Source organism: Podarcis filfolensis, assembly GCF_964270895.1.
Source record: "Podarcis filfolensis genome assembly, chromosome: 7".
NCBI lineage: Eukaryota > Metazoa > Chordata > Lepidosauria > Squamata > Lacertidae > Podarcis > Podarcis filfolensis.
The window spans coordinates 59,795,159-59,867,247 of NC_139603.1; the positions used below are offsets into that span (position 1 = coordinate 59,795,159).

Here is a 72,089-nt window from a genome sequence, read left to right on the forward strand (position 1 = left end):
CAAAAAGGGTTTATACTGTGAATTGTGTGACCTGAAATGCCAAGTACGGTAAAGATCGCTTCACATCATTCCCACATTGATCAAAGGTCCACAGTACCTGAGAACTGATGGCAGACCTTGACAACACCCACATATGGAGCTGCTGTAGAATGGCCAAGGCAGTTTTGAACTAAGTCCACTTTGCTATGAATTCTTTTTCAGCGGAAAGTGTTCTAAATTTAGTAAAATTCAAAACAAAACAAAAACACACACAGGGAGAGGAGAGAACCAGCAAGCACCAGCAAATTCCACTGTTGGGATGAATTGGTAACCAGGCCTTATGGTCTGATGCTCATTTTCTAACACCCTGCCAGGGCAAGAACTAGACTGCATCCAATTGTCTATTTCTTTGTCGGTATTTTCTGTTTTGCCCACAGGGCTCCTATTTGAGTCAATGCAGCATAATATTTATTAATTTAGCATAGTGGTTAGAATGTTAGTTCAGGAAGACCTGGGTGCAAATCAGCCATGAAGAAGACTGGATGGCCTTAGGTTAGTCACTAACTCTCAGAGTAGCCTACCTCACAAAGTTGTTGTGAAGATAAAATAGGAGGGGGTGTAAAATGATACATGTTGTGTTGAGTTTGCCAAAGGCAGGGTTGGATATAAATGTAATAAATAAATACATCTGATTCTTCTTTCAGGGAAATTTATTTCCAACATTCTTCTTTCCCATTAACCCAATTTCGTGTTCATCATGTTTCATTGTATCAATATATACTTGCTTGCATAGCATAAACTTTTACTATACAGTTACTGAAATATTTTTATTTAATACAAGCAACGCAAAGGGAGTAGGATTATTTGGTTCCTTCTAATACAAATGCCCTTTTACTTTTCTCTCTGTCTCCCTATAACAGTATAAGAGTTTGCCAGTTATATATTTGGCAACACATTTGGAGGTACTCAAATTATTAATCTGCAACGTTATAAAAAAAGAAAGATTTCTAGGAAATTGTACTGTATACTCATAATTGGCAAACTCAGCAATAATACACCTACAGATTCCAATATAATATTGGAAACCTTCAGAAATCTATCCCAAGTGCCAGCCAAAGTTCTCCAAACTTTCTACTCTATTGTAAAACCCTATAATGCTTTCAGATGTTTGAGAATAATGGATCATGTGAGAGAAAAATGTTTAGCTAAGGAAAATTCCTTAAAGGCATGTACATTTTTCAAAGTCACTTAAGCTAGGGGAGAACAAAGCAATAGAATAGAGTGAAAGAAAATATACTTATTGAACCTCCAAAGAAAATATTGTTGGGGAGGTACTAGTAAAAGGGTCAGAAGCAGGCAGCCTGAGATTTTTATTTGAGTGGTGCAGAATTTGGATGTCTAATTTCAAGATATTTTGTGCTGGTTTCAGTAACTGGAGGGAGTTGCTGTAGAACTTCTCTGCCTGTATTCTGTGGGCATAATTATATGACCACCATACTCTCTGCCATGCTTAATGATTCTCCTCACTGAGACATTTGTTTTCTTTTGCTCTGATGGTATTCTGAGCTCAAGAATTTGAAACACTCACAAATATCCTCTGAGCATGTGCAAAGTGTTCTCCTCTTACATATCAACTACTATGGCCACCCACTACCACACATCTTGGATTGAGGAGCAGAGATATCAAATTAGGGTATCCTGTTGTGGACTTTTGTATTTATTTTCTTCCATGTAGTTTGCGATAGCAAGGCAGTTCACCATCAACAAAACAGTGAAATACAAATCTATAACAATATCCACCATTAAAATACCAGCATAAATTAAAATCCGGAACATTTATAACCCATCCTATCAACATGCGATCAATAATAAACAAAAGAACTCCACAAAGACTAGCTGAACAATATGAACCCATGTTCAATGCATAATGTCAAGCAATCGTTATATGCCATTCATTTGAAGGGGAAGAAGTTGAAAGATCAAACTGTCCCTTTTAGGGGAAAAGAACAGTGTGCATTTTTGACACAGAGAACTGGTTCCAGCCAGTCCCAGTTCTAAAAGAGAACTATATGTTGCGTTTAGAATAAATCCAGTTTTACTTTCAAGACTTTGTCTTCCAGTTCGAACAATCTGAGCTGAGCAGAGCTGAGTACCTCCCCACTGCTCCGAACGTCAGTCCCAGCTCTCAGTACGACATGTATTCTTCTCTGCTATTATCCCATCTGCAGTTCTTGGAAATGGGTGTCATCCGTCTTCTAGCAGTGGTGGTGAACGGCCGCTGGCTCTAATCCAAGGTGGCTGTTGCGATGTCTAGTGGAATGACTTAAGAAAACAAGTCCAAAGGCTTTCCCAAGATTTTGTGAATCCTACGGGGTTTCTAGATGTTTCTGTGACCAGCAGGCTCCCACTTGTGGACACAGTACTCAGAATGTCAGCTCAATGATTCACGAAGGCTTTATTCCAAAAATCACTATATGGCTTAACCATAGATCAAATTACAGGTTGTCCACAGGAGTCCACAGGACTAGACACAAGCTAAGGTGTTGTCTTAACACCTGGCATACATACTTTGCCTTCCTTTTGCAGAGCAGAGTGGGCACCAACATTCACATATTTTGGGTCCTGAGCAATGGAACTGGGCAGGCAAGTGAGCACTCCTTTGAATAGGCTGAGTCTGCACAATATTGTGGTCTTAGATGGGGTTTGTCCAGCTGACTCAGGTGCCTCCCCAATTGTTGGGAATATCACATGAATAGGAGGTTGGGGGGCACTGAGGTTGCTTTCCTTCCTCTGCTGGGACATCCAATGCCTGCATGATGGGCATGTTTCCCTCCCTAGCAACAAGCTCAGCACTTTTATCCTATTCCTCCTCTGCCTCCAACCAGCCCTGCCAAGAAGTCTTCATGATGCTCATGACAAACAGGCCTTTCACTTCCATATCACATCACAAATTATTTCAAGGCTGCATGAAGTTACAAAATGGTTTCACATTGGGAGCTGCTCTTGGCTTGAAGCAAATAGCCAGCTTTGGGAAGATTTTGACATGGTAAATCCCAGCCAGCTGTTACATCAGTAGACATTCATGAACATCCTATAACGAGGTGAAATTTCACCAAGGAGCAGGGCAGGTAGAATCTCACCCCTGCAGCTGATGCCAAGATTCACAGGGTAGGGTCCTGGAAAAGTAATAATACAAGATTTGGTACTAGGAGCAGGGAAAATAATAAAGCAAGAGTTGGTGCATGACCAAAGAGCCAAAGCAATTAAATTTGGATACCCCGCCCCCCATTTTTCAGCCTTGTAAGTTAATGATGATCTCAAGAAGGTTCCCAAGGACATTTGCTATATCCACCAATATGAAGTAAGATCAACACCTTAATCTGAAGTAGAGCGGATCTCCAGATCATCTATATGTAATGTTTCCAAAAAGGCAGGAGTGTGGAATTGTGGCCCTCCAGCTGGTGTTGGGTGTCAGCTTTTATTGTCCTTTACCCCTTGACATGCTGGCTGGGACTGGTGGGAGTTGGAGTCCAACAACATCTAGGAGACACAAGTTCTCCACCCCTGCTGTTAAGTACATGTTTCCTGTGTGGTGAACAGATGACAAGCACGGATCTTTTATCCTACACATGTGTCCTCAGAGGTTAGTGGGACTTGCTCCCAGGTATGTGTGCATAGAATTGCATCCTAAATCTCTTTATTGCTCCATTAGGATATATTCATATTTTTATTTGGGCTGGTTAGAAACATTCTTGAATATTTTCTTGTTCTGTTCCCCTCTTGTGAATGCCTGATATAATTCCTTGAATCATTTCCCCATTCAACTATAACTTGTAAATTCCTGTTAAGAAATGACCTGCCATTCATTTTTGGTCATGACTGGTATGTTTCTAATTATTTGTAAACCTAATGAACTCTTCGTCTGGTTCTGCTGACCACACTACGTGCTAAGAAATAAGTAGCTGGGTGAAATAAGTAGAAATAAGAAATAAGTAGGCTTGAATCCAGAAGCTAGAGGGGTGCCTATTGGGGAAAACCCTTTCATCGATCACATTTTAAAAGAAACATATCTCCACTCCAGCCCGCTAGGTTATGTAGAAAGGATATATATGACAAGGCTAACAGCTTCCAAATAGTTTTGGCCAAGTGTTGACACTTATCGAGTTGAGAACTGATTTCAAGTCAAGCGAAATGAGTCTACACTGGAAATGTTTAGAATACTACCGGTTTGCTATGTCAGAGCAGAAATGCTTGTAACACATATTGTTAAAATATGAAAAGATTTAGAACCCGAAGCTAACAAATTGTCAGGGAGTGGGCAGAGGAGGAATGGTGGAGACCGCCTCCCCAGCCTGACCCTTCCAGAGAAGAAGAAGACAGTTCAGAATTTCAATAGGGGTTTGAGGGAGGTCACAGCTCAGAGGCATGTGAGGGGGAAAGCTAGAAAATAATGGGAGAGGAGGAAGAAGAAGCAACAGGAAGGTGACAGCTGATGGACACAGTGTCATTAGAAAGCATTCCAGACCCCCCTCTCCCAGAACCTGGCGAGCCTGGAAAGTAGGCGAGCAAAGGGCTCAGAAGCAAAGGGCCCTCGGAGCCACCCATAGGGGAGAAGGTGACAAATGAGGAAGTGGGAGAAAAGGGGGTGGAGCTTTACTCAGGGCAACGCCATTATTCCAAGAGGCTGCGTTCCCAAGCCTCTCTGTGTAAACATTGAAGAAAAAGCAGATGGTAAGAACTTTTCTTGTCTCACCTGGCAATCTGCCGTGGTGGGTTGGTTCCTCTGCTGCCTGGCACAAATACTATCAAGAACATAGGAACATAAAAAGAGTCTACTGGATCAGGCCACTGGCCCCTCTAGTCCAGCATCCATTTCTAAATAGTAGCCAACCACATGCCCATGGGAAACCCACAAACAACCTGAACTCACCGGCACTCTCCCCTCCTGAAGTTTCCAGGAGCCAGCATTCAGAAGCATTACTGCCTCTGACTGTGGATTGTGATCTGGGGACCTTAAGGACAGCTTTCTGATGCATGAACTTGCCTTGCTCTAAGAATGGCCTTCTTCTCTGAGTTCCTCTGCTATTGAAGGTGAAATGAGACGACTGGAAATACACCCATTTCAGTTGTGGTACCCCAACTTTGGAACAATCTCCCTGATGGCTAGTGAAAAAACTTTTAGCCTCCTAGATCTTTATTTTAATGCTATTCTACTGATTTTGACTGGGCTGTTGCTATTCTTTCATAGAATTATTTATTTTAACTGTTTTTATTGGTTTTATGTAAGCTGCTCTGGGATTTTTGTTGGCTAAACAGCAGAGTAAAACATACAAACGCTAAGCAAATAAGTAAATAAATACTGCATTGGATCCAAAGATTCCATTCTTCAGATGGAAAGAGTTTTTCTCCAGCAAATAGAATCACGTGATGGAAAGAGCCTTTTCATTGGATCCAACCTTTTGTCAGCTACATAAACTCAACAAGCAATTTATGTGCTCTTTTTATTTTACCTTACCCCAAGGTATGAATCCTACCACTTTGTCAGAGCGAACATGTATCGGTCAGTACGGTAGTCTGTATTCTTTATTATTATCCCAGTATTACAAATGGGGCCTGAGAAATATTAGGTTACCCACCAGTGACTGATACTGAACATGAAGATTTCCTAAAGCACATCCTTATTAAACATTTTTCCATAAGATCTCTCTAAACAATAGCAGGAGGCACTCTAAATATATATAGTCATTGTTCAGTTATTTATAGGAACTTTGAAAAGTTTAACAGCGCATAGCTAAACTCCTGCATTAAAACCCTATGGTAGATATGGTGTCTTCTTTGGTGCTGATAGGGTAAAATACTGAAAAATTGTGCTGGAGGAGCTGTTACCACTTTAGCCAAATAAGATGCCATGTATCTTATGGTGGAGGCAAGGAGAGGAGAGTTAATCCTTTTCCCAGTATTGCTCTATGCTTTCGTAACTGCAAGTTTGAGAGATATAATAAAATAAACACATTGTTTTTAAACAGAAGTTTTCATGCTGCTCTGCATGGGAACAGCTGGTATATTATGGAATAGTCTAAGATCCAGTTCAAAAATAATATTTAAGTTGGAACAAGTGCCTGTGTGATTTACACCTAACGTTGGTCAAAGTCTGACAAATAGCCAAATTGTAAGGGGGAGGGGAGTAAAATGTCCATAGCGTTTTCTCATTTCTGGCTTAGCATTGAAAGACTACAACAAAAACAGCCCAAGTATTAAAGGTAGCCCAAGCACTAAAATTGTTTTCTGTATTGCATGGGTATCCCAGAAGAATAAGAATAAGAATTTTATTATTTATACCCTGTCCATCTGGCTGGGTTTGCCCAGCCTTCTGGCTTCTTGGAACTATTAGGTACCATGACAACATTTTTGTACTCTGCCATATTAACAGTGCAAGTTTATGAATGTATATTCAGAACGAAGCCCTACTGAGTCCAATGCAGCCTGCTTCCAGGAAAGTGTGTACAGCGTTTCACATAGAAAAGGGCAAATACTTGTTCTGTGTTTCCCAGTGGGCAGCACCAAGCCTAAAGGGGTTAAGTTTCAGGAGTGAAGATTTTGGTTGATCAGTAAGAGAATCTTCTTGACAGTTAAAGTAGTTTAAAAAAGGAACCCAATACCCAGATGAACTCTTCCTTGCTGGATGTTTTCAAGCAAAGGCTGGGCACCTAGACCATCTATCAGGGATGGTCTAGCTCTCTACATTGAACAAGATGTTAGACTAAATGGTCTACATGAGCCCATAGCTATACTCAGTGGCAGAGCTTCATGCTCCAGCACTGGGGGCGGAGAGCAGGTGGGCGCGCATCCCGATGGTGTGGTGCACGTCCTGGGGGCAAGGTGCACCGTCTGTGGGGGCGTGGTGCCCAGCGCGGGGAGGGGGCAGCTGGGATGGCACCCCACTGGGATTGTGGTGCCTGGGGCGGTGTGCTTCCCCCGCCCCCCTCTTCCTCCACCAGTGGCTATGCTCTGCCAATTTAGGGACAAGTATCTCTTGTCAAGTTAGGGAAGATAGCCCTTCAATATCATAAAAGCAGCCATGTATTCCTACTAAAATGAAACAGACATTATGGCTGCACAAAAAGCATACATTTAAAGCACATGATTCCCCCCCCCCCGCAATCCTGCAAACTGTAGTTTGTTAGGGGTGCTGTGACTTGTATCTCTGTGAGGGGTAAACTACAGTTCCCAGATTTCGTTGGGGGATGGAATATGTTTTCATGTATGCTGGGTACACAGTCCATATTGACCATGTTTACTCTACAGACAATGACCATTTAGAAATGATGGGCAGAAAACAATCACATCACTTTCGAGGTAATATGAAAACTAGTAGTATATGTGTTTCAGTTTGTCCAGGAAAATTAATTACAGTGTTGGCAACCAAGCTAGGAACTAAAACTTGCATGTTAGTGAAGCAGGGATATAATTACTGTATTTTCTTTGCTTCAGTCCAAAGTGAGTCGTGGAGCAAACTAGGATGTATATCAGATTCAGTGGTGCCTTGTGCCATAGGAACCAGTAGGGCAGAAGACAGGGAGACTGAAGTCAGTGCCAATGATGGGTAGAGCCAACTAATTTCAGATTGTCTCAATCCTCCTCCCAGTTGAGTTCCACAAAGGCCATAATGAAACAAAGGAGGAGGAAGCTGGCAGTCAGAGTGATGTTGGTGGGGCAATGCCCCATTTGCCCTGGTCAGATTAGTGTTGACTCCTGTTGCACTTCTTAAGTTGCACTGTGTATGTTGTATCTTGTGATATTTCTTGTCCTTTCTTCAGTGGTATTGTTCTCTTATACTTGCTGAAATGCACAAATAATTATTAAACAGCGATGAGGCTTTTTTTTTTTTAATGCCAGGAGTGCTTTTGCTTGTTTTTAAGGAGTTCACAATGCTCTGCCATAGTAGAATTCAAATCATCTGTTGAAGTGAAAAGATGCCCACAAGACATTTCAGTTCAAGCGAAATGAACCTTGTCTCAGCTGTTAATTTTTATGGGCTCACAACATTTAAGTCCTACTTTTGAGTTCTAGGGTTGAATACACTTGAAAGCCTGCACATAACTTGACTTGTCTGAAGGGTTGGATACAAAGAGCACAAATCAGATAAAGTTCCAGAGAAAATGGGCTCAGTTTCACACAAAGTATTCATAAAGTATTTTCAAATATATAGTTGCAGATGCTGGAATGATTTCACACTGTTTTAGGTGCAATCAACTTATTTTCAGTTAGAGTTGGGGCAAAAAAGAGTCTTTGGTTATATGAGCTAGCTAGTTCAACAGCCAGCTTGGGCTCCATCTTTTTCCTTGCTCCTCACCCCACAACGACTCTTCCCTACCAAGAAAAAGAAGGCTCACACTGAGGATGGTGAAAGAGGCAGTGAAAAATACTCCAGGTGTGCTTCTCCTTTCTGGACTGAAGTTAGTAAAGACACTACTACAAAAGAAAAAGAAAATACTTCATCTCCCTTCATCTCCAGAAAACAGGCTCTGCCAGCATCACAACTGTGCAGCAACTGCTTGTGTTGGTCCATGGGGTCAAGCTGTTATCTTGAAAGATCTCATTTGGCTAGGAGCATCAGTGGTTGGAGAGGAAGACCTGGCATTAAGCAAGAGAAACTTTACTTGAATGTGGCATAGCAGATTTAGACCCAACCCACAGTTGATGTACAGGATCAAGCTGTCAGATCCATAGTTGATATATAGGATCCTGGTATCAGTTGGTATAGGCTCAAGTTACATATGGAATAAATATAACTTAGTAGACTTTTTCACAAATTGAGTGGTGTCAAGGGCAATACATGTATTCATACTGTCATATATTTATAACCAATAAAATTTTGCTCTTGGTTTCTACTATTTTACTTCAGTTGTATCAGTTGCCACTCACAGGTTAATCAAAGGAATACCTAGGCTGACAACAAGCATCTAAATATATATAAATAATTCTCATATAGTGTATGGTAGCATTTAACCTCTAAAACAAATGATATCTCATTTGAAAGATTGGGGCTCAAATGAGGCATTTTTTCAACATGGTATTATTATTTTTAACATTGGGTATGTCAGATTTGAAGTACACACATGTACGTATTTTTCAATCACAAAAGGAGTGACTTCCCATGGAATTTGAGAGGGGAAAGTGCTGAGAAATACATGTCTGACATTGTATTTGTGAACTTTTTGCTTTGGTCTCCAAGTTTAAGAGTATCAAATCTGAAGCAGTCTTCAGAGTTCACAAATTTGCAGAAAAATAGTACCTGCTTCAGTACTTATATTCACATTTAATAAACAGCTTTCCCAAATAAAACTTCCCTGCCAGCTGTAGGAAATCCACAGAGAGTGGATATCATTGGCATAAGCACAGTGAAGAATTTGGGGGTGGCAGCTACTAAATTGGGAAGGTTATCTGGCACTAGAGGTTGTAGCAGAGGCTTTCATCTGCATAGGTATAAAGCAGTAAGAATTCTATGGTTATCACTGGAATTTCTCTTCTGAAAAAAAGAGGAGACACCCTCTCCCACCCACATAGACTATGAGAAACTCAGAAAAGCTCAAGTCAACATTTCCACAGCTGGAACTCAGTTTGACATGGATGACATTTATCTCTCTCTTAGCTTGCTTAGCTCCCATTGTTATTTTAAATGATTTGTTTAGAAACATTTCAGTGTAATATGACAAGGAGCGTTTCCAGTCAAAGTCAGTAAAAGACTGGAGATTTTATTTCAGCGGCTAAATGCGTCACACTGTGTTGGGTTGTCCAGTTGCCAGGATAAGTTATGATCTGTTGAAGTGAATCTCGCTTGGCACAATGTAAAGTTTGGAAGGGTTTTCACAGAGTTACGTACGCTTGCAGGATGAACAAATCCACTATTCTGTGTAATACTGTACACTGTATCAAATCAAAAAGTCCTAGAACTGACTGAACAGATGCTTTTTCAAGGAGTGTGAGCCTTCATACTTTTCATTAGACAATGCAGACTTTTGGCTGGATGCTGTTTTCCCTAGCATGAAGATGATTTCAAAAAGTAGTGTTTACACATTCTTTGCCTATAAAAATTAATATATTTTTGAGACTGTAAAGCTCAGCTTCTTGCCCACAACTACCTCATATGTTATATATAAATAATCCATTAGGAAATGCCAGGAATTGCTACTTTTGCTCATAGGTTCAATCCTATGCACACTTTTCCAAGACTAAGCTTCATTGAACTCAATGGAACTTACTGTGGAGTAGACATGTGTAGGATCATGACTTAGGATGCTAATTTTTAGTCTAAAGGAATGACTTGTGTGATTTTAACATCAGAGAGACAGGGAGGATTCTGGTATATCATCACTGTAAGAGGCCATTTCAAATTTCAGAAAGGTGTGTGTGTTTGAAGGAACACAGGAACATAGGTAGCAGACTTAATCTGAGTGACACCATTGGTCCATCTAGCTCAGGGGTCAGCAGGGGGCCGGTCCACAGTCCCTCAGACCTTGTGGGGGGCCAGACTATATATATATATATATTTTTTTGGGGGGGGAGAACAAATTCCTATGTCCCACAAATAACCCAGAGATGCATTTTAAATAAAAGAACACATTCTACTTATGTAAAAACACCAGGAAGGCCCCACAAATAACCCAGAGATGCACTTTAAATAAAAAGACACATTGTACTCATGTAAAAACACGCTGATTCCAGGACCATCCATGGGCCAGATTGAGAAGGCGATTGGGCCACATCTGGCCCCCGGGCCTTAGGTTGCCTACCCCTGATCTAGCTCAATATTGTTCACACTCACTGGCAGTGACTTTCCAAGGTTTCAGGCAGGGGTTTCTCTGAGCCCGATTGAACCTGCATGCAGATCACATGCCACTGAGCTGCATGGCCATAACAGTTCTTGGACACCTTCAAGTTTAAATAGCACATTTTTGAAAGTTGGAATTCATTGCTTGGAATTCCACCGGTCTAAACTCTGTTGTGAACTTACAGAAGATACAGATTTGGTTCTTGTCCCTCAGTTCTTGTCTGCTATTTCACATGAGGGGAAAGTACCTTGGGCATAAGGTATGGAGAAAGAAAGTGGGAGATATGAAAAATGTTAAGCACTCCTTACCCTCTGTCACCTTTCTGCTTCAAGATGCTCTCTCCATATGATATTTTCCAAAGTAAATGAAAATTACTGAGTAGAGTAAGAAATATCAAATCAAAGTACAGTGGTACCTCGGGTTACAGATGCTTCAGGTTACAGACTCCTCTAACCCAGAAATAGTACCTCGGGTTAAGAACTTTGCTTCAGGATGAGAACAGAAATCGTGCGGTAGCAGCATGAGGCCCTATTAGCTGAAGTGGTACCTCATGTTAAGAACAGTTTCAGGTTAAGAACGGACCTCCAGAACGAATTCAGTTCTTAACCCGAGGTACCACTGTAGATAAAAGTTCCACTGACTCCTTCATTTGAGTTTATTAGCTGCTAACAATTTGAGAGACATTTCACTTTGAATCAGAAAGAACTGTTGTAGACAACTGGTAAACCAAACTTCATGTTTAGGCTTTCAAAATAAGGAATGGAGATTTGTGTTTTCATCCCTTAGCAAAATAGTAGGAGCATCAACTATATTTTAGAAAATATTTTGACTACTCCCATTACCAGAGGCTTTTGTTTAACGTTTTGGCTCAATGGCAAAATAATGATTGCGTAGCTCAATGCATAAAACTGTAACTAATCTAACCAGACATACAATATTGACAAAGTTAAAGGGGTCTTCTTGGCAGAGTAATTCTGTATTCACACTATGGTGGGACCAGAGACATGCAGCCACTACACTAGCAGAATGGCAGCTGCATCCAATGTATGCTCAGCCTGGGGGTGGGGGTGGGGGTGGGGGTGGGGGGAAGGGGAAGGATACGACACACGATCAGAAAATACAAAATGGCAGATACACTTGCATCATTCCTGGCAGGTCTGGCCCAAGGCTGGCCCTTTTATCTGGTCATTTTATTTACTTCTCTATCCCATTTTTGAGCTGCTTCCTATAAAGCATTTCAAAGTGATTTCACAGTGACATGCAGATGTAAGATGTTATTTGCAGGATGCCCTCTCCTGCAGAGCACAGCGATGGGCTGAGTAGAAATCCCAAAATTGATTCTATCATACCCTCCAACATTTCTCCAGTGAAAACAGAGATGTCCCCTCCAATATTTCTCTGATGAAAATAGGGACGTCCTTCTAAGGCCCAGTGTTGCCTTTCAGAACTTAGCAAAGAGGAAGATGGGTATGAAACTAGAATTTGTTGGGTTCTGTCTGCCATTTGCTTTGACTTCACCTACTGTTGGTCTCTCTGCCTTCTGTTCTACCAGTCCCTATGGGCACAAGCCACCAATGGCCCCACCCCAAGCGAAACAATATATAACTGGACACTGTGGAGGCAGTAGCAGGGACCAACTTTTTCTGTTTCACAATTTCAGCTCAGTGCAGGAGATTATAGAGTGTGCTCTGTAACCTTCTTTAATTTTTTGCTCCCCAAACTGGGAAGCAGACAGCAGGACTATGTTAAAGCAAAAGCATAGGATCAGCTCTCTTCAATAGGCGATGTAGGCCTGTCATTGTGCCATCACCAGGCCCACAGACCCTCCAGCATCTATCCAGATTTCTGCTTCCTGGGCTGCTTGTGACATCTGGGCTGCAGTTTGGCCAGCCATACTGTGGACAGCACCATATTTATGGCAGTGCAGGTGGTTCCCCCACATAGGGCACTGAGCTGAGGGGGCGCAAAATAATAACAACAGCAATCAATATTTTAATGGGCACCTACTCAACGTATGTAAGGACAGGCTCCGGCAGATTGAGCAGGCAAGACCAATAGTAGGTCTGACGGTCAAGAAGGCGGTTTCTGCACATGCTGTCGAAGTGAGGGGTAGATGGGGCTCATCAACCTGGGAAGGTAGCCCATATAGGAGAAGGAAAACTCTGGTCCTAAACCTCGCTGCCTTGTGGCTATACTTATTGTGAGAAAGTCTTCGGGAGTAAACCCTGAGGAAAAATCTGTATCTGCTTTGGGAGAAGAAAAGCAGTAAACCCTACACAAATCTGGAGTGGAACCCCAAAGAAGGTTAGATGGCATCTTGTATGCCTCCTTCCACCAACTCCTGCAGCCACGTTGGTGCTAAATATATTGCTCTGCTTTCCTTTGGACCACATCAGTCAGGCCAAAAGAGGAGCCTTGTCATCTGGGCAGCCCAGGACCTCCATACACACTGCCCAGGCTTGCACCCCAGAGAGGTCACTTTGGCGCTGCTAATGCAGCAAAAACAACGGGGGAGGCAGCAGTTACGAGTTACTAGCCTATGCAGCCACATCAGGCACTGTGATTCTCCAGCAGATTGACTTCACCACTGGAGGTGCACTCCATTGTCTTTCGAGATAGACGAATGCCAGGAAATACAGGTAGCTACTCAAAGTACCAAAAGGAATTATTGTGAAAGCAAGAACTATTTGGTGCGTGTGTGCGTGCGTCACATTTTGTCATTGCTTAAGGTGCCTTATTACCAAAGTCTGGCCCATTGGTATGATCCAGGAACATCATATATATTTTCAAGGACATTCCAACACCATATTATTTACACCTTTAAATAGACGATTGAGCCTTATGTAGCAATAAGGCATTGAGTGGCCTTCTTTAGGCATCTTGCAATTTCTTTGGTAGAATTAAAGTGTCATTGCTTGCTGCTTGCTGCTTTAACCACTGTATCTTTCTTCCACAATGGCTGTCCATTAAAAACCCCCGCCTCTGTCTGAAACCATGCCAGTCAGTGTGTATTAGACTATCTTTTTGGGTCAAGGGCTGTATGTTCCTGGGGAGAAAGTGGTTGGGTAGCACATACTAATGGCGGTGTCCAGGCCCAAAACAAAAAAAGGAGAAGATACACCCCACGACTTCCTCTTCCGCCCTCTTTCCCCCCTTCATTAGTCAGCCATCCATTCTCTCTCCCCTGCCCCCACTCTCTCACACATTCACAACAACAGACATCTTCATTCATCTCTCTCTCTCTCTCTCTCTCTCTCAGAGCTTGAGGGGCCACCCCAAAGGAAGTGGAGGGCCACAAGTTGTCCCCATGTGGTATAGTCAATACTGAGCTAGATGGATCTGCGATCTGACTTGACTGTGAACCAGCTTCACATGTTCTCTGTATGCAAAGTGGGTAAGGACCTGAGTATATTGTGTGTATACCCAGAGTGCTCCTCTCTGTTTCTGTTGCTTCCATTACTTTCTCCTGTGAATACTCTGTCCACTGACATCACACAATATTTTTACTGAATGTTTGAGGGGCCTGATCTTGAAGATTTCCTCAGGCCTCCCAGACCTGGCACTGCTTCTGCCGAACATTGAAGGCGCTCCAATCTGTAACCCCATAATATGGGATTCCTGGCTCTGGGTGATTGGCTACCCTTCCTGCTGCTGTTGCATTCTTCACGAACCTAGTGTTATGCCCTCAGCTTTTGCTGTATAAGTGGCTGAAATGCTCCCTGCCTAAGTAATTCCAACTATATTCTGCTAAATGTGAACCAGATGTTTCCCTGACCCCCTTTTGCTCTCAAGTCAAGCTGCTTCTGTAGCTTTTCATAGGCAGGCACTCAGGTGACTGAACATCTTTCCCAAGTTATCAGTTTATTCATTCCGGCTTCACAATTGCCATGAAAATAAACCTATTAACAGTGCTTCAAGTGTCGGCTTCACACAGTACTGCCTGATCAACCAAACACTTCTCTGTTGCTTTAAGGTACTGATAGTACAAGCTATAATATCATTATATAAAGAAAACTTATGAAAAACAAAATATATGTGCAATTTATCAGATATATAATTATTAGCACTAGGGATTAGGGAACCAAACTGAATGCCAGCTGTGTGTGGGAAGGGGATGGTGGGGGCAGAAAAACTGTGGGAAAGGTTGAACGTTTTGAAAGGGAAAAGGGTTGACTTTTGCCTCTTTGTAGTCAGGGGTAGGGGTGAGTGAAATAATAACCTAATATCCCACAGTAAAAAAATCCCCAAAAACCAGATGGTACCCAATCACTGTGTTTCCTGTGCAAAACTCCGCCCCTTTCATTTTTGGCTGTGCAAAAGACTCTTGGAAAGATTTGCCCTTTGTGGCTCGCACAGACTAACATATAAAAGCTGTTAGCAGCTCCTGTAGCCAGCCGCTAGAAAGCTTGCAAAGTTTCTCTCTCCCTCTCCCTCTCTTTCTCTTTGAGGGTTTGTAATAAGACACACACTTCTTTCCAAGGGTTCACACTAGAGCACAGACAAGAGCTGTTTAACTTGGAAGGACAATACACTAGGCTTTTTGGTTCTGCAAAGAGGTAAGCCATTGAGCTCTGTCAGTTTGCTTTGCATGCACTTTTTTATTAATGCACATCCTATTTTGCTGGACTCAGTTATTAGCCGTACGAGTGAGATACTGTGTTTCCATGTCTTCTCAGGTTTCTTGCCTATCGCTTTGCAGCTGAATATTTATTGCGGGTGTAGGGTGGGGGGAATGAGTGCAAAAGCGCATTCCTAATCACCAGGATGGATGGAGCTTTCATTGTCAGGCTATTAGATGCTCTATGCTGTAGTCAGATGGCCAGTAATAAATCCTGTTGTATGTTATAGGGGAATGTGTGTATATGGTTGCTAGGCAACTTGAGACAAAGCAAGGCATTATTTGACTCTCTGGAAACATTATAGTTTGAGTTACCTTATGTAGATGACTAAACAGCTGAAGAGCTAGGTAAAAATACTATAAATAAATAAACTCAACGTTGGGGAAAACTCATCTGAAAGAGAAAGATATTCACATTCACCCCAGTCATATTATTTAACCATTTTCCCTTCACAGATCTTCTGCTTACCATTGTGAGTTGAAGTAAATCTTTGCTCCCCACCCCACCACCAGGGCCCAAAATGACAGTAATTTCTGCCATCAGTGGTACCCTCTTGATTTCCCTTCTCTGTGAAACAAGTGCAATAGAGTCACACAACTCCACTGAGCTGTTCTTGTCAGCCAATAATTACATGGACGCTGGAGCGGCCTTGAACATTCCTCCGGATTCTGCAAGCCCTCCCAAAACCAGGAGGAAACGATATATTTCACAGAATGACATGATTGCCATTCTGGATTATCACAACCAAGTCAGAGGCAAAGTCTTCCCACCAGCATCTAACATGGAATATATGGTAAGTAGACGTTCATTTACTTCCCTACCCACTCCTGAACTTTAGAAAGTATAAAGCTGATGTTTCATGCTACTAAGCCAAAGTGGCGCCAAACCGGATGTTGTTGGACTACAACTCCCATCAGCCCCAGGCAGCATGGCCACTGTCCAGGAATGAAGGGAGTGGTAGTCCAACAATGACTGGAAGGCAGTACATTGGCTACTCTTAATATTACACTATGTCATTTCCCCCCCTCTCCTTTCCCACCCTCTTTTAAATTAGACCAGTGGCTTTTGAAACCTCTCTAGAGCTTTGAATGAACAGAATAACCCAGGCCACTTATGACACAGAAATTTGGGATAGGGTATAATAGTGGTTGCCATGCCACTATTACAGGTCTGTCTTCAGTTGTGCATATTCTGAATGCCAGTAACTTCTTGCATTAATGCTGCATTGTTTGTATCACTGCAAGGTGCAATACACATCAATGGTGCTTTCTGTATGAAATACACAAAAACAATCAGAAACTTACTGGAGCAGGGGTGGAGGAGATTTTCAATCTTCTTTGCAATGGTTTATCTGAATGTAGGGTTCCTACTATACCTAAAATAACAGAATGACCTCCAGATGTTGTTGAATTCCAGTAGTCATCAGCTCTAACCAGCATGGCAAAATGGTCAGGGAATGAGGGAATTTGAATGAGGATTTGGGGCGACTTGCTCATATTAATTTACAGCACTTCACCCACAGTTTAGTATCCATGCTTTAATGCTCCCATGGTTTTAAAGGGTTAAACATAACCCTAAAAACCATGGCAATATTAAAGCATGGATATTTTTTAACACTCCGGTTATCATGATATGTTTGTGTGATACTTGGTTTCTGCTTTTGAGAGAGAGAAAGCCAGGAATAGAAGGAAATATGTTATCATTGCTATGGGACATATTAACATTGCAGACTTGAACTACGTGAACTGCCATTCCCTCTTTCCAGGAAATCATGGTGCTTGTGGTTCTGTGAGGGATATTACTGATCTGTAAAAGAGAATTCTCATCCTGTTCCACAAACTACAGTCTCCAAGATTCTTTCTTTCTTTTTTTTAAGGGAGGGAGGGAAAAGTCATGGCAGTTGCCTAATGTGAAGCCAATAAAAGTTTGTAGTGGATTGGCTTAGGTTAAGTTCTCCTCCACTGTACCTAACAATGTAGGCTATTGTTCAGGAAAGCTCATGGTGCATTTAGTAAGTGCAACTGTGCCACAGCACTTTTGAGTTTTCTTCACCTTGGTTATCTCCTGATACAGGGACAGCCCTCCAGATGTTTAAGACGACAACCCCATCAGCCCAAGCCAGCATGGCCAATGGTCAGGGATGATAGAGGCTGTAGTCTAATAACATCTGGAAGGCCACAAATTTCCCATTTCTACCTTAAGCAGTGGCATAGGAAGGGGGTGGAGGGGGCGGTCTGCCCCGGGTACCACTCTGGGAGGGGTGACAAGATGGCCGTCCATATGTGCGCTGTCCGTCAGGGCTGCCTTTCGCACGGTGACCGTACGGGCTGTAGTCTGTACGCAGTCTGTATGGGCTGTGCTGCCCCAGGTTCCGGAGAGGGTTCCTCCACCATTGACCTTAAGGACTAATAATATAAACAGATATAATAGACCCAGGACAAAAACAGAGAAAGGGAGAGAAGGGATCAGGGAAGAACAACTTTGAATTGGAATTCAGCACAGAACCTCCTCCAACCACCTGCTGGAAAAATGGCCTAGAAAGGCCCATCCTCAGCTTATCTAGGAGTTGGGATATAGATCACAGATTTCCTGCCACCTTCTCCTACCTCCTTGTTCCCCACAAAAGGCAGCTAATGTTGCATGGCCATTTTGCACATGGCACCGTTTCCTTGTGGTTGAATCTCATACTGCAGCAGAACATCTAAAATCTATTAATTGTATGAGATGGTGGATCACCTGGTACTTTACTGCTCCCATACAAGCTGCCCTGATGCCCCACATGACCCATCCAACCCACATGCTCACCAGATACTTTTTTTCTTTAGCTTTTATATTAGAAGAGCATCAAATATGCAACAAAGTAAACAAGAATAGAATGACTTTCTTTGGCTGAAATCCCTCCTTCCTGCCTCATCACTAAAACAACCACCCCATTCCCAGAAAATATTAATTCCATATACAGTGTTGTACATCCAGGTCATTCATCTTCGTTCTACAACATCACAAGAGACATCAGGGAAAAATATGTAAAACACACAAACACATGAAAACGGGGATCAGAAAGAGCAGGAGATAATCCCAGTGACTGTGCAAACATGCCAGTAGCCCAAGTGTTTAGTCAATACATTCTAAGGATGGATTCCTGATTCCTTCCCCTCCCCCAATGTTTGCAAAGCTTGCTGTCTTGTATAAGCAGTCTGTGTCTTGGAAGCCAATTTTACCATTTCCGCCATTCAGGTTTGGATTACCTTTGCTGTCGAAGCTTTTCATACCAGACATTTGGCAATAAGTGCAGCACGCTGGAACCAAGCTTGCTGAGAGCCAGGAAATGCCGATGTTCTTGGAATGCAGCCAATCATTAAGTTTGTGGATTCTAAGGGACCAGAATACCTTGTGGTATTGACCAAAAAAAATTCAGGACCCAACAGAATCATCAGCTGAGTGAGATGGACCCAACCTTAACTGTATTCCCCACAATGTAAACTAGAAGAAAAATCTTGCTTAACAAGAGTCATGGGGCGAACCAGTTGATATGCAAGGAAATGGTTGGTTGAATCAGTCTTGTAAATCTAGCAATTCCCATAGTTCTCTCTACGCATGAAACCCTTGCAAATATATAATTTCACAACCAGATTTAGAGCTCTGTTGCATATTAAAGAATCTGGATTTGCTCTTCCTCCCTCATTAAGTTATAATGTTGGGATGGAGGGGGGATGTCAGACAATAACCCAATGTTCAAGGAAAGTGGGAAGGTGTTGAGCGGATGTGCAGCAGCCCTGCTCCTCTTTAGCTGCCACCATTGCAGGGAGTCCTGGCATGTGCTGTCTGTGTAGTAAACTAAATGTACAAATACCTTTCTCACTCACTCTGAATGCACAGATATAGGGGTGAGCTAGTTCTTGTGTCCCAGTGACCCATCTCTAGCATTCCTTGAACTTGTTGAGAGGTTGTATGGTAAAAGGTAAAGGACTCCTAGATGGTTAAGTCCAGTCAATTCGACTGTGGGCTATGGCTCTCATCTCTGCTTTCAGGCTGAGGGAGCCAGCGTTTGTCTGCAGACAGCTTTCTGGGTCATATGGCCAGCATGACTTAACCGCTTCTGGCACAACGGGACACCATGATGGAAGCCAGAGCATTTGGAAACTCTGTTAAGCTTCCCGCCACAGCAGTACCTATTTATCTATTCAAGTTGGTATGCTTTCAAACTGCTAGGTTAGCAGAAGCTGGGACAGAGCAACAGGGGCTCACCCCATCATGATCTAGCTCTCCAAAATTTCAGACAGAAGTCTTTCCCAGTTCCACCTGGAGATGCTGGACCTTCTTCATGCATCTGTTCTGCTGCTGAGCTACAGCTCAGTGAAGCACTTCTGAGGGTACTTCCCTGTGTGTCCTCATTATTCCTACTTGATGCACAAAACTTGTAGCTGACAAGATTCTTATTTGATCTTACAGGTGGTTATGAGGTATGGGGAAAGAGTTAACTTCCAAGATATGTTGCAGTCATGTTATTTAGGATTTTATAGTTTATGACCAGCATCTTAAGTTGTCCCTGGAATGCTTCAGGAAGCCAATGCACACTCTGGAGCACCTGCCAGTAATGTGATCCTGCCATTCTAGCCCCCTGGAGATGAATTACTATGTACTACAGCAGCTCTACATATAAAAATTCATTTCTTTGCAGCTTTCAGTGAATGCATTTTAATGTAACAAATAGGCTGGCTCAGCAGAAATTCTGTTACCTACTGAGTAAAGAATTCACATAGTTCTGAAAGCGCTATTGTTTTATTATACAAGAATGTTCATCTTAAAGTCACAGGAGCATCTTAGATGGCCACGTATTGCTAACGACTTATCAGCAATATTGACTTATTTTGAGTAGAAAATTCAGAGGAAGGAAGGAGGGAAGGAGGGAAGGAGGGAAGGAAGGGCATAATTCAAACTTAATTTTAATAGGTGAACCTTTTTAGGAATAATTAACATATATAATATCAACGGAGGTTGTTTTTGACTATATATAATAAATAAGTAAAAAAAACAAAACAAAACCAAGCAAATCTTCCCTTCAGGACTAGGAGGTGGTGCTCCAGTGTCAAGCTGTCTTACTCATGCTTCCCCATCTCAGTTTTGGGACTGTGCAGTGCCAAGAAAATCACTTCAAAAGCAACAGTACTTTTCACTGCAGAGTTCAGGAAATTAATCAGGACAAACCGTGGAAATGAAAAGGGGGGAACCCAGAACTATAACAATGGATATTTATTTAATCAATTTTGAAGAGAAAATCTAAATTACTTGTTCTACTGCTACAATTTCTTTTCAGTCTCCAGTTTAAGATCCATAGGATTCAGCATCTCTATAGGAAACTATAGTTTCCTAACTACATTGCAACACTCATTATTTGAATCTTGTCCACTATTGTAGAGAGCTTCACTCTCTATCTTTCACATCATGGTGGTCAATAGTGGGGAAGGGGGAATTCACTATGTGATGGTCAATTTTCATCTGATGAAATTTCAACTAAACAATAAGGGAAGGAGAGTGGCAAATGCATCACATAAAAATATAAGAAGAGCCTGCAGAATCAGGCCAATGGCCCATCTAGTCCAAGATTCTGTACTCACAGTGTCCAAGCAGATGCCTGTAAGAAATTGGCAAACAGGACTCAAGCACAAGAGCATTCATTTCTCCTGTGGCTTCCAGCAACTTAAGTACACAGAGGTCTTAAGAAGACACTAAAAATGGCAGACCAATTAGGGGAACAATAGCATGTCCCCAGTATGCAATTATTATTGGCGTCCAGTACCATCAGCTACAATAATTCTGCAGAGGAGTCTGCCCCTTTTGGGATTTCTACCTTGCTGGACTGAATGCCCTCTTTGATGTACAGAGCGACCAGGTTTCCATTTTGCTCACTATATCAATACTATCCTCTAACTCTTTCTCCTAGGGAAAGAGTTCCATAAGCTTGGCACCACCAAAGAGAAGGCACCAACACATGCAATTATTAACCTAGCTCCCAAACACTTTAGTTGAAATGGCATATATTTTGTATCTCCAACCACACATTATCCTTCTTGGCATAAATCCTTACTGCACAATCCTACCTATGTCTAGAAGTTTGCAATGGGATTTACTTCCAGGTAAGTGTGTCTAGAAAGTGCAGCCTGAATGAGGCCTTTAATTTGATTATAAACTACCCATGTTTCACTGAAAGGTAGTCATTGAAAGTGACACTGGATCCCCTAGCATATTTTGAAGCTCAAATAGCAAATGTCACATGCAGTAGTTAGGAACACATTGTTCGTGCCTACAAATGTGCTGCGCTGAAAGGTCACAAAATGGGTTTGTATTCCAAGGCCACTGGAAAAGGACAAGCCTTCAGAAAACCACAATTGCATGTTTGTGTCAGTTCAGTCTTAGGGACACAGGAAACTGCCTTGCATTAGATCAAACTGGATGCTCATCTAGCCCAATATTGTCCACAGTGATTAGCAGCTGGTCTCTCTCAGGCAGAGGTCTCTCACATCACCTAGTATCTGATTCTTTTCACAGGAGAACCTGAGACCTGGGCCCTGCTGCATACAGAGTATGTGCTTTACTGCTTGGGGCTCACCCACACTTCCTCTTGGGTCTGAGCAGTTCTCTGCTTGTCTCATGCTTTCCAGCCATTTGTGGCAGGGCAAATGGAAGTGTAGACAAGTCCTTAGATAAAAAACCTTCCCAGCTCAAGTTATGATCTTGCATTCAGTTATGGTTGCATAAAAGACCCTCTGAATTGTTACGAACTAAAAATGCACACTAAATCACAGGCATAGGTTCACTCCACTGAATATCCTTAGAACTGTGCAATATTGTTTTGTACACAACAGTAGGTGGCAAAGGGCTGGGAACTGAATCTTGCCCTACCTCCAAGTTCCTTTGATAGCAGATAAGTAGACTTGGGCACAAGGAGTCTTGTGACATGTTTGAATACTGTACCAATTTACTGTTAGTCACTCAAAGCTACTATAAGAAGTTGTGTTGCTGCAGAACCTGGTGGTTCTACTGCCTCATCTAACTTCCAATAATGTGTACTGTAGTATATAGAGGACAAGATGTGATGTGGCACCAGCACTCAGAGTTGTACAGGAGCAAGGTCAGAGAGAGATGGGGAAATGGAGCTACAATTTATATAGCTTAGACAATGGCTCTGTGGACTTGCACTGCCAGCCAAATATGGAAGAGACTGCAATTTTGAATAATGTATGGAAATGTTAGGTCCAAAGACATTGCTTAAGTAATGTCTGAAGAGCTTGCATTCATCTAGGAGCCAGCTACTACCTAGGTAGCATATGCAAAGCACAAGTAGCAGGTAGCAAGCAGCACCCAGGAGAGCTCCCAAATGGCACTTCCAGGAAGGCAGCTGTTGACCCACTAGAGTGCAATGCTCTTTTGAGCCTTTATATTCAAACAAGGCCTGAAAACTGTCAGAGTGCTGCTTCTCAGTTACAGAATTTCTAGGAACAACATGCTGGCCTGTGTTGACATTGAATGGTCTTGGACTGTGAACTATGCCCAGCTAATCAGATACACAATAGAGAGTTCATAATATCAACCATGCAATAAAATTAATCCCACTGAAGATTAATTCCCAACTTCAGTAACCACCATACTATGTTGACTCAACCTTCAAACCACAGAGAAGGTGACCTTCCCATTTTCCCCCCATAAACAAAAAGTATTTAATGAGTGAGGAAGCTCTTACATAAACAAACCTGCTGTCAATCATCCTACAGTTACTTTGTAAGTTAATTATTGTGCTAATCAAAATGATGGGACAGGGGGAAAAGAAAAGATGTGTGAGTGAAGAAGAGAAATACATTGCTCAGTCAAAGATTTCAAATATTTTCACTGCAGCGATGCCCACTGCCAAAGTTAAAAGTTACTGTTCAACTTAAAAAGAGGCTTATCTCTTCAGCAGAGGGAAACTGCTGTGTCTGGCAGAGGAAGTGGATTTCTTGAAGGGAAATCTCTTGTGCATTCATGCCTCTTCTTTAGATCCCAACCCAGGAACCAACTGGGTAAAATCCCTGTCTCAGATCTGCTTTCAGTAGCTCATTTCTATATTTGAGATTTGAAAACACATGCAGGGCAGTAGCCAGGAACTAATTGAAAGCATACGTCTTCAAAGCTTTAGAATACCAGAGGCAAATATTATAAACGTGTCTAATAAAGATCCTGGGACTTTCTCTGCAGGCCACTGCTTTTTACTGACATGTGACCATTCTGACATTATAAAGTCACAGCTCCTGCCTATGGCTTTTTGTGGGATAATCTTTGCTTACATTTCCAACATGCGAGAAAGGAAATGCAACATCAGAAGCAGCCGTCGGTGTGCAATGTCAGCCAAGAAACATTAACAAGGTCATAGTCATGTTCTTATCATTGCTTTGCCTTGATTTTGGCCAGACTGTCAAAGTGAATGTTTCCAAAACTGAACCTTGACTGGGATATACATGGATACATTAAGAGCACATAATGTCTTTAACATCACAAGATATGCATCTGTTTAAATGCATAGCTATGTTTTTGAAAATTGGCCAGGTCCCTATGAAGCTTTTAATGGCGTATTAAAATCTGAGAACGTGTAAAAAGCTGTAGATTTTTCAACTGACTTCCCTTCCCAGTCCCCCCAAATGATATAATCCACATGGTGGCTTTTTTGCAGCAACCGGCTACAGACTGAACTAAAATTCTTACTGGAAATGTTTTAAAAAAATCAAGCCAGGAAATGTGTTAACAATGAAAGATCACAGAGCAGTTTTAACAAATAGACATTGGAAAGGATCTCCTTTTAGTACAAAGCGCTTCCTGAACTATTAAAAAAGAAAGAAAAAAGAAAGGAAGGAAGGAAGGAAGCAAGGAATGGCCTAGTTTGAATAGCTATGGCATGAGTGCTTCACTCCAGTTTTCCTGAAAGTGGTCTGATTGTAGGAATATGTACCATATGCAAATTTAATATTTGTGGAAAGTCTTTTAAAAGATCAGTCGTCCCAAAATAAATGCAGCCAGATCCCTTGTGAAAGGCAGACATCAGAATTAGGTGTATATTAATGATTTAGTACAATTACTGTCTGACTATTCCCTCAGCTCTGAATGTAGAAAGATCCTATCAAATGAGATTCTATTTTTGACATATCAAGGAGTTCAGGACTGTGCACCGAAACATATGGAAACTATTCCCCTTGACACCATTAATTCACTTCCATATCTGAAAGAAAACAAAGGAATTTTGCGGGTTTTGAGCTATTTAAGTTAACAACAGAATATTCAGTGATGTCACAGGATAAAAATTGCATCCAAAGAATATAATTCCTAGAAATGCTGGGAGACTAATAGTGGAATATAGAATTAGGATTTGCATGATGAGTTTGGCAAGCGCTAAAATCAATCTGTAAGACTTTGCAAGAGGGTTATTCTGCTGATGAAATAACAGAGGTTTTGTTTAATTCAACACAAGCAAGGGAAATTTTCAGAAGAACTCCATAGAGCATGGCAAATACAGTGCCTTGAATTTTGACAGGTAGAACATGAGAGGTTTTGATCCAGGTCTATGTGCTATCATGCACAGACCACTGCCTCTTGGTCTTAGTTCTCACTTTGTGAAATGGAAACAGGAGTAGTCAGCCACACATGATTAGAAGTAAGCACTGTGCATGTTTTGATAATAAAAGTTAAGTATTTTAAATTAGGGGACAGGGCTTCCAGATCAGCCTCATCCCTAACTTGGTATTGTACAAATGCTACTGAATTTAGTTTGAAAAAGAAGCCTAAAGCTACCAGTTTGGGATAGTGAAATGTTCATATTTGACTTCGAATAATTCCAATATTTTGAATGGATAATAGAAAAGATTTTTAAAGAAGCAGCCTTTCACTGTTTCTATCTATGTGTTCACACACACACACACACACACACACACACACACACACAATGACCAGTGTTTAACAGCAGTCTGCAAATGGTCTTGGAAATACACAATATAGTTTCATATATGACATTGTTTCCCCCCTGTGCTTACCTGTGAGCCCCTATAGCTATTGGCTGAAGTGCTGTGATGTCCTAGAATGGTAAGAAACAAACATTCTACATGTTGAAAGGAATGACTCCATTTTGGAAGGTTGGCAAACAGTTCAAGGTCTATTAAATATTATTTTGGGATTGGGAAACTATAGGCTGCATCCAACTAAGTTTTACTTGGAGTAGATGCATTGAAATTGATGGACCTGTGTTAGTCCTGTCTATTGATTTCAGGAGGTCTGCTCTAGATACAACTCATTACTTATATTCAGCCAGATCTGTTGACCCACACTTCCTATCAATAATTGGATGGCGTGTGAAATAGGACTAGAATTAGATGTCTGAGAATAGTTTATTGTGGTTCAAGGACCCGATCCCCGCTTTGTGGAATAAAGACACACGGACACAGTGTATAAGGTTAATGGGCAAGAAAAGGCCACAACTTTATTGAATACAGCAAGTGAGAAGGTATTGGCTTAGGCATTGGACCACGACAGATTGACTCCACCCACTCGGAGAGGGGTGAGCCTAAAGGGGGTTTATTCACCAGTAGGTGGAGCCTGTTGATGCTAATACAACTATAAGCTCTCCCCTGATGTAACCGAGGGTCGTGCCATGGCCTCCCGCCACACAGGCATCGGACAGGATCCACGACCGCTGGATTCCTTTAACGGAATACCCAATTTGAAGGGGTAGGCGATGGCCACACCTTGCCCTTCCACACACCAACAACACATTCCAATGCCTAACCGTATTAAGGGGAGGGGATTTCTCACAAGTGTAGCAACCTCTTGCTGCATGCATACATTTTTATAAGTCCAGAAGTGAGGTGGTGTATGGGATTTTATTCCTGCTGCACATCAAGACAATTTATGCATGGCAACCTCAGTGGATGGATACCATTGACTTGAAATATTGAATCAAACCTTTGTTTATAGTTCTTTAATAGATTACATAGTTACTAATCTAAAACACACACACACAATTGCTCGTAGAAAAGTGCCAATTGCTAGCTGATCACAGTATTAATTCATTTCTATTAGTATATGGACTTTCCAATAGATTACAAATGCAAGAATGATTTCTTTGCAAAGGGACAGCTCAGAATCCAGGTGATCTCATAGCTGAAATAAATACATAATGCCAGCCAAATCTGTCTGTATAAATTCCAATGAGCTCATGTGTTTTCATCACTTAGTATGCACTGAAAAGGAGAGGAGAGGCATTTTCCAGTCATGGGTAAAAAGCAGGCAGACAGAGAAGTGGTTTCCTCTATATTAAATACTTGGCCATATATGGTGATTGCTACATAGGTTGCATGTGTCCACTGAACTGCTTAAAGAAACAAAGGTCCATAATACAGTGGTGCCTCGCAAGACGAAATTAATTCGTTCCGCGAATTTTTTCGTCTAGCGAATTTTTCGTCTTGCGAAGCACAAAATCCCATAGGAATGCATTGAAAATCAATTAATGCGTTCCTATGGTCAAAAAAAGTCCAAACAAAGCCAAATTTGGTACAACAAGAGTTTATTAAGTGCTCTTTAAAGTCACACATACTGTAAAGAGCATTTCAAAATTCAAACCCAGAATTTTTTTTAAAAAACAGCAGAGTGGCCCAATGGTCACAGAAAATCATAAAAATGCAGGGGGGAAAAACACAAGCTTCCAGATTCTTGCAAACCCCTCCCCAACTGTTCCCCCAGCCACCCAGCACACAGAAATTCAAATCCAGAATTTTTTTAAAAAAACAGCAGAGTGGCCCAATGGTCACAGAAAATCGTAAAAATGCAGAAAAAACCCACAAGCTTCCAGATTCTTGCAAACCCCTCCCCAACTGTTCCCCCAGCCACCCAGCACACAGAAATTCAAATCCAGATTTTTTTTAAAAAAAACAGCAGAGTGCCCCAATGGTCACAAAAAATCATAAAAATGCAGAAAAAAAACACACAAGCTTCCAGATTCTTGCAAACCCCTCCCCAACACCAAGTCCTTGAATTCCAAACACCCCAACCCAAAATCCAAAACCCCCCAAAAAAGTTTTAAAAGCTTAACTTACCAAATGGCTGCAAAAGAAGTTTTGGAAAAGCTTCAAAAATCACCAAAGTCTTTAAAAACCTCAAAAAAGGCTACTATGTACACTGCGTTCTATGAGTTGCTCCTCGAAGTCAAGTCGCAACTGTATTAACGGTGTTAAGAAAAAGGAAACAAACTTGCAAGACGTTTTCGTCTTGCGAAGCAAGCCCATAGGGAAATTCGTCTTGCGAAGCAGCTCAAAAAACGGAAAACCCTTTCGTCTAGCGAGTTTTCCGTCTTGCGAGGCATTCGTCTTGCAGGGCACCACTGTACAAATGGCCAAGAAAACATCTTTTTCTACCTGCATCACATAGAAGACTGTGGCTGGATGGTGGTGTTAGAGCCAACTTCAGCTGCAAAACATCTTGTACCCTATTTGTTTCCCCAAAGCTGTGGCACAAATGCTTGTCCACTGTTCATGTCAAGAATCTTTGGATCTGCCTACAAAGGCTGATACAACAATCTCTCTTTAGTGTAGTGAAATACTCTCCTTTAAAGTTGTCGCTGCCTGGATCTCCCAGTGTGTTCTTCTCTTCCTAAGAGCAGCTGTAGGGAAGGGGTTTTAGATCAGGTCATAATGTAAATGGGGTGTGGTTAACCCTTTCCCTTGTGCTAATTGATGCAAAATCCCTCCTCTCTGAGCTGCTTAAGCAAGAAAGGTGTCTGTGTTGTGCTCTATTCCCACCCACCCCTTCTGGAGCCAACAGCAATTTCAGAGAGTTGTTTTGCATCATGGAATCTATGCTGGAGAAAGAGTTAAAAAATCCCTTCTGGCTTGCCACAGAGCCCAATCCAAATCTTCCTGCCATGATATATGGCATGTGGGAGATCTGATCACAAAACCCTTGCAACATATGTAGTTTGACCCTAAGTTAAACACTATTCAAACACTATTCATTTAAAGCACTTTGATACTACTTTAAACAGTCATGGCTTCCCCCCAAGAATTCTGGGAGCTATATTTTGTTAAAGGTACTGAGAGTTGTGAGGAGACCCCTACCCCCTCACAAAGCTACAAGTCTCTGAATAGCTCTGCCAAATGGATCACTGTGCGGTGAAAACATTTCCCAAGCACCCTAGAAATGACTGCATATTTGGATCTGATTATTCATGTTATGTCAAGTGGGAAGGGCATTCCAGAGATTACATCAGGTTTATTCACACCCAATATTGTCCATATACTTTTTTTAAACAGAGAGACATGATTTATGCATATGGACTCAAGTGCTTTGGAATTGACTGAAATGAAAAACCTGTCTGTGTGTGCGTGTGCGCGTGCATGTGTGTGTGTGTGTGTGTGATGGGATGTGCTCAGAATCCTCCGTGCCACCAGGGGCAAACAACAACACATAGGATTGTAAGCCTGCCCAGCAAATAAATGTGATGATTCCCCTTCAGTTCTCTCCCCCCCTGCACCAATGTCATGGATAAAGCTGGCAGGGGCAGAGTGTTGGGATACTGCCAGGGAGATAAAGCCCATCATGGCCCCCACGTCGCCTCTGGACGTCCATCGATCTCCCGTAGATACAGTATCAGCAATTAGCGACACGAGCTCCAGAAAACAGCTTGTGACATTCCAGAGCTGATGCACGCTCTATCAGCAGAATTCGCACAGCGAAAGATGCACGCAGGAGAGCATATTTACAAGTTTATTCAGCATTGGTCAGAACAAAGAAAAAACATGACTGCCTGCTTCTGTCTGCTCAGGCACAGAGAGAGAGACAACAGCTCTATCAAAACAGAAACATCCTGTGAACAGGAAATACGCAGACTCTGTGACTCACAAAGCCTGCTCCCTTTTAAGGTGGAACGGAAATATCCTAACATCCTCCCCCTTTCCGTGTAACCTGTTGTACCTGTGGTTCAACCCAATTGCAATCTCTGTACATAAACCTTAAGTTGTTCTCTGTTAACAACCTTAGACAACAGATCAGCAGGAATTTCATTTCCTGGCATGTAGGACACCTAAATGAGTCCTTTCTGAATACACTCTCTTGCACGATGTAGCTTAATCTGCAAGTACTTGGTTCTTTGCTTGCAACTCTCTGAGTTCAGCAAAGCCAAACAGGATCTATTGTCTTGATGCACTTGTATAGGACATTTCACAGACACTCTGATGTCCTTAAACAGTTGCATCAACCATTCACAATCCATGAGTGAAAATGACAGAGCATTGAGTTCTGCTTCACAGGAACTTAGGCTTACTGTCGTCTGCCTTTTGCACAGCCAGTCAAACAGACAGTGGTTGTACATGTAGCATACTCCAGAAGTGCTTGTACCATCCATGGTGTCACTTCCAAAACTAGCATCTGCATAGATTTCAAGACCTCCAGTCTTCTGACTGGTGAACCTCAGCCTGTAGTGCAAAGTCCCTTTCAAATAGCGGGCTATGCGCTTCAGAGCTTTCCAATCCTGAACAGTAGGATTGTTAGCATGTCTGCTAAGCAGGTTAGTGCTTACAGCTATGTCAGGTCTTGAACATCTAGCAATGAAATTCAACTTGCCTAGAATGCATCTGTACAGCGTAGTGTCAGAAAACGCTTCAGCAGTACTATCTACCTGGTAACCTGTCACCATCGGTGTGTCTGCTGGGTTTGCATCAACCAAATTCAACCTGGTTAATACATCAGCAATTTTCTGTGTTTGGTGTACCAGAAAATTACCTGCTTGGTCCCTCTCCACCTGCAGAGAAAGATAGTTGGATACCTCACCAAGATCCTTCATGTCAAAGTGAGTTCAGCTGAGCTAGGGTGCTTTGGTAGAAAGCCTGATTCTTCCAAAACATCAGAAGATCATCAACAAAACATAAACAATACAATTTGTTTTGCCCCTCCTCCTTGACAAACACACATGGATCAGCTTTGCCCTGGTGAAAACCTAGAGAAAGCAATGTCTCAGTGAGTTTTGTGTTCCAACACCTGGCACTCTGCTTGAGACCATATAAGGACTTCCGAAGTTTACAGACCATTCCCTTCTGTATCTGCATTCCATCAGGTGGAAGCATATACAGCTCCTCCCCCAAAACTCCGTACAAAAAAGCTGTATTAATGTCATGATGGGAAACATGCAGTTTCTCCTCCGCAGCAATCTTGATCATCAGCCGAATGCTCTCATACTTGACGGTGGGTGAATAGGTCTCGTGGTAATCCTGTCCTGGTACCTGTGAAAAACCTCTGGCAACCAATCTGGCTTTGTGTCTGACAACTTTGCCATTCTGGTCTGTCTTGGCCTTGAAGACCCATTTGCTGCCAACCAGTCTCATTCCTGGGACTCATTCCCAAGTTTGGTTCCTGTTCAAGGAATCAACTTCAGCCTTCATGGCATTAAGCCAAGGCTCAGCATCTTTAGAGGTTAACTCTTGAACCTCTTTGAGACTTGAAGGTTCCCACACCTTCTCTGAGCTACTAAGAACAGCAGTTGCCGTCTTAGCAAACTCATCAGCAAATCTCTTTGGAGGTCTGTCCTTCGTCGCTCTTTCAGATCTGCGTACTAGACGCAAGTCTTCTGGACTCATCTCCTCCTTCTTAGGAGAAAAGTGACCAATGGTGAACAGTGGTTCTTCCAGTTCATTGTCAGATGCATCAGATGGTCTGACTGAGGCCTTTGCGCTCTTGTAGTCTGCTGTGTCATCACTGTTGCTGACACCAGCAGCAGCGCCACCCACTGAACTGGAATCCGAACTCTGATCATCATCATCATCATCATCCTCAGCTTCCTCTTCTGCCTCAACACCATCTGCCTTTTTCACATCACCTTCATCCTCCTCTGGGTAACTCTGGAAAATACCCACATTTCCCCCCCACTTAGGATTGTACTCAACACTCTTTGTGAACTTAATGGACTTAGTCAGTCATCCATACCCTGTATGCACCTTTTTCGTACCCCATGAACAAACCATGTGCCCCACGCTTCCCAAGCTTGTTGCTCTGTGGGGTGTGTACTCACATGTCAGAACCAAAGATTCTCATGTGCTTGACGTTAGGTTTCTTACCAAACATCTTCTCATAGGGAGTACAACCAATAGGTGATGACAGTCTGCGATTAAAGGTATAAACAAACGTCGACAGAGCCTCCCCCCAAAACTTCTCAGGGAGATTGGCATCATGCAACAAGGTTTTTAGGCCTTGAAGCAAAGTCTGATTTGCTCGCTCCGCAAGTCCATTCATCCATGGCAATCTAGGCGTTGACAAGTCATGCTGGATCCCTTCTCAGTCAGGAAAGCTTCAAACTGCTGAGAAGTGAACTCCCCGCCCCGATCAGTAAAGAGACAGCCGATACGTTTACCGTGAACATTCTCCAACCAAGCACAGAATGCCTTGAACCTAGGAAACGCTTGCGATTTCTGCTCGAGCATAAACACATGAATGTACCAGGAAAAAGAATCAATTAGAACCATGAAGTACCTTGCTCCACCCAAAGAGGGCGTAAGTGGACCAACCAGGTCTGCGTGGAGTAGCTGGTAGGGTTTGGAAGCCTGCCTGCTAGACTCCTTGCCTTTTGGAGCAACCTTCACCTTGTTCTCTGCACAAGATACACACTTCATGTGAAACTTACAGGGTTTGATGTTCAAACCCTCAACCAACCCAGGCATCTTGGCCAGCGCCTGCCAAGACATGTGACAAAATCTTCAATGTGCTTCATGAATACATCGTGCATGAAGAACCTTGTTAGTTTGTGCAACACAACAAGAATCAACATTAGACACAGCAACAGCATTGTCATCATAAGTTATACAGAACAAACCATCTATAAGCTTTGCATGCAAAATGTCCTCTTTGCCTTTCCTGATGACACAGACGCTCCTCTTGAAGGAAATCTCAAAGCCACGCCCAGTCAGCTGTGGGACACTGAGCAAATTGTCTGCAGCACCTGGAACATAAAGTACATCTTTGATGGTAGTCTGCAGACTTGCCAGTTTTACAGTCCCTTCTCCTGCGATTCGCAACATCTTTCCATCTGCCAGGTGGATCTCTCCATCTTGAGGCTTGAAGGAGATAAACAGGTGCTTATCTTTTGCTAGATGGCGGGTGCATCCAGAATCTACGATAAATCTGGCCTTGGCCTTTGGAGCAGCTTTTCCAGCAAGCGAAACCTTGTTTTCCACTGGCATGTGCTTTTGCTGCTTGCCCCCCTGCTCCTGGCCATCAAACTTGCCTTTAGCCTTCGGTGAAGCAGTGCCAGCAAACAAAACCTTGTTTTTCCCTGGGGTGGGCCTTTCACCCCCCTTCTGCTTCGGGCCATCTGCTGGCATCTGTCTCTGTTTACTTCTGGCCTTCCGGCCTCTGCAAAGATGATGCCCTTGGCTCCCATGGGAAACAGAGCTCTCAGCTGCCGACTCCTTGGCTCCCCCTGGAGACTGGAATGCTGCCTGGGATGACATCACAGTCAGCTCCCCCTGCAGCTTGCAACCGGTGCCCTCGGCATCCCTGCAAACACTCTCATTCTGGGAAACAGCCAGGACCTCCGATGCAGTCAAACTCTGGGCTGGGATGACTGGCAGATGGGCAACTTTCAAAGCATTCCACATCTGACGTGCTGTCTTGTTGCCAGCTAGCGTTTTAATTTCCTCCAGAGAGACGGATAAGACTATTACGTCTATGGCCTTTGAATGTTGGGCCCTCCATCTATCTGTCAGAGGAACTGGAGGGGCTTCAGACACAATATGCCACACTCCAAAGTGTTGCAACAAACTCTCACACCACACAGCCCAGGTCTCATAATTGTGCCGATTTAACTTTGGGCACTCAGCAGCTTCAGAAGCTTGTAAAAACTCCATTCCAGCTCTTTACTTGAGCCGTGAGTCTTTTTCACTTCAGAGACTCCTTATCTTGGCTCCCATAAATCTTGAGGCCTGCTTGGCTCGACTCCCAGGCCAATTAGGCCAGCCGGACATCAAAGACTCTTGCCGCAGCAAACAGAAAAGCCTCATTTGCTTTTGCTTTTGCTTTTCCCACACATACCTCAGCAGTCTGTCGCAGTCTTACTTTCCTGTAAGTGCCGTGAATCTGGGCCCGAAACCTGTTGTTGGGATACTGCCAGGGAGATAAAGCCCATCATGGCCCCCACGTCGCCTCCGGACGTCCATCGATCTCCCGTAGATACAGTATCAGCAATTAGCGACACGAGCTCCAGAAAACAGCTTGTGACATTCCAGAGCTGATGCACGCTCTATCAGCAGAATTCGCACAGCGAAAGATGCACGCAGGAGAGCATATTTACAAGTTTGTTCAGCGTTGGTCAGAACAAAGAAAAAACATGACTGCCTGCTTCGGTCTGCTCAGGCACAGAGAGAGAGACAACAGCTCTATCAAAACAGAAACATCCTGTGAACAGGAAATACGCAGACTCTGTGACTCACAAAGCCTGCTCCCTTTTAAGGTGGAACGGAAATATCCTAACACAGAGATGCTGGGAGCAGGTGTACTGCACACAGCCCCATAGCTCCCTTCATATTTGAGTTTCCAGTACATTTCCGAGCACAATTCAAAGTGTTGGTGCTGACCTTTAAGGCCCTAAACGGCCTTGGTCTAGTATACCTCAAGGAGAGTCTCCACCCCCATCGTTCTGCCCGGACACTGAGGTCCAGCTCCAAGGGTCTTCTGGCGGTTCCCTTGCTGCGAGAAGCCAAGTTACAGGGAACCAGGCAGAGGGCCTTCTCGGTAGTGGTGCCCGCCCTGTGGAACGCCATCCCATCAGATGTCAAGGAAATAAGCAGCTATCCTCTTTTTAAAAGACATCTGAAGGCAGCCCTGTTTAGGGAAGCTTTTAATGTTTAACAGACCATTGTATTTTAATATTTTGTTGGAAGCTGCCCAGAGTGGCTGGGGAAACCCAGTCAGATGGGTGGGGTATAAATAAATTATTATTATTATTATTATTATTATTATTATTATTATTATTATTATTAGAACTGCATAGGCAAATGCCTGAAAAAGCTTATACATGCATTGAATTAAGCCTCAGGAGCCTGCCAGACGTCATTTTTATTGTGCATTCATGACAATTTGTGCTCATGATGCTATTGAGGCAGTCTCTTGTGATCCCATGTCCAAGACTATTTGCACGTGGGTGGTGATACTGCTTTTAAGCAATGTACACCCTGTAACTTTCTGCTGAAGTCCTGTAACTTTTTTATCACAAATGTTCAGGTTTGGGGGTTTTGTCACACTTTTGTTGTGCCAGGGCACCTCCAGTTAGCAATAACATGGTAGCATGGGTGAAGCATAGCGGAACTAAAGCAGAATAATTCCATCACCAATGCACTAATATTGGATCAAGAGCATCTGGAAGAATACACCCACACTAAAGCACCCATTTAGAGGTTAGCTGAGTTAGTTGAGTCAGCACCATCATGTTTGGTTGATCCATCAGGCTTGTGTAAGAAACATGGCAGAAGTGACCAATCGGATTTAGGGAAGAGGGAAAGTTCTGCCACACCCCATGCAGTTGCCTTCAACTCTCTCTGTTTCATTCTCAGTGCTGTTTTTATAGAAAAAGAGGTGCTGAAACTCCCCACGAATGCCTTCCTTGTTTTCTTCTACAATGGTACCTCTAGTTAAGAACTTAATTCATTCCGGAGGTCCGTTCTTAACCTGAAACCGTTCTTAACCTGAGGTACAACTTTAGCTAATGGGGCCTCCTGCTGTTGCCGTGCCACCGGGACATGATTTCTGTTCTCATCCTGAGGTAAAGTTCTTAACCCGAGGTACTACTTCTGGGTTAGCAGAGTCTGTAACCCAAAGTGTCTGTAACCTGAGGTGTTTGTAACTCGAGGTACCACTGTAATGCCAATGGAGCCCACTTGAGAGGTGTGGAATTCCATTGAACTCCGGCTGAAAAAGCCCTGCTCCCACTTAATACAATGCAGTTAATATTTTAGAACTCCCCATCCTGTTTCTGTGTTCAGTATTACTAAAGAATATGTATTTTTCCAGGTGTGGGATGAAAATCTAGCCAAGTCTGCTGAAGCATGGGCTGCCACCTGCATTTGGGACCATGGCCCTTCATACTTAATGAGATTCTTGGGACAAAATCTGTCGGTACGGACTGGAAGGTGGGCAGATGACTTGTAGCATATCTTCATTCAATGTATTTTGGCAACAGTTACCCTGATGCAGAAGATTCCTGAGAACATTGGCACAAAAGCAGCCCCTTTCACTTAGTTAATGAGCCAGCTTCACACATGCAATAGGATCCAGGCACAGAGCATTCCTTTCCAGTGAAGTAAACAGAGGAGCCTATTTGTGTAGGAGTACTCTGTGTACACTGGAGCACATGGATCAGCAATGGGGTCTGACACAACACAGTGACTGTTGCTATTTTGGTAAAGAAAATTATTGCGATGTGGGTCCAAGAATACATGATATACAAATTAGGCAAAGAGATCACTCTTTAGTTGTTGTAAATGTATGCAAATGTTCACATTTCATTTTTTTAAATACTGTTTTATTGTTCACCATTTGGAAACTTCTAAAATTTTAAAAGGGCATATACACAAAAAATAAAATAATCACCTTCACAGCTCTGTCCATCCAGCAAAATCAGAAGCTATATAAATAACAGATTATGTATAAGTATCAGCAACACTCTAGCATCAAACAGAGCATGCATTTTCTTCAGCATGTCCCAGGGCTTATTCACAAAAATATAGGTCAGTTTTTCAAGACACCATGATCATGGAAATCGTAGTCACTCTGTAAGAGGCCAGAGAACTTGATCACGTGGAGGAAATAACCACAGCCTAATATCTGTCTTATGCACATCAATAATGCTGAACATTCAGAAATGTCCCTATCTCTCTGTGACTTCAATCACACCTAGGTATCGATCTATTCTCCAGCTGGTGAAGCCATGGTACGATGAAGTGAAAGACTATGCATTTCCGTATCCTCAGGACTGTAATCCAAGGTGTCCGCTGAGATGCTATGGGCCTGTGTGCACACATTACACCCAGGTGATTTGAGTTCAGCTTTTCATACATCAATATCATGCTTCAGTTCAGTGCTCGGCTCCCTACGCTATCTGTGTTTCTCTCCACATTTGACTCTAACAAATGGATATTAATCTTTCTTCAGATGGTTTGGGCCACTTCCAATCGAATAGGCTGTGCAATCCACACATGCCACAACATGAATGTCTGGGGGTCAGTCTGGCGACGAGCTGTTTATTTGGTATGCAACTATGCCCCAAAGTAAGTAGCTCTCTTTTCTTTTCACCAGCTTTCATATTAGCATGCAGGCTATCTGACTGAGCTGACTCATCATCTTTTTAGTGGTGCAACAGAGCAAGAAGAGGCTGGAAGCGCAGATCTGGGGCTTTTTTTCACAGTATGAGTGATGATGTCATCTGCCAGAGGGCCAGGGCGGATCCTCTTTGCTCTGGACAGCAAATGAGGAGATAATGGCACTTTCACATTTTTTCTGTCTACTCTCTTCTATCATTTGTGACAGATGAGAGTAGAGCAAGGGTGGGTAATCAGACTCTGAATACCATTGACCCCTGAGGGCACAGTCAATGGGCAGGGATGATGGGAACTGTAATACAGCAACATCTGGAAGGACATGGGTTTTCCAGCTTTGACAGCTTCTCTGCCCCTTCTGGGTGGCAGGGCCAGGCAGGGGTTCTTCTTCAAAGCTTGGCATTCTTGGTTAGGTGGCCAGGCTTTGTCCATATGTTTCCAACCCTACATTCGTAGCCATGGGGCCTAGAAACTTGAATAACATGAATATCACATCTGGTTATGATACTATTCCGTATCAAGTACCAACTCTGTGATTTCTTCTTCTTCTTCACCGAATCACACAATAGACTTAGCCCTACATACAACAACAACAACACGTTATTACGGTCATAGATTAGCATAAGGAGGGAGGGGTAAAATCATTTAAAAAACAACAACACGTTTCTTTTATTAAAAAAACTAAAAGGGATGGTAAAACAGAGGTAAAACAGAGGTAAAAGGTAGGTAAAACAGAATATATATATAAAAGTCCATAAGAATCCAAAAGAGACGAAGAAGGTCTAAAACAAGGGTTAGGAACATCAGACAAGAGTGAAAGAGCGCAAAAGGCTAGTATATATAAGACCACAGCTAACAGTCTACAGAGTACTCCAATATTAGTACTCATTATATCTAGTTTGTGGCACAGATCATCTGAGCGCTGCTGTGCAGAATCTTTAGCCCTACATAACAGATAGAAAACTAAGCCTAATTGATCTGTTGGAGAGATACTTCAAACAGTGATTCTATGTGCTAATCACATTATTACTTTTATTCCTCAGGGGGAACTGGATTGGAGAAGCGCCATATAAAGTAGGGGTGCCATGTTCTGCTTGCCCTCCCAGTTATGGAGGATCCTGCACTGACAATCTTTGCTTTCCAGGAGTAACATCAAACTACTTATATTGGTTTAAGTAAAATAGTGCAGCATCCCAATAACTATTCTGGTCAAATGAGACTGTAACAAAATATTGTATATTGAACTTTGCACATATTGTATGTAAATAATTTTAATAATATTAATAATAATAAATGTACTTTGTGAAGTAGTTTGAATAATTAGATTTCTGGATGTGGCAAAAATCCTCTTCAGCCCTGCTTAATTGACAGAGTCACCCTTCCAGATCACTGATAGGCAGAGAGGGATATCATATATTTACAAAGAGAAAGAAAAGGAAGCTATAGAAATGGCAAGTAATGGAGTGATCCACAAACAATCTCAACTGGGGTACTTGGATTTAAGGTAATGAAATTCTGCTTCCTTAAAAGTCATTGGGAATATATTTTCTTATCTTCAAAAACTCCACCATTACAGGGTTGTAGTGATATGCAATGTTCTGAGTTTTACAAATGTCTTCTAGCCAAACTGGCAAAATAGAAGATATGTACAAATCAAGCAATTTAAGGAACGCAAATTAACTCTGTAATAGAACAAAATCACCTATGAATTATTCTTTTGTGTGTCTGTTATTCTTTAGAATGAGAAAAGCAAGTGCATTTTGGTAAAATAATAATCATAATGTTTGTAAAAAAAAGGGGGGGGGAGGCCTTCAGATGATTTTGTGAGGGAAAATTTACTTAAACCTTAGCAGTGTATGTTTTGTAAAGGGTTCTTGTTCCAGAATCTAAGCAGTATTGAGCAAATGTTCTAGTTTATTTCTTTTCTTCAAAGCATGCACATTACTGCAATTGTGGCCTGGTGCTATGGACTGATTTTATCTGTGAGAGCACAAATAATGGAAAACATTGCTGCAGCAAGTAACATCCTAGCCATGTCAAAAGAGGCAGAACTTTCTGGCTATGCCCTTCTTGACATACCTTTTCTGACCAGATGCTCATACCTGAAGCCATAAAAGTTTCTTTGGGCACTGCAGGGTGGTCCCTTTACCCCCTTGGATTGGTACTCCCTGTTGACAGAGCAGACCTGATAGCTGCTGTCGTGCTAATGCAGGTCCCAGGACCACATCAAGATGTTCAGTAGATGGATTAGATGGATGGAGCTGTTAGGCTCCTTCATTCGTGGTAGAAAATTTGCTGCATTTGCCTTGTTCAGATTTGCTGTTCCCTATGACCAAGTCAGACTCAGTTCAGTACCTTTATCCTTAACTGGCTCTGTTCTGTTAAACTAGGTAACAGAGTTGTGAGTGATAGTTGTGGTTGAACCTTTGCAGTCATATATCTGAATGAAATGCCAGGCAGAGTAAGCATAGATGTATTTGCTGCAAATGACCACAGTAACATGTGGATGTCTGGAGCTGGGGCTAGCAGCATGCAGATGCTAGAGGTAGGGCCAGGAACACAATTCTGCCCCCCATAATTATGTTACTAAAGAGCTAAAGCGTAACTGATATTCATGGGTGCTACATCAAACTGATTTTACTCTTGTGAAATAAGCTGTTGTTCTTTTTGTATGAATGATCTCCTCTAGGGAGAGGATGAGTGTTGAGAAAAATGCAAATCCTATATATTTTTAATATTTTTTTGGGGGGGGGGATAAGTATGACATTAAAAACGCAATACTTTTTTTAAAAAACAGTGTTTATGCTTTCTAAACAGAACTAGTAACTGTAAATATATGATTCTGTAATGTAGCAGAAACTATTACATACATATGGTACTAATAACTGTTATTCTTCTACATTGTATGAATAAGCTGGTTCTGTGGAATAGCTGTCTTTCAACAGTTCAAGTAACAAAAGTTTTCTATTATCAAAGAGGTGCATAAGCTTTTTCACAGTCTACAACAATGGTGCTAAGAATGGGCGAAGGTCTGGCTGCATTGAAAGCAATGACTTATTTTTTTAAAAAAACATTCCTTTCAGTGAAGCCAGGATTAACCCATTATAAACACACTGTTAAGTGCAACAGGAAACAAAAATGAGATAAGCTATTTCATAAGAGCAGCTTCGTTTTAAAAAGGCAGCAAATTTTGGAGGGTTCAAAAGAAGTTCCCCCTCCACACAGCTAGGAGACATTTCAATGCATCACATATTTGACTTATATGACTGAAGAATAGTAGGATGTTTTAAAATACTGTGTTTACCTGTAATCTTGTGTTACTTACTATCAGCTTTCGGTTGATTGGTGCCAGTGGGTTTTAAACTAGGTTCCTCAGAAACACGGGGTTTATCAATAAGACGTTCAGCAGTGGCAGTCAAACTTTCCTGAAAGACAACTTGGGTCATCTCTATTATTATTGATCTTCTGTGATATAAAGGAAAGGCGGTTATATTTCGGGAAGAGCCTAGCAGGCCAGGTCAATGACTGACTGGCAGATGCATAGGTTCCTTAGCAGAACAATATGGGTCCCTTGGCCAACAAACTTATGTAGAAAACATTCCTTGACTATATGAGGTTTGAAAGTCATGGTTATATAATAGCAAAGTTGAGAAATATACATTTACCTCCATGGCCAGTATCAAATGGTGCTTAAGAGAACAGCTCCGTGTGAGGCTATGTCTTTTTTGCTAACAACAATGGGACAATTCTAGAGAGAGCTTAGACAACAATCCATCAAATATCTGGAGCAACAGCTACTCAACTGCTGTCTTGCTTCATTGCTGGCAAATACACAGTGTACAAAATTGGAGCAGCACAAATGTTGCAGTACGAATGTGCTGCAGTTTCTTTTTTAACAGAGGAGAAATTCTGGAGACTAGTCCCTGCGGTCTTTCACTGGAATTGCTATTTCTCTCAATGCCTTCATTATTACAGGGCTGCATGTTGATTAAGTTTAGGGTGAAAACTGATCAGTGACTTCCTGACTGGTATAGGCATGCCATTGTAAAAATACATTTTTGGAACATTGCAATCTTTTTCTCCGTCAAATATGAAACAAATGTTTACCAAAAAATGGGGATGGGGGGGGGGAGAGGACTAGTACAGAGTAAACTGAATTGGACTTCCAGATGCATGGTGAATCAGTGGGGTCCCAGGAATAGGAAGTGGTTAGCTTGTCCAAAATGTTGTTAGCAGTCTAGCACAGCTTTCACATGTTTTAATAATTACTTGAGTATTTTGGCTGATTTCCTCACCAAACAACCATTTTTGGTGCTAACATTTCATGCTTATAGTGTTAACTACACAGGATGGTGCTAGAAATGTTTTCTTTGAGTGGTAGCTTTACTTTTGATGTTACCAAATGTGCCCTGATAATTGTCACCTTCGTGACAAGGAGAAGCAGATTGTCCTATAGGATACACAGAATCTCTTTACCAAAGCACTCCACATCCTGTGACATCAACATCAGGTTGTTTAAATGGCTATCAAATCAATCTTTAGTAAAACAAATGAGATGAGAAAAGAATATAGGGCATGCAAACTAGTGGCTTAGGTTTAAAAGGGAACCAAATTGATTTGGTAGAGTGCGGTACCAAAAAAATAGAATGGTACTTAAAAAAACCAAAACCCTCACCTTTTTTGTAGGCTTGGAATTTATAACTTATTGATAGAAGCCTTTTGATTCATTTAAGAATGCCCTAATTAATCAGAAAGTGGTTGTTTTTTTTTAAAAAAACCTTACTATTTTTAAAAAATATAAGTAGTTATAAAAACCAGAAGAGGAATTCTGTCACACAGGAGGAAATGTTGAGCCTTCTGTTCATGCATAATCTAGAAAGCAAATAAAGTATTCATTTTGCTTCAGGACTATTGTTCTTTACTCAAATCCAGATTTATGCAAATTTAATTGATTGGCCAACCAATTACTTAACTAAGAATGGTGTTGCTGAAAGTGGTTAAACCACCCCACCTGAAGCTCTGCTGGGCTCTTGCCAGCAAGGCAAAGTGAAGGCAAAGGTGTGTTGTTATTGTGCTTTTCTGTTATTTTCTAGCTTTGAACACATTCACACTTCAGCCTTCCTATTGGGAGCAATCAGAGTAAAAGACTTAAACCAGCACTTAAGCTTGCCTAAATCTCTGCCTGGTTTGGGAGCATGTCAGGTGGCTGAGAAAGCTTTGAATCCTTTAAATGCAAGCCATTTCCTGTTCCTCCATTAGCAAGCCCAGAAACCACCCTGAAACACCACCCTTTTGGACCTTGTCAGTGTTGGTTTGACCAGGGCACCAAAGATTTCCACAGGGATGGGGCAGGGCTGTTCTGCTACATGAGGGGAATAGGAGTCTTCTAACAACTCTTGGCACCCTGAACAAACTACAGTTCCCAGGGTACTTTGCAGGGGAAGCCATGGATTTTTAAAGTGGTATGATACTGCTTTACATGTGTATAGTGCAGATAGGGCCTGGCATAAGCAAAACTGATTATTGCAATCCATCTGAAAGAATGAATATGAAAATGATGGCATATTCAAATAGATTTTTTTTTTAACTTCTGCAAGATGGAAAATATCAGTGGAACTGAGTATCAGTGGGATCACAACAATAATCAAACTTCACATTCTGAAGCTGTAATGGTTTCTTTAAAATCCTTGTTGACTATAGTGCTATAACCATATAAGTAAATGGTTTCAAGACTCTGGGCATTATGTAGGGACATTTTTTACATTCATCATAAGTAACTGTAGCAGTCCTGGTCACAATGACCCAAATGCTCCCAAACAATGATAGTTGAAAGTAATAGGCAGCCTAGTAATAATAAATGTACTCACTTTCTCCAAATTCAACATGCAATTAAATGGCAATCAAGCTGTTTCACTAAGCATGTTGTTGCCAGCCAGCTGAACAGCCCATATATTCTACCACTGATGGAAAATCATGCAATGATGCACCAAGGAACCCATAAAAACAACTATCTCAGATGTATTCACTGATAATACAGCAACCTGAGGTATATTAACCCATAAAGCTTGAGGCCACTTAAAGTCGTACACCCGAAATGTTTTAAATGTACCCATAAACCTTGTGAATTAGGAATGCAACAAATACATCTTGAACCTGTATATCATAGATCAGATGTCAAAGGCAAATTAGGAATATGGTAAGTAAGTAAATAAATGGAATAGAGATCCATGCACCAGGGAGCTCTGGTTATCTGCGGCTCCATGAGAAGTGTGCACTTTGGGCCACATTCTGCTGCTACATGAGCAGCCCCGGTAAACCACTGATTTTGGCTTTTGCTGCAAAATACTTAATATATCTCAGTTTGAACAGTTTGTTTGGGAGCAACTGCCATGGTAGGGCAGTGCTATGGAGTGAACGAAAACATAATTGCTGCTCACCTGGAGGGTGCAGGTTTGCGGCAGGGTGCAGTCAGGTTAAGGTTATGTGGGTGCACTGGCAGAGTCAGTCCGTTTCCAGCAGTGTACTCATGCAACCCAGCCCCCACACCGTCCAGGCAAGTAGTAGGAACACAACTGGGTGTGTGGGTGTGTGTGTGGCTCTGTGGCACCCGTCTACCATGCCAGCTCCTCCTGTTCCTTGTACTACAACAAATGCCTTGTTTGGACATCACCACAAACTATAGCTTGTCATGATGTATGAAGTGAGAACTGCTTTTCATTAGCTATGGTTTGTCTGAACTTGCCAGATTTGTAAACCATGGTTTGAAGTTGGTTGCTTGGGCATATAATTGGTGAAAATGAAAGAAAATATTTCCAGTCCTCCTTCATATGAATACTTGAGTCTGAGGAAGTGCACAAACCTGAGCCTTACTCAGGTAGCACTACATTACGGTATTACATCCAAACTCAGCCGATGTTATGAGGACGGCTTGAGGAGGACTTTCAAACTTGCTAAATACAATATGCTGATTGCTATCTGGAAGCAGCACTTAAAATGTATTTTTTATGTATTTATATGACAGAACATCTGTTTCCCTTTTATATTTCTGTAACCTTTGTTGGGTGTTCCGCACCTTTTAAGATTTCCTGAGAATAAAGTTCATTGTTTGACACGGGTGTTGCAATGAATAAGCTTATTTTCTCCCATATTATTATGGTTTTATTATGAATTGTGGCAAATATTACACTCTCTATTCTTGATCTTGTGGAAATATAAAAGTGTAGATGGTTTTGAGTGAATGTATAAGAATATGCATTTAAATAAAAATGGTCAGTATTTCATCAGTTTCATTGTTATTTTTGCCCCTTTGCACAAAAGTGTGGGATCAGTTTTCATTGGAGGAGCAGAAAATGCATGAACAAGCATGCACTATATCACCCACATGCCTTGATTGGGATAGGTGTGTGTGAATCAGTCCTGATTGGTATGAATCAGTGCTCTATTGAAAGCGTATTTTGTGTCTCTTAGCTTGTTAGTCTGCACATGGATGTGAAGGGCTGGTCTGCCAGTCAAAAGACAAATTTGATAAAGGCAGCTTCTGAGGGGAAATCTCATTGGGGAAAACCTTAGAAGATGCAGATTGCAGGACTCAAAAAGGCTGATTCATAGTTAAATTTGTCAGCAATTGTAGCTGCATTTTTCCAGGAGCCACAATCACAGTGATGCCTTCCAGCTCCCTGCACATAAAACTGAATTTACACTCGTTTTTTTCATGTGGTTGTGTGAAAGAATGTTACAACTACTATGAACGAGGGTGAACCAGCCATCATGTTTCTTAAAGCACATGCAAAATAAATATGCCTCAGAGTACCATTTAGTACTATGCCCAGATTCCTAATTAGAGCAGTTTTACATGCATAGGTTATATATGAATCTGCACCCAGTTTCTTGGTTGTGTGCCAGTCTGTAATGTTGTATTATTATAGCAAAGTAAAACTAAAAATAGTTTCAAATAACCCTTTGCTGTACCTTCAATTTTGTCGGTAATTATAGCAGCTAACTGATGACCAAAGCCAAGAATGTGATTCAGTGGGTTCATGAAGTAGGTTTATAATGCTGTCAAGCTGCAATAGGTCAGGTTCTGGACTGTTGGGTTCCAGCAAAGCGGGGAGGGGCATTGCTCTAGGCTGAAGCAGGATTGGGTTCCAGAGTTGGGTGTGTGTGGGGAGAGAGCCATGGGCCAGGAGGTGTAATCAAAGCCACAAAGAAATCAATGTCTCATAGAGAAACCTGTATGAGGACCAGGTCAGAAGCACATAAGCAGTCAAAACCAGGCAACCTCTACAGTGGCAAAACCAGGCAGGAGCAGGTTCTTGGGCAGTGTCCTCACACCAGGGGCAAGATCCTCAGATTGAGTGTCAAGTTCTGGGGATACTGCTTTACAGGACATGCAGCACAGGGATTGGCCCTTGGGAGTCAGATGACTGAATAATCAGGAGTGTTGGTACTACAGACAGATAGTGCCTTTGAAGCACAGAGCTCAGCCAGCCAGGTGAAAACTGCAGTGGAAATGAATAAGGCAGCCCTGTTTAGAGAAGTTTTCAATGTTGATGTTTTCTGGTGTTTTTAATATTCTGTTGGAAGCCACCCAGAGTAGCTGGGGAAATCCAGCCAGTTGGGTGAGGTATAAATAATAGAATTATTATAATATTCTTATCAACCAGTCATGTAGGAAGGTAAGGCACAAGAGCTGGATCATTGGCAACCCCCGTTAAGGACAAACATCAACATCTAATATATACACAACACTGGACCTGCCATATTTTGAGCATTGAGCTGTTTCTCAGAGGAATATATGTGTCAGGACCAAGCTGAAATGGGGGCAAAATGGGAGGGGTGTCAGTTCTCTTAGGGGGTCAGGATGAATGACCAATAAATAGGTCACCTGGAGGACCCCAAGTTGCTTACCGAACAAAACCCAAGTGATGAACTACTCGGCATGAATACCTTCCACACCAGTGCATGATTTGGCATGCTCTAGTATTGCAACCACTGACAGGAGACTGAATTGATCCACAGTTCTTTCATCAGCAGTTCCCTTCATGCTTCTCAGACAAACCAGACTGAAAGGGCATTAGGAACCACTGACAAAAGCCAGCTGAGCACTGACTTGCTGGGAATTTCACCTTGCCCCCCCCCCCCGACAGGAATAACTCTTAACTTGCAGGGAAGTGGCTCTTACTTTAGAATTTCTATCAGTCACCTAACTGCACATTGTACTATCATAGCTTGCAACTCTAGTTGGCTCTTGGGGTTTGTTTTCATATGGATTCCATTCTTTGAAAAGAAGCCAACTCAGCAATTATCACATAGTCATCATTTATTGTACTGCCCACAGTGTGATAAGCGCTAAGCTAATTGAGAAGAGAGGTTTGTGTGTGTTTTTTAACTTGTAAGCCTACCATCTGTCTCCCTCTTGCAGGATCTCACAAGACAGCTATAAACCCGGTTCCAGCCACCCAGCAGTTACAGGAAAGTTATTTTATAAGGAAAGTACTCCATGTCCTTCAGTACTCTTAATGTGACAAGAAGCATGCTGTACCATGCTGCTTACTCTGCAGCATACGTATTGTTGATGATACTCTCCTTACCTGAATGGATCTTGATCCTTATTTCCATCAGTGAAAGACTTGCCCAAAGAAGATGGTAGTTGCATCTCTCCTTCTCACAGGTCCTTGTCCTGCCACACTTCCTTCATCCATCTTTTGCTGGTCCCCTGTCATTTTGAAAATCTGTTCTACAGGACACTCCAGCCTTTAGTTCTCTATGGATGTTGGGCAGCCATCTAATTTTAAAATATATTAAAGGATATGTAAAAAGTCATTATATTACACTAGCAGCAAATACGAACTGTTGCTTTATAGGAAGTCTTTCATCACCTTTATAATGCTACATGCATGTCAATATTCCATATATTTTTAAAATACACAGAGACTATCTAATATATGACTAGAAATCTAGTCATCTGATGGGGCTTTCCTTCTTCACTTCTTCAGTGAAGTCTCCAGAACCTTCTGCCCTCCTCAGGGAAGTCCCACAGTGGGGCACAGGGAGGTATATCAGGAGTGGGTATGGGCAACATTTAAGGCAGATGTTGGGAATGGAGCTACCATTCATGTAAATTATACTGGCAAAATATTTTAAATTCCTCCCTCCGCTGCTGGGGATAGATAGACCAGTGACTTAGGGGGCCATATCATTTTCACATTTCCATACTCTCCAACATTTCTCCAATGACAATAGGGAAGACCTATATAAGGCTATGGATAATGATGATAATAGGCTCACTTTTTTTAAAAATATCATCATTATTTATTAAATCTATCAAATCAGAAACCTGGATGGCTTCTGTGATGGTCCCTGGAAAATTGGGATACTTGGAAGATGTGCATTTCTGCCTACAAGTTCATGCCATCTCATTTCTGTATGAATCAGCTATTTTGTGTGTGTGGGGGGGGGTTATTTTGTTTTTTTACGAATCTGCGTGAAAAATTTTAAATGTGTATTTTTGAATGCATGGTCTCTAGACATAGGCACTTCTAATTGTAAAATACACATTTCAAAGTGGGTTTTGATATTGCTTTGAGCCAATAAATGTGTTGCAATCTTCAGGAAAGTATATAAACTGATGGATCACTACACTCTAATTCACAAATGTGGATCAAGTCAGCTCATAACGGAATGTGCACATATCAAAATCCTCAATCGGCCCAGACCAGGCCATTTTGAGAGACTTTTTCAGAGGTGAAGAGAAGGACAGTGAGGAGATGTGGGAGGGAAAACACCACTGGGGAAGTGGACTTCCATTCTCACAAGTCTGGATACAAACCAGCTCAGTTGCACACAGACACACAAACTGGGAACCATTTCTGAACTCTGAAGAAGAGAAATCAATTGAAACAGCATGCAAGAAATGGTTTCCACCACCAGAGAGCACCACAGCATTATTAAGAATAAATGACATTTCTGTTACGTGCGGTGAATTCCTAATCAAGATAGGTGAATGATTATGCTAGGTATAGTAGACTCCTAGGTCTTGAAATAGTGGTGCCAGCCTGAGTGCAGAAACATAACAAAACTGTCAGCAGAGTGCCTGGAATAAGGCTGTTTGAGTCCAGAGGGGAAAGAAATGGATCCTATTGTACTGAGATAAACTGAATAAAAGCAGTATATAAGAGAGAATCTTCTTTACAGGCCTAGAAGAGTAAGTTGAGACATCTAGATGACTCACAACTAACACATGTTTAACTTGCTCACATTCAGCTTTACATGATTGGCTAATAATAATAATAATAATAATAATAATAATAATAATAATAAAAAGAACCTGTCCAGGTCTAAGTTCTTCAGGAGAGGCCCTTCTCTCAGCCTCACCACCCTCACAGAGTAGAGATTGGTAGAGATGTGGGAAAGAGCTTTCTCAGTGGCTGCTCTCAGACATTGGAACTCGCTCCTAGAGAAGTTAGACTGGCTCCCTCCTTGTTGTCCTTGTTCAAACAGACTTTTGAGAACTGACTGTTTTTAAGGAAAGGGCTGGTGCTGTGTTGTTTTTATTGCAATTATCTGTATGTGTTAACATCTCTCTCTCTCTCTCTCTCTCTCTCTCTCTCTCTCTCTCTCTCTCACACACACACACACACACACACACACAGACGATCTGTATGGTTTAATAGATCTCATATAGATGTTTAATTGTATTTTAATGATTGCTTTCCGCCTGCCTATGTTTTTAGCTGTTCCTATTTTCTCTGTAAGTTGTCTTGAGTCCCTTTCAGGGAAAATGGCAGGAAATAAACTCCTTTGAATTTATTTCTTTACATCTGAAGGGGGGCGGGGAATCAGCACAGTAAGATAAAGATTTGCACATAGTAAGGAGCCTCATTACTTTCACATTCTAATTAATGCCTTCGTGGAAGGTGATTGCTATTACTGGCTCTGCCGCAGCTGTAATCCTGACAGGCTAATAGATTGTGGGAAGTTATGTTGATGTAGCGTATGGCTGTTTGTGGCTTTCCCATTTGAAAGGATATATTAAGGCTGGGTCCAGATTACAAATGTTTGACCTGGCAGAGAGATGTAGCGGCCGCTAAAGCAAATATTGTGTCATTAATATAGCACTATCCACAAATGGGACTGGCGACATATAATGCTGTGTCTGTGGATATATTCAAATTGCCTGGTGGGTCCTTAACTAACCCCATTCTGCCTAGGTACACTCTTCCCTTGAATACCTAAACACAACAGAATGAGTTAAGGCTATATTTTTAGCCTTAACTCTAAATTCACTGGCATTTGTAACTTCCAATAAGATTCTTAATGCCATGTGACTCAAGGTTTTTCTGTGGTCTAGTGAAAAGTGCATACTTTTTAATTTGGGCTAGTTGATTTTGTTTTTGTTTTTTACAATGGTACTATTAAAAATAGAAGCATGCTTCAGATAAATCTAAGCTGACATGATAAACCATAATCACACTGTTTAGCACAGCTGATTACATAGATGCATGCTTTTCCGAATGAGTTTTGACCCCAACAATCTCTTTAAACTGCTACTTATGTTCTTATGCTACAAGATAATGTATTATCTCAAAGAAAACCACAAAACTTTTGCAATAAGAGGCATATAAGAAATCCAAATAGTAAAAGTTAGGGGTTTTTTTTTGGGGGGGGGGGAAGGTGCCATACAGTAGCCAGTTTGTAAATGGTAATGTGATTTATGTGTACTATCTTTTTAAGACCGAAACTGTTTCCATCTCTGTTTTGTATAATGAACAATATGCTGCGCCGTTGCTACGCAATTATTGCAATGCAATAAATATGGTCCTTTTTCTTGTTGGTGGTAGAGATATCCAGTCAACACTTTTTTAAGAATATTTTTTTATTAACCGACCAATCACATCAAATCAAACCAAATTACATAAATTCCAAATTACACAGCCGAATTTTTAATTTTTGTTGGGGGTACCCATATTTCAAGTTCTGAAGGGATCCAATCAACTTCTTGCTTCTTACTGCTGTTTTCATGTCCACAAATCTAACCTTATGATGTTCACAGTACTATCCAGTCCTTTCTTATTATTTTTCCACAGCTCCTGTTGTCATTTTCATATATTTTTCCTTTCTCTTTGTGACCTTTGATAGTCTCTGCAAGCTGGTTAGAACAGTTTGTAATCCAGTGTGGATATTATTTTTTTTATCCAGTAGCCATATCCAGACGTTTTCCATATAACATCACTTCCATACATCAAAACAGTCTTAGCGTCATTAATCTTCACCAATCTGCCTCCTTTCTCAAAACCTCTGAGGAGATTCACTAGGAATGCAGTCTGAAAACAAGTCCGTTCTTCCTCCCGGCTATAAATCCTTTGGCAAGATGGCGACTCCAAATTAATTGCTGCGCCATTCCCAAAAGCTCTTATTGCTTCTCGGTCTCCATAAAGCATACTTTTGGTTAAAGTTTATCTCCACACAGACCTTAATCATCCTGCTTGGGTCAGTTCAACTGACGGTTCTAATGAGGAGGGGTTCTTGTAAATCACATAGAAGGAAAGTAAAAAAGGTCCCCCCCCCATTCAGCCCCGTTGTCAACATACCCCGCCTTTGGTGTATCTTCATCGTAAAATATTCCTGTTTCTCCAGCCCGTCGTCTTCTTTCGCAGAGGTCACTTAAATTAGCAGACTTCACTCCCCTTCTTCACTTGAAATATGTGCATTTGCTTCTTTTGTAATTAATTATTCCAAATTGCTGCAACTAGTGCGCGATCAGAGACAGCGTCCAGGAGAGCTGAGGTCCACACGGGGGCATTCTGCCTAGGGCCCTCACCCCCTTCTTTCGAATTAGGGGGTGATTTATGGGCACAGCAGGCAAGGGCAGTGTTCCCCATTTCCTTGGGGCAACAAGAGAGGCTGCCTACTCCCATAACAGCCTCTTAATTACCCCGTGTGTGTTGGAGAGATGGTATTGTTGGCCATCTTCCAATGCGCCCCCTAGTGGCCCCCCCGATATCCAGTCAACACTTAGGACTTGGTCAACTGCCTCTCATTTGCTTTGTTATTTTTAAATGTTTTTCTTATTCCTGGCATGAATCTATTTGGATCCTAAGATCATCTACTAAGGCTCTTCTCTGGATTTCCCCTCTGAAGAGGCTTGGGCGGCAGCAATACATGAGAGGGCCTTTTTGGTGGGCCCCTGCCTGTGGAATGCTGTCCCCAGTGAGACCTGCCTGGTACCAACACTGACATCTTTGCATTGCCAAGTTAAGCCTTTCCTCTTCTCCCAGGCATTTAATTGAATAGAATCCAGGAGTGCCAAGGCTTTATGAAAACGTAACTTTGAATTGTTGGTATGTCTTTGATGTCAGTGGAGGTTGATGTTTTATGTTAAATTTTGGTGGCAGTTTCAAACAATTCTTTGTTTTTAAATCTGCTTGTAGGTTGTCTAGAAGCTGCTTTGTGCTAAGTGATGGGGGGAAACAATGACAAGAAGATTAGCATAATAATATATATGTAATAGGATTAACAACTGTAACAGCACAATACTTCGGCTAATAAAATATAAACCCATACTTAAAAATGAAATCAAATTGCATCAAAGAAACCTTTATATGGTTTTGGTTTGCATCATCTATATTTTATTAAGGGAGTTTATTTCAGTTTGAAGCCTTACAATAATTGTTATATTCTGTCTCTCAAAAAAACCCCATACCTCTCTATGGTAGTGGTACCCAGTCTTTTTGGAACATGCACTACAAACCATGTACTAAGTATGTGGCTGAAGCCTTACAAAACACTCCAAATCATCTTTGGCCCACAGGGATGATTACTCCAAAGTAAGTGTGCATAGCGTTGCAGCCCTAAAAAACTTGGCAGCATCAGTTTCTGGCACAGCTTCAGTCTTGCCTTGTAAGAAACTGCTTTTAAGGAACAAATCTTAGAAAGACTTCAATCCAATGCAGAGTTAAGTGTGTTTTAAGTCCTCTGATTTCAGTCAACTTGGGCATACTTCACTCTTCATTGAATTATAGCCAAGGTATTTGCGGCTGGGAACGTTAAATGGCTTAGACCTGAAACTTATAAAAGCCCTGTCCAAATGATAGATAAGATTCCTCTGTGTATCTAAATGCTGAAGCATTTAAAGTTGCTTTGGCCCTAAAGGACAGTAGGAGTGATTTTTCTGTTGCACAATGCAATAATTACCAAAGACCACGTCAGGAAAATGATAGTGTTTCACTGCCATCTAATGGATTTATAAGGAAAGGAAGTGGAATGGGGAGACTGACAAACTATGCCCTTTTGGACTAGGCCTAGAGATTTACTCACTGTGAATGTTTAGGTCATTATTCTTCAGGTCAAGAATGGCAAGTCTTGGTAACCTGAAAATCTGCATGCTCTTACCAACAAATTGATTTTTTAAAAGCTAACTTTATTTCTCTGTGTTTGCCTTTTATTCTATTCACATGAATTTCTAGGAGATTTCATGGCCTAATTAGAAATATTATTTTCCTAAGCAGATCGAGTGACAGCATATTGGAAGGCTTAGAGATGACAGAAGTCAAGAAATGAGGCAAGAACTTTATTGTTTCTCTCAAAGAAGAACAGAACAGCAACGGAAAATGCCTGTGTTCATAAAAAAACTATGTCCAGTGCCTCCTAGTGACTAAAATATATAATGACACTATCCACACAGTCAGAGTTCCATATATATATATATATATATATATATAGAGAGAGAGAGAGAGAGAGAGAGAGAGAGAGAGAGATTGTTTATAGAGGGCTCACTGGTAAAACATTACAGCTCACTCTGTTGTCCATTGCTATTGAAAGGATGTTATTTTTGGCATTCCCCCACCAAGCATGGTAGGTGACTATTAAACTCTGCAATATGAGTTAGAGTAATTTGAGATGTTTAAGTGCATGCAACTTAATCATCTATCTCCATCCTTAACACATTAACAGTTCATTCCATCAGTCAACTATACAGAAGTAGTTGGAATGAAGCCAATTAAGTTCTACTGACATTTATTCACTTGGAAATTCGGGGAGCCTGAGATGGGAATAATTATACACATTAGTCTGGGTAAGCATGTATAGAAATGGGTAGTTAATAGGAATTGGATTCATATGGGTCTGGACTGCACCACTTCAGATGGCATCACGGGCTCTCATAATTTAATGCCCTCCATACTGTGCTTGCCCTGGTTCTCATACTGTCAAGGAGTGCCCAGGCCTTAACTTGCAACTCCTGCCCATTGTTTGAGACTTCAAAATTCACCTTCACCTTCAAAATTCATTTGTTCTATAACAGATTGCTTGCCTTCCATTGATTTAAAAGCTGGCCAGGTTTTTATCCTTTTGTTTAAAGATGTAATAGAAAAACAAAATTGTTATAGAGTATTCATTTAGTTACTTAACCCTAGATAACAGCATACTATCAACTTGTTAGAGCTGCGGTGTGCGATTTGGCAGCAATGTGTCTTGATGTTAATGCGATAGCAGATGGGGCAGTGGCACTTACCTGACCCTCATCGTTGCATACCCCCCAACATTTCTCCGATGGAAATAGGGACGTCCCATTCCATAATGATAATTTTTAAAAATGATCTTGGCCTGACAACTCTGGCTGCCAATTCAAAGTGCTGGTTTTGACCTATAAAGCCTTATATAGCTCAGGACTACAGTACAGTGGTGCCTCGCAAGACGAAAATAATCCGTTCCGCGAGTCTCTTCGTCTAGCGGTTTTTTCGTCTTGCGAAGCAACCCTATTAGCGGCTTAGCGGATTAGTGCTATTAGCGGTTTAGCAGCTTAGCGGCTATTAAAGGCTTAGCGGCTTGGCGGCTAAAAGGCTATTAGCGGCTTAGGGGCTTAGAAAAAGGGGGGGGGAAGCGAAAAAAATCGCAAGACTCATAGGGAAATTCGTCTTGCGAAGCGTATCGAGAAACGGAAAACCCTTTCGTCTAACGGGTTTTTCATCTTGCGAGGCATTCATCTTGCGGGGCACCACTGTACCTCAAGGACTGCCTCTCCCCATGTAATCTGACCTAGATTCTGCAATCATCATCTGAGGCCTTGTTTCATGTGCCTCTTCCATAAGAGGTTCCATAAGAGGTCCAGAAGGTGGCAACATGAGAATGGGCCTTTTCTGCAGTGGCCCCCCATTTGTGGAATGCTCTTTCCAGGGAGGCTTGTCTGGCATCTTCATTACATATATTTTGGCAAAAATGTTCCTCTATCATCAGGAGTTTGGCTGGTTGAACATTCTATGGCCTTTTAAATGTGTTTGAGGTTTTGGTTTGTTTTTGTTCTTGTTTAATTATGCGTTTACAGTGGTACCTTGGGTTAAGTACTTAGTTCTGGAGGTCCGTTCTTAACCTGAAACTGTTCTTAACCTGAAGCACCATTTTAGCTAATGGGGCCTCCTGCTACCGCTGCACCACCGGAGCACAATTTCTGTTCTCATCCTGAAGCAAAGTTCTTAACCCAAGGTAATATTTCTGGGTTAGCGGAGTCTGTAACCTGAAGTGTATGTAACCCGAGGTACCACTGTATTTATATCATGGACCATCCTGTGAAGTTCAGATGATGGGTGGTATAATTAATTAATGGGTGAGTGGATGGATGGGTGGGCTGAGGAGGGAGTTTAATCAAATTTCTGCAGGGAAAATAAATTGTCTAACAGTTACTTTTCCCCCGTGGCGTTTTCCTGCTCCTGCTGCAGCTGGGGGTAGCAGAAACTCTGTTGGTGGCCTGAACACTGTCTCACATCCTTCTTAAAGACCTAAGCCTAGTAATGTTTGAGGGCATTGCTGGGAATGGTGGAAGTGGCCATGAAAAAGTTGGAGAATATCCACTGATAATATTTTTTTCAGCAGGGGATGCTAAAAGGTAGAATATCATAAATTTTCTCTGAAGGATGTCAACTGAGAAATTTTGGCTCAGCATTACATAAAACATTTTAACAAGGTGTCTCCTGGAAAGGTCAACAACAACAACAACAACAACAGCAACCACAACCACCACCCAGGGTTAAAATAAAGAAAATCATTTACTAGAGACAAAGAGCAGAAAATAGGGAATATCTCTGGTAAATAGGGAATGTTGGTGCATATGAAAGTAGAGATGTCAGAGAGAAGGATTCTGTCCTTAGCTTCTCCCTGGAATGGATGAGGCGGCTATTGTTCAGGGAACATTTTGAGCTAGGAAGAGCAATCAATCACGCCGAGGCTTCATCTGCAGTCTGAAGTCGTATAGTTTCGATGCAGGTTTGGTACTTCAATAAGAGTAAGGCCTGCACAATGGATAGATTGGAATGGATGCTATGCCACAGATTATAACTTCAGAAACAAAGGGTAGTTGCACACCAACATGTAATGAGTGAGGAAGGACTTATCGCTTTAATCGGTACTGGCCCGAGTCCATTTCAAAATGAAACACCATCACAAAATGTCACTCGTATTGATTCACAGCACATAAAGCCCTTGAGACCACCTTCTTTCTCATATGCCATTGTGATTCATACAATCAGTCATGGCTGTCTCTTGATGATGTGTTCCATGTGGCAAGTCTGAAGGCTTTGGAATTGCAAAGGTTGAGTGTGAATTTCATCTATGAAGTGTCGTGAAACCGAGGCAAAAAAATTATGGTTCAGGATGAACAGAAACTTCTGTGAATGACAGAAATTTGTTTGTTTGTTTGAGAAACTGTGCTAATATTATCTTCCTGGAGCTGTGAGGAGCAAGATGAGTTCACCATCCACATAAATATACTGTATACTAGCAGGACTTACTATAACAAAGCTCCTTTCATCTCATTCTCTCTCTCTCTCTCTCTCTCTCTCTCTCTCTCTCTCTCTCTCTCTCTCACCCACCACTGGTCAGCATTATGTGTCCAATGAGCACGTCTGGTCCTCATTAGGCTATTTTAGGACATACACACAACTGATGCTCCTTACGTTTCAGATAAATAGAAAGTCCAAATGGCTATTACTGGCCATGGTCCTTCAAATGACCTAAGAAAAGGGCTATTTATCCAATCTGCATAACAGAACAGCTTAACAATTTTAATAATAATAACTTTTTATTTATACCCTGCCCCATCTGGCTGGGTTGCCCCAGCCACTCTGGGTGGCTTCCAAAAGTTGTCTCTTCTAAAAGTTGTGTAGTTCTTTATCCCCTTGACATCTGATGGGAGGGTCAATTGGACTATATAATATACATTGGATGACAGCAAACATTTAAATGTATGTGTGCTCCATGGTTTTTTAGATTCCATTTTTTTTAAAGGCCATTAAAGCATTCAAAATCTGGGCTTTTACTCAGCACTTGGATTTTCATAGTTTCTGGCCTATATAAAACACAGAGGCTACAGTCAATAGCAAAAGCAAATGGGGCTTTTTGGCATAACGTTGCCCATATCTTTTGTTAAATGCCAGGTGAAACTTGAAACAAAGAAGTGGGCACAGAATAATGTGATACAAGTGCAGGGGATTTTGTAAAACTTAAGTCCAATACCTTGCATAATATTTTTTTATAAGTGGGAGACATAATGGTTCTGCTTCAGCTCATAAGCTCCTCTAAGTATCATTTCTGGGAAAAGCACTAGATGTAGGCAACTGACTGAGCGTTGGAAGTGTGGGTGTCTTTTCCTCTCTTGAACACTGTGCTGTATTTTGATCTCAGTTACAACTATTTAACCTGGCAATATGTTGTGGGCTTAGCACTGGTACTGCTTGTGTTTTGAAAACTCTGCCCAAAATTTCAGAAAAGAGCTTAGGGGCAAAAGGACAGCAAAGAGAGACAAAATTTTGAGCACACGAAGAGCTTCCCTATCACAATTGGAGTAATTATTATCCACCCACTTCTCTTTAGTCCTGCTTAATGGCAGATTTACTATAAACTAAGGGCTTGTTGTTTAGTCGTTTAGTCGTGTCCGACTCTTTGTGACCCCAGGGACCAGAAAGGCAGATGCCAACCAATCAGTGTGTCCACATACCTTTTAGTATCCATAATACATACTTGGGTCTGGCTATTTCTGGGTTCTAATATACCAGTTCTAATTAAATTCTAAAATTCATTAAACCCAAGCATTTAGCACACACTGATTTATAACAATAGGATTAAATGGTGGTGTGAGCAAATACAAATGAAGAATGGGGGTACTTCCACACTAAGCATTTGGTATGGCATTACTTCTTTCACTCGTTTATCTTCGCTGTGGTTCTTCCATCTTTAATTGCAGAAATGGTGGCTTTTTCCAGAAAAGCAGAACAATCTCCAGATGTGCAGTAGCCTTTAGTGCAGGCATAGGCAAACTCTGGCCCTCCAGATGTTTGGGACTACAATTCCCATCATCCCTGGCCACTGGTCTTGTCAGCTAGGGAGGATGGGAATTGTAGTCCCAAACATCTGGAGGGCCAGAGCTTGCCTATGCCTGCTTTAGTGCTATTATCTCATCTTTTTAAGAAGGTAGAATTTTGATATGGGCAGATGTGCACCATGAAAGTGAATGTATGACACATTTTTTTACTCCAGTTATTTGCTAATCAATCTTATAAATAGAGATAAAATCCTTTTCCAGCTATGTTTTTTTAAAAAAACAAAAACCTGAAGGATATGTTGGCAGTATTACTTAATGCTAAGGTTCTTTCTCCCTTCCTCTCCCTCTCTCTGCACACTTTAGTGATAGTTAAAAAGGGAATGTATACATAGCAATGGGTAGCGATATATATATATATATATATATATATATATATATATATATATATATATACATATACATACACACACACACACACACACACACACACACACACATATATATATATATATATATATAGCTGTTTAGCTAGGAAATTAGCTATAACACATTTGGGGTTCAACGAGCATTAAGCAGTAGCTGTAATCTTAGAAAGCAAGCATGTTCTTGCTGCAGGTAAAAATTATTGACGCAGAAATGCAAATGATAATTAGACTTGGCTAATTTGTTTGCTCATATGTTTGTCTGTGTCAGATACTCCAGACGCTGGATTCAATATTATCGTTTAGTCTGAATGAGAAGGACAGCAAGCAGTCAACATCTGGGATTTTCCCTCCTCCGCAAACTTGTTCTTCCCCCATTGCTTGCCTTTTGCTCTCCTAACAGGGAACTTTTTCAGAAAATCTCTCTTATAGATTCAATGAATAGGCAGCTGTTCCTTGTCTCTTGGAGGAATCTGAATATCTTTCCTCAAAGTTGTGGTTCTGTTTCAGTGATAATGCATTCTCCTAACACACATAGCACTAGATTGAATTACTGGGAAAGTGGAAAAATTCTATATTCCCTGCCCCACTATACTGTCAATTGTGGCTGTCAGTTTTGGGAAAACCTAAGTCTTATCCAGGCATTATTAGAGTAGGGATTTAAAAGCTTATCCGAGGACTGTGCACACCAACCCTGCTTCCCAATGTCGCCACCAGCTCTACTTCTGACCATCATGTGCTCAGAACAAAGATCGGAAGGGAGTTTCTAGCTGTATTGAGCTGAAAGTCCTTATTCACCATGATTGGGAATCTTGCACAGTCTGATTGTGGCGAGGCTACTAACTGCATCAGGACCACTGGGAAGAGGGTAGCATAGTGCATTACTGCTGGCCACACACAAAAAAGCAGTAATTTGATTGCTCTGTCACATGTCACAATCAATTTTTACCATGTGATGAGGTCAGTAACTTTTCTCACACCTAAAATGGCCACAAGACAAGTAAGTGGTCTGTGAGGATATTGCACCCGAGAGCTAAATGAGATGTCCATTGAACTCCGTGTGCAGAAAGAACTGATATTTAGGGCCAAACTGCATATGATATTAGTGGGGGTGGGGGAGAAATTCAATTCAGTCCACATTTAAAGGCAAACCTACCTATTGAGCACATTCCAAAACAATGTGCAAGCCAAAGCACAGCCATCCATCGAAACATATACTTCTCTGAATTTCACAATACTGATATGCAGCAAAGTAAGGAGTAGAAAAATGCACATATGTGCATTAAAATGCATACAAAAATTGCTTTGCAAAAAGTGTATATTAGGGGAAATTGCATACAGTAATGTGTATATTAGGGGAAATGTACACTGAGATGATGGTATGGAAATGTGGAGGACTGGGCTGAAGAATTGGAAAAATGAGAAACTGAGAGAAATAAAAATGGTCAGTTTTGTATATCCTCAGATATTAATCATGTGTTTTAACAAGCATACATATCCTTGCTGCTTTTATTTTGGAGAAAAGGCAGTCATGAGTTCCTGATCAAGAACCTGCTCCTGATCTATATTGGGGCTCTGCATCTCTATTCTACATAAAATTGGTCCCTCCTGAGTGCATTTTGCCCCTGAAAATGCTGTTTACTGCAAACAACACCTTTCAGGGCACATAGCCAGGTTGGGCAATTTTCAGCAGAAAACCAATGTAGATATCCAATCTGGGCAGTGAGTATGGCCCAGTGACTGTATTTTCTCAAAAATACAAGTAGTCATCTTAAGCTTACTTGTCTGACCTTTAGTCATGTAAAATGTTCCTCAAGATGCCATTGGACTGAAATTCTTTAAATGGATAATATATTTTCAAGCTCAGTTTGTGAACCAAGAAGCAAATGTAACCAAGCGAACTTTCTCTCTCTCTCTCTCGGTGTTTTAGCATTGTATCTGTTTATTGCTGGGAACATGAGCACCCTCTCCCTGCTACTTGAAATCACACGGAGCCCAGAAGAAATACAAATGTATCATATGTACATAGATACATCTACAAAACCAAACAAATCTAAGCCTGAGAATAAATATTGCCTTTGGATGAGCTATGCTCAAGATATCCAAGGAATACTTCAGAAATTTATTGCTCACACAACATTTGTGGCTGGGGGAAAAGGACTTTCAACTATTTACATTTTAGATCCAAAACAGAAGCAAGCAGTCTATGATAATAGACGAGACATGAAATTCACCCCACCTTCCCCATCTAAAATTACCAGTATTGCTACCCAATGAGGAAGCAGCTTGTAACATTCTGTTAACTACAACTTGGCTCGTGTTAAATGGGTTATTCAAAAGGGATTAAACATCACAGTTTGTATTGCCTACATTTTCCCTAGCAGCAAGGCTATGCCTATTTACCTCTTCAGGAACCTGGAATACATTCAATGCAGCTCTTTCAAATGTTACCCTTCTTTCAGTTCATTTTCAGCTGCATTCAGTTTGTTGTGTTGTCAGCCCAGGTTTTCAGCCTCAGATACTCAGGGCATGATTCCACCAGAGTGAAGCACTTCCAAGTCCCAAGGATTTCAATGGGAGAAACTGAAACAGGTGTAGGAGCCAACTCCTAAGGGCTGAGGTCCCTTCAGCCCCCTCAATAAAGTATTTGAGGGGGCTGCCACCCCAAAGTTAATAGACATTGCCATTCAAATGGTGTATGAAGAAGAAGAAGAGTTTGGATTTGATATCCCGCTTTATCACTACCAGAAGGAGTCTCAAAGCGGCTAACATTCTCCTTTCCCTTCCTCCCCCACAACAAACACTGTGTGAGGTGAGTGGGGCTGAGAGACTTCAGAGAAGTGTGACTAGCCCAAGGTCACCCAGCAGCTGCATGGAGGAGTGGAGACGCGAACCCGGTTCACCAGATTGCGAGTTTATAGCTCTTAACCACTACACCACACTGGCTCTCATGTGGTGATCTATGATTGATTGTGTTGGGTGGGGCTTACCTGGGCCATCCCAATATTTTACTCAAGTTGGCACCCTTGGAAGCAGGTATTTCTCTCTTCCGTTGCAAGCAATGAGACTTGCAAACACTTCATTTTGACTGGGATGTTGTGCCCTATGTTGATTTTTTGTGTGGAAAAAAATCAATCCAACTTTTAGCTGCAGAGCAAAGCCCTGTCCTGTGTTAGCAGCAACGAAGTGACCTCCTCAGGGCACAACCATGGGCAGTGTGTATGGAGGTGCTCACTTTTGTGGTGTAAAGGAAAGCAGAGCAATACATTTGGCACTAGCTTGGCTGCAGGAGTTGCTGGAAAGAGGCATACAATTCTCCATCCAACCATCTTAGGGATCCACTGCAGGTTTGTGTAGGGTTTACTCCTTATCTCCTCCAGAAGATATCCCACAAGGCAGTGGAGGTTTAGGATCAGAATTTTCCTTTCCTTAAATGGGCTCCTTTCCCCGGTTGATGAGTCCCATCGGCCCCCCTACCTCCCTCTGCAGCACGTGCAGAAACCACCTTCTTGACCATTGGACTCACTATTGGTCTCGTCAGCTGAATCCGCTGGACCCTGTCTTCACATGCGGGTGAAGTTCCTAACTCACTGAGGGTTTGAGACCCATTGCCTACTTTCATCTGGATTTGTTGGCCAGTAGAAGCTGTTCCCAGAGTGTGGCCGCTGTCACCTGCTGACAGCTTCTAGGAGCCACTGGTAAGAGCTGAGTGCAGGCTGGGGTGAGAACCAAAGAAGGACAAAATACATCAGAAGGAGCGTATCATCAACCAGAGATACTACCCCTCCCCCAATGCCCCATACACCCCACATCATCTACAACCAGGTGTTTTAAGGGGAGATGCTGAGGACTGAACCTGGGTCTTTTTCTGCATGCAAAATAGGAAGTCTTAACTATTGATTATTCCTATGACCAACCTTGCCTGACTGGAATGCTTTTGTATATAGAGACCAGGGAGTTCCACTTTTGATACAAAGAGGATTCCAGGCTTATGCATAAGGTCTCACTGCAGTATTCTGCTTTTCTGGAGCAGGGTGGTGGTGTCCAGACTGAATCTGAATCTGATATCCTCAAGGTTGCTTAACTGCTGAGATACATTTTTGCACAGAGTCTGCCTGGATGATTCATTTATAAGAGCATTCATGTCCTGCCTTATTTCAAGGCAACTAGCATTAAAAAAAAATTTTTTTTTAATCAGGAAATTTTTAAAACAGAAAAATGAGTTCATGTTAAAAACAGACAGGAACAGCACACAAAAAACCACCACCAAGCATAATCAATCTTTCCTGAATGCCTGTTGGAACAAAACCGTCTTCGAACAGGCCTGGAAGTTGTCACATTCTCATGGTTAAGGAACAAGCTGCTGTGAATATTTCAGAAGATGTAATCACAAACAGCAGCCTGATGTCATAGCAAACCAGTGCTATGCCTTGATTTTCCAGGAGAGGGAGTGAGGCACCCACTGACTACTTTTCTGCCTTTCATGGCTCATAGTCAGTTTCCAATTCTTGCTTTTCACTAGGAAAGAGCAAAGATCCGGCTGTTGATTAAGGCCTTAAAGTATGCCTAATGCTTAGATAATATAGTTTAGTCAATCCACTGAGATGTGTTCTTTTAACATCAGAGACTAGAAATAAATGAGAAAGAACTAGGGGAAGTGTGTTAAAAGCAGAAAATTTCCGCAGATTATGTTTGAAGTGACTAAGAAAGGAAACATATTGTTTGACAATGAGAAGCAGAGGGTGAACAGAACTCCTCACCCGACCTATATTTAAGGATTTTATTTTTTTTATGCATATAGTTTGGTCAAAAGTCAGGGGCAGCTGACTTACAAAGTAATCCTATGTGTTAAGTGGAATTGACTATTATGTGCGGTAATGGCCAGCGAAGGTTGGATCTGCTGCAATGGCCTATGCTGTGCTCCTCGCTGCCTTGCTGCCACCCCTCTCCCTCTTGTAACTGGCACTGATGTCCATCAAACATATTGGCTTCGCTTGACAGTTTTTGAACTGATGTCATCCCCAATTGGGACAAGCCACCGGGGTGGGGGGTGGGGAGAGGACTTAGCTTAGTGATGGAGCATCTTCTCTGCATGCGGAAAATCCCAGGTTCAGTTCATGGCATATGTAGGTAGGGCTGGGAGAGATCCCTGTGTGAAACCCTAAAAGAACCATTGCCAATATAGGGCTCGTTTTCTCCTGCTCCAGAGGGTAGGACCTGAACCCAACGGATTTGAGTTACAAGAATGGAGATTCTGACTAATAATTTTCTGACAGTAAGAGCTACAGTGGTACCTCGGGTTACAAACACCTTGGGTTACAAACGCTTCAGGCTACAAACTCCGCTAACATGGAAGAGTTATCTCGAGTTGAGAACTTTGCCCCAGGATGAGAACGGAAATCATGTGCTGGCGGTGCAGCGGCAGCAAGAGGCCCCATTAGCGAAATCACTCCTCTAGTTAAGAACAGTTTCAGGTTAAGAACGGACCTCCAGAATGAATTAAGTCGGTAACTAGAGGTACCACTGTATTTGACTGTGGAACGGACCCCCTCAGAAGATGGTGGACTCTCCTTCCCTGAGATCTTAAAGCAGAAGTTGGATGGCCATTTGTCATGGAAGCTTTAGATACCTGCATTGCAGGGGGATAGACCAGATGATCCTCAGGGTACCTTCCAGCTCTACAATTCCACAATTCAATTAGCGTAGGCAGCAGATGGACCAATGGTCTGACTTAGTATATGGAAGCTTCCTACATTCCACTACTCTTCCATGGGGTTCCGATTGCATCCATCCATCAAGCCAAAACCAAGTATTTTCTCCAAACAAGTTACTCAAAAAGACATTCAAAACAGATATCCTTGTATTTTTACACAGGGACAGATTCAGATAACATGCCAGCACAGATGACGTCCTTCTGGAAAGGTGTGTTCTCCACACGTGGCACTGTGTGAAGAAGAACTAATGGACACGTGCATTGATGCTTCTGGAGGAACATGCACAGATAAAATACCACATCAGAATAAGTGCATGTTCAAATCAACTCACAATATTGTTGGATTCAATGGGTCTCACACATACTTGAGAGCTGGTGTGGTTAGAGTGCTAGACTTGGGGTTGGAGAGGCCTAGATTTGAATCCACAGTCACATCTTCTGGGTAACCTCAGACTACTCACTATCTCTCAGCCTGAACTGTCTCACGGGGTTGTTGTAAGACAAGATGGGGCAACAGCTCCTTAGAGGCTTACACACATAGATGTGAGTAGCAGTGCTTATCAGAGATGCTTTGCAATCCTTGTGGAAACCCCTTGGGAGCGGCTAACTATGCTTCCTAGTGTCAGGTATGGAAAACAACATTTGCCCTCTACAACTGTGGTGACTCCAAGTGCAACGTGTGGAAAGAGGGTCTATATATGGCAGGCAGCCATAGAGGGACCCCTGTGCATTGTTGCTCTGTCTCACAGAGATTTGCAGTCAAGAGAAGTTTGATAATGAAGGAGGAGATCTGGATTTGGGTCTTGAAGACAGACAGAGGGATTACTGAAGACATGAAATATTACAATTTCTCTGTCAGGGAATGGGATTTATTTCTTTTCCCCACATTATTTTCCATGAACAGGATGGAAAAAATCTATTTATGTACGCAACAACGGCCACACGGACATTGATTGCCCAACACTGGAAAGAAGAACAAATCCCAACTAAAGAAGATTGGCAACTTAAATTAATGGAATATGCTGAAATGGCTAAATTAACTGGAAAACTAAGAAATCAGGGAGACAACAAATATAAAAAAGAATGGAAAATGTTTATTGCATATACACAAAAGCATTATAAAGAAGTTAATACAATAGCAGTTTTTTTTTAAAAAACCACTTGTAATATTAAGAACAATGTTCAAAACTGGAAATAATTAAAGGATAAGGAAATTATAGACATGTACGATATAAGATAATATAAAAGAACCAGGGGAGGGAATGGAGGGAAGTCAAGGGATCTGAGTAATCCCAAAATACAGATTTAATAAAGTGTGAAAATGTTTTATTTTCTATTTTTATTTTAATTGTATTTGTTTGTTATGGTGTATATGCTGATAATGTTCAAATGTGAAAATTAATTTAAAAAATTATTTTAAAAATACATTATTTTCCATGGAGGACCATAATTTCCATGTTTGAAGCCATTTCTTTAGAAGGGCAGGCCTGCATATTGCCTTGAGTGGCCTCTATAACAGGTTGATACTCAAACTGTGGAAAATTTTTCCAGCACGAAAGGGCACTCTTTCATTAACTGCACTACTTGGCAGGCTGAATATTAGTCCAATTTTAAAAATAATTTCTTTCGCAATACTTGCACTCTCTTCACTGTTCATTGTTTTGATGATAAATAAAATAATCCACACACCGCTTAGGCTGGCATATCAGCCCAATTCAGGCATTCAATACACCCATCATTACAAATCCATAAGCAGGAGAGAGGGGCTGTTTCTGCTGGCCCTCATCCTGCCATCTGTGGCTCACTGTCCCTCTGAATGTTGGGAGGAAGATTTGAAGTGAGGAGCCTGCTCTGTGCCCCTGTAATTCAGAAGACTGCGCATGTGATATAGAACCCTATAGAGCAGGCTCTCTGCTTTTGAAGGCCAGGCAGTGGGGATGTCAGAGGATTAGAGTGGAAGACACATGCAGGTTGTGGGCAGAGATGGCGGGTATGATCCAGCTCCATTTTCCATGCATACATTACATTCATACCTCGGGTTGAATGTGCTTCGGGATGAGCGCATTCGAGTTGCACTCCATGGCAACCCGGAAGTAACGGAGCACGTTACTTCTGGGTTTCGCTGCTTGCGCATGTGCAGACACTCAAAATGACGTCACACGCATGCGCAGAAGCGGAAAAAAGTGACGTGCATGTGCAGAGACGTGCCGTCGCTGGTTACGTTGGCTTCTAGATGCGAACGGGGCTCCGGAACGGATCCCGTTCGCATCTAGAGGTACCACTGTATATGCCTGGAGAACCAGCATGTAAATAGCTCTTGTGAATCCATTTTTTAATATTATACTTGTTTTCATCCTCATATCTTAAACCCTAAAACTTCATCCAAAATCTGTATAGGAGAGAGAGAACCAGGTTTTCTTTCAGCTGGAACTTTCCAGAACTCAGTTCCGACACCTCTCAGGTAGGCGCCATTGCTATTCTAAGAGAATGAGGGAGGTTTTCATAGTGTGTTCCAGCATCTCTATTTTTAAGAAAAATAGCACAGGACAGAACATATCCATCAAGCGGTGTGAAGGTAAATTCTCAAGTGCAGACTTTTTTCATTGCAACCCATACAACCACAGCCCTCCTAAGATAATGCAACAAAAGCTTCATCGTGTGCTATTTTGTGACATTTTGGCGGTCGTCATAAATACATTTTGCCATTTTTTTTCAAAATACAAGTGGTAGGTTTTAACCCTTAGCCATGTGTGTTAATGTACTTTTTCTCTCCCTCTTGGCGAGATTCTGAGAAAAGCTTATTTATGTGGCATGCAGAGGATTTGCAAACAGCACCCCAGGAGATGACATCATCACCCCTGCTGTGAAATAAGTAGTGTTGCTTCAGCCTTGCCCATCCTCACCACTGGGTGAACCACATCATCTTGTGTATGCCCTTTAGTGAGGTCTGACACATTTTAAGATGGTATGGTACAGGCTTCTTGGTATGATAATTTTCTCCTGGTTCTCACATGTATGTTTAGTAGGCCACATGTCTGATAAAGGAAAAGTCAAATCACCTTTAAGGGAACAGCCAGCTATTACTGACTCCAACTTGACAACTCTCTCTGACACAGTTAAGCACAAGCGCTTTCCAAAGTGTAAATTTTTGAAAGAATTTGGATAAGTGAATGTGACAAGCACTATCAGGTAGCTAGGGTGAACTGCAATGTGAGAACTTCTTGGTCACCTACTTGAAACCTATTTTTCTAACGTCCAAAGCCGCTTTAAGATATTCTTGAAAGTTTATTTATGAGTCTGATCAGCAAAGTGTTCTCAACCTTCCTTAAATGTAATGCATTTAGTATTTTGGAGTAGCATGTTTTTCAGTGTGGGAGTTGTCATGAGGAAAGCAAATGTTTTATGTACGCTAGTTTTGTGGTTGTGCCACTGTGGGACTGTGGTTTCAGTGGTGATTACTAGTTCTCTTCACTGCCTGGCAAGCCTCCTTTACCACTTAAACAAGCAGGCTGATGTTGTGGTAGGGCTAGCAGCCAAAGGATAACGAGTCAAGTCCAATCAATATACAGAAAGCAATTCTGTGTAATTTCTTCTTACCATATTGAGCTATAATTAGTCAGTACACTGGTGAAAGGGATACCTTGCAAAAAAAATTATGACGACAAGGACAGTGCATTTACATGAATATCCTCATTTAACAGCAATAACTCCAGCTTTTATTTAACTTTTTCATTTTCAGTTGACTCAGGTATTTTATCGTTCCAATTTCTTCTTTTTTGTCACTCTCTCTTCTTTGTATTTATATTTACAATGGTGGTCACTGATGTATATTTATTTTCCCCCTCGTACTAATTGATTTGCTTCAGCTTTGGTTGGTTGGATAGACATGAATATAACATCGGTTACACAGTGAGACCAAAAACTTATGTCCAAGGTACCGGAGGGAGGGCTTGAACCCTCATATTCCAGCTTGATGAACATGAGATGAATAAGTGAGCATCAGCAATTTCTGTCTCCATTTCTGTTTCCATCAGCATTCTCAGACATCCCTACCCTCAGCTACTTTCAATGATAACCCTCAAAACCCTCACCTACCAAAATTCTTAGGAAATGTGCCCTCACATCAAGGCAGAAAAATGGAAGCCTCTTTCTCAGGAGAAGAAAACTTGCAGCTAATTGGAAGATGGATTCTGCCATAGCTCTTTCCAACTTTAAAACTCTGGAACTTATTTTGACACGATAGTTTAATTTTCCTGGTTCACACACCTTCACCTTTTCTTCTGCTACCTACTCGTTGGATTAACATCATTTGCTTCATGCAGTTTTATCATGCACCTTTTGACTACAGGCTGGAAGAAACTGCTTTTCTAGCATTTTAAAGTGAAATGGGGAAAGTATGAAACATCTGGAATTAATGCATTCTGCTGCATTTTAAAAGACCCCCCCTCCTTACAGATTTGGGAAGGGGAGGGGGAAATGTCAGACACTTTCATCCAGATTACTAAAATATATATTATGTCTTGCTGACAGGTCATTTTTGGAGAACGTTATCATCCTAAGTCAGTGGGTGGGTGGTCCCTTCAGGATTTGGAGGGAGGAAGCACATAGCATTCATAGATTTGTACAGTATAAAGTGGGTTACCACACAGTTCCTGTGGGTACATGGCATGCTAGCTTTTACTGTGTTTGTAACATTTAATAATCCACTCAACATGCACTACATGGCAAAACCAAGGAGGCATTAGTAATTCATCAACTATTCCCTCCCCTCCCCATGCTATACTTCCGTGTAGCAGGGAGCTTTATCAGGGATGGCGATAATAGTCCAAGTAGAACTGTAGAACAGATAAAAATGCACTACACCCACAGAGCCAATCAGGTGCTTCTATTAATGCTTCGCATGACAGCAATCTCCCCACCACCTGCCTCCTCCTGGGAAGCCACAGTAGCCCCCCTGCCACGAAGTGAGTGTTGCAGCTCCACCCCACTTGTTGAACTTCTCCTGACCACAGATGATTCCTTAGAAGGTCAACTAGAGCCCTATTCAGGGATGAGCATGCTGGCTTTGTTCTCTGCCACTGTCCCCGTAGCCCTCAAGGATATGGAAGCAGAATTTTCAGAAGCGCAGAGCTCTTTCTAGTCAGGCAGGCTCCCTATGCAATTTTGAGTTCTAAATTGTTCACGGAGCTGCAAGTGTTTGTGTCCAGCTCATGAAGGGTGAGAAGAACAGTGTTGGGGGAAGGAGAGTTAGCATGCTCTTTCCTCCTCTCCCACAGTTGATTCTAAGCGCATGGGTGACTAGAATGCCTGTGCAGGACTTGTGTTCTACACCTCTGGTGGCTTCATTTAGGATTTCATCATTCCCTTTGAACAAGGCACTTAAACTAGTGGATTGGAACAGCATCTTTGATTATCTGCAAACAGTGGGCACATGATGGCCAGAGTTAAGCAGTGTTGAATCCTTCAGATTTCGATGGGATAAAGTGCACCTTTAATTTTCCCTGGATTGTGCCATGTCATTTTTAATGCATTGCATTTTATTAGCTGACCACATTCTCCTGAGCATGATGTTTGCGTAAATTATGCCAATTTAACATATGATCCACTATTGGGTAATGTGGTGCATTACTGAGAAGCCTGGTTCAGCTGCAACCCTCTGTATGCCCCAGGACTAAAGGTGGTTGCAACCATTAAAGTTCAGTCTGTCCCATTTCTGAACAGGGAATTTTAAAAATCCATGCTTAAAACCTTGCAAGCTCTCACTCTGAGCTAGAGCAGACCAGCCACTAAAGGAACTCATGCTTAGGCTTTGCTAAAGTCTAGGTATACTCTGCACTCCCAGGCTACTGTGAAACTCAGGGAACCATATCCTTCCTTTCCATTTTCTAAATGTCTTTCTACACATGTATTGTCCAAACCCCAGTCATTGCTACTGCCAGTATCTTAGTGCATGACCAACTCAAATATGATGAGTCTGGCAAGCAAAACCTCTTGGCTGATAGAATGATAATACTGTGATGTTGAAATCCACCCTTTATCTGCAATGATCTGCATTTAATCTGCATCTGCTTGAAATTTATTTGTTCTTGCTAATTCCCCCAACTGTATATTGGCATTGATGAATTCCAAGTAATACAGCTATACAGTGCAGTGACTGAAAACCATGCTTCTGTGAATACATATATATGTGTTCACTTGTATGTGTAAATAGAAACATAGGCAAGCCTGGTAACATGGTGCAGTATATCAAATGGTATGTTTGGCCCGGAATTGATTTGCATGTATTCCACTAGGCCCTGCATAGACAACCATAGCTTATATATGTTGTGGAGGTTATTGTGCTGTCATCATCTGCAAAATGTTAGCTATGACATGGTCCTACTGAAAGCAATGGGATGTAGATGGGCCTGTTCTGCTGCTTTCAGTGGACAATTACTCATGACTAATTTTTGCTCAATTATGTCCCAAGCAATGGAAAAGGTGAAAAGGAAATATACTTCTTACCATAAGACCATCAATTCCCCAGCCCACCATATAACAAGTACAGATAAGGTGCCCTGCAAAGTAGATACGTTTGCTCTGCCAATGCTTCTTGTAACTCAATACTTGTCTTATTATTCACATCATGATTCTTCAGAGAACCCATAAAAAGTCAGAAATGGAGGGGGGAACCTGGCCTAACATTATAAAGCAATTTGCCCAGTACAAGGAAACACTGTTTAGCCAGGTTAGCACTCTTGCCCGTAAGCTGAATTGCAAATGACTAGCAAATAAGCTATTAATTAAAATGGAAATTGAATCCATCTTATGGGATTTACGGGAGAAATCTGATTTTCATGAGGTCTCTTCTGAGTGCTCCTTGAGTATAGCTGGAAACAGTGCTTTAATCTTTATATAATCCAACTCAATAATTAAAATATTTTTTCCATAAACTTTAAAATATTAATAAAAACTTAACAAGTCTAGCCAAACTGCTGCTGGGCAATACTAAGGAGCTACTAATGATCATACATAATATATGCTTGCATTTTTGGCTCACTGGCCATTGCAATTTTTTATTCAGAACTGCATACAATTACTGAAATTGAGCAATATTCACATGGCATTTCCCATCATCTTGTTAAATGCAATCTGCTGGTTGTGAGGATTTAAATGAGACTTTGAGGGACATTCAAAAGGAATGTGAATAGCATGCTAGCAAATAGGCAAGGAGCTGGGCAATAGATGTTGAATCCAATAGCCAGTATGGTAAGATGCCTTGGGTGTCAGAGTTCCAGGCACTGGGTGCATGAAATCCTTGAATGGGAACACAGTCTCCTTGGGGGCAAGGGTTCCTGATTATACTATCCCCCCCCAAAAAAAAATCGATGCCAATCAATGGAGCAAAAATCCTTCCCTGCCTTTCTTTATGAGTATGGAAAAGAGGCTGCAATATACATGGAAAAATATTTGGGGTGGAACATCCTATTCCTTGTAGCACAGAAGGAGATGTGGGGGTACTTGTGTATTACTTTCTCCTAGCTCGGAAAGATTGCTTGCATTAGGTCTTGTTCTAAGCCTACTCCACTGTCCTAATAGGGCCATGAGGTACATTGCCTTGAAGAAGCCATGGCTGCTTGAAAGAGGGCAGTTCTATGAATACAAGATTCCAGACGGAGGAGTAATGGCCTGTTTTCCTGGTTGCCAAGGATCCTTATCTGAGATTTTGTTGCCCCAGACTTTCAAACTATTCAATGCATTGAGGGTTTCCTAAATTATTGGAAAAGAACTGTGCTACTCATAAGGTGTGCTACTAATAGGCTGCCTTCTCTCCTAGAGGTGTCCAAGTGGGATCCATAAGCTGCTGCCTCCTTCTGCAATACCTTAGTACAACCATAGCACAGTCTTCTTGGATGTTGGAAATGGGCAATGGGCCTGATCCACTATGCAACCCGGTTCAAAGGGATGGGCTATATGATGGTTGGAAATGATGCCTTAAGGATGCAGCAAGACTTAAAAAAATATTGACCGTAGAAATTATGTGTGTGGAAGGGAACATTTGGGCTCCTATTCAGGTAGTGAAATGTCTTGGGCTAGCACCAATAGTTAACAGTCCCCATCGCCACACACAAAAGTCAATTGAGTGTTTATAGGTCAAGGAACTGGTGAGGAAGTGTGCCCTGACTCTGACCTACACACATCCAGATTGTGTGCATTTATGCACTTAAGACTGTATGGATCTTAAGATACAGGGGCTGCAATAGTGCACAGTCTGCACACATAGAGTTTGCATGCACATAGTCTGTTCACACAATTTACTTAAGATACATTAATTGGAGGCAGAGCTTGCCATCAAGATCCTGCTTTGTCCCTCCATGCTCACATGAATCCTTCAGGGATGAGGAACCTGTGGCCATCCAGATATTGTTGGACTCCAATTCCCCTAGTCTGTGAACAATGGTGAATTCCATAATTTTACTATGTGTTGTATGAAGAAGTACTTATTTTTAATTTTGTTTTGCTTTTAACTTGCCCCCCTTTCATTGTGTTATTGTTTGGTTTTAAGTTTTTTACGTTAATGTAAACCGCTGTGATGTATTTTTTTATGATACATCAGGATAGAAATATTTTTATAAATAAAACAAAAATCTTCTGAGATTCAGCTTCATTGGATGAATTTGAGTGTTATGGAGGACGGAGAAAAACTTTTTTCTGTCCATTTTCTCCATGTCATGCATAATTTTATAAATGCCTATCATGTCACATATAACTCACCTTTACTCCAAATGAAAAAGTCCCCAATGCTGCAAGTTTTCCTTCACCCACTTTATAATTTTGGTTGCCCTTTTCTGAAGTTGCTAGTGAGTGAAGT

General features: G+C 41.7%; 1 protein-coding gene across 1 annotated transcript; it reads left to right on the plus strand.

Moving 5' to 3' along the window:
• The first annotated feature begins 15,163 nt into the window (after positions 1–15,163).
• Positions 15,164–44,078, plus strand: PI15 (peptidase inhibitor 15). The gene is made up of 6 exons (XM_083623451.1): positions 15,164–15,367; positions 15,886–16,223; positions 35,492–35,610; positions 36,378–36,510; positions 36,632–36,747; positions 37,839–44,078. Exons 2-6 carry the CDS (start codon positions 15,951–15,953, stop codon positions 37,972–37,974), a joined length of 777 nt encoding a protein of 258 aa, XP_083479577.1. The 5' UTR covers positions 15,164–15,367; positions 15,886–15,950; the 3' UTR covers positions 37,975–44,078.
• Positions 44,079–72,089: the final 28,011 nt, after the last annotated feature.

Coding starts and splice junctions, on each gene's coding strand:
- PI15 (XM_083623451.1), top strand. CDS start 15,951: ATGACAGTAATTTCTGCCATCAGTGGTACCCTCTTGATTTCCCTTCTC. Junction 16,224..35,491: donor CATCTAACATGGAATATATG/GTAAGTAGACGT, acceptor GTATTTTTCCAG/GTGTGGGATGAAAATCTAGC. Junction 35,611..36,377: donor CTGTCGGTACGGACTGGAAG/GTGGGCAGATGA, acceptor AATCACACCTAG/GTATCGATCTATTCTCCAGC.